Below are 72,089 nucleotides of genomic sequence, written 5' to 3'. Positions count from 1 at the left end.
CGGGAGCCGTAGCCGAACTCGCCGGTGATCCGCGCCCAGGCGACGCATGCGACGCTGGGCGCGGCCACGAAGAGGAAGAAGACCGGGTGGAGGTCCCTCGGCAGCGTCTCGCTCGTCGGCAACCTCTGGTACAGCGTCACGAACAGCACGATGTAGTGCGCCAGCCCGACGGCGAAGAAGAAGATGGGGCCCTCCCTCAGCCCCATGATGGCGCCCAGCAGCGCGCCAACGAAGTTGCCGACGATGGACAAATGGTTCGACGGGTTCGCCACCCGCGACAGCCGCCTCTGCCCGCCGGAGATCCACTGCCCGTAGATCTTGAGCTCCAGGCACACGATGGGCGCCATCAGCACGTACCACAGCCACCCTGGGAGGCTCTCCGCCATCACCAGCTCCGGCACGCCGATGGCCAGGAACAGGCACGCGATCCACGGCGCGAAGAAGAAGTTGACGCGGATCGGGTGGTAGTACTCCCGCCGCACCGCCTCGAAGTAGAACACCACCTTGCACGCGTACAGCGCCGACACCAAGCACATGAGCGCCACAGAGACGCACCACAGCACCAGGTTCGTCCGCAGCGTGATGTGCAGGAACCGCGTCGACGCCGCGATCGCGATGTTCTTCCACAGGATGGCCTGGCTGCTCATGCCCAGGCACATGCCGAACGCCGACACCGGGAACCGCAGCAGGAACGGCCACGTCTTGTCCGACGGCAGCACCAGCTCCTCCGACGACTGATCACCAAGACGAACGCGGCGGCGCCGCCGCAAAGCAAACACGACACGTGAGGTCCTCTGTCCCATCAATGCGTTTATTAGCCATGTAGTAACGAGTTGTTGCTCAAGGTACCGTACCCGTAGCTTGTCGAGTTCGGGGCCTTCCAGCGCCGCGAAGAAGCGCTGGACTCTGGGCATGGTCATGGTCGAGTACGGACGCCCGCTCGTCGCCGCCGCATCGTCATGGTCTTGTTCCATGGGCTCCCCCTCCTGCTGCTGCTGCGGCGGCGGCCTCACGACGCCGCGAAGGTGGGTGGTCAGCTGCTTCTCCAGCTTCCCGGACCACGTCTTGAACGAGTCGTAGCTCGTGTCCCTCTCACGCCGCGTCTTGCTCGTCCCTCCCATTCCTATGCGCGCCCCGCTCCCGCGGCTCATCGAGTCGTCGCTCACCGCCAGGAACTGCCCAGAGTTCCCGGCGTTCGGCAGCTCGGACGCCACGGCGGGGATGGGCTGGGACCGGAACATCACCTTCTCCACACGCTCGTACGCGACGGAAACCATCGGCGGCGGCCGCGGCGGAAGCGACAGCATGCGCGACGACTCGTCCGGGGCGACGACATTAGCGGCGGCTTGCCGCGGCGGGAACTCTGCCTCCGTCCGGACGACGTCGAACCTGGACGGCGAGGCCGGAAGGCTAATAGAGAGCGGGTGTGCCGCCACGCGGAGTGCAGACGCGTCGAACGGCGAGTCTGGATCCAAGTCAGGCGACGCCATTATGGTCGGGTGGCCGTGCCGCTCCTACACCGGCACGCAACTGTTCAACGACCTCGTGGTCTGATCGACGACACGAAGAAAGAATCCGGTTACAAGACTTACCCTGAAGCTGAAGGCCTGCTCCTCGGCGGAGCGGCTGGCGGGGACATGACCACCGGCCGTTTGCGCCGATTCGCCGGCCTCCACCATCAACCTCGGGAAATCTGCAAGGCATACGAAGCATCATTCAGAGAAACGATCACATTGCTAGTGGCAGGTGCGCAACAGAACTTCCAAGGATCTCTCTTGAATCTCTGTTTCTCCAACACACATGGAGATGCACGTCATTTTATTGTACTGTATCAGAAGAAGGACGCCAAAACTTACTACTAATAGAGTAAGAGAATCTGAGAAACAAAACAAAACTTGCTAGCATGGCCATGAAACAAACCAAAACAGGGCTAACCTACAAAAGCAAGCAGAGCAAGAAAGCATCCTAGATTCCTAGGCTGAGCTAGCTCGGTTATTCTTCAGTTCTGTAATGTTCTTGACCATCTTTTTTTTTTTGACGATTACTTGACCATAATTAAGAAGAAGAAGAAGAATATCTTACTGGAGCAAACTCTGCAGTGTGACATTATCGATCCTCAGTGACTGGTAATATATACCTCGCCTATTCTTCAGTTCTATGTAATGCTGAAAATCAAGCAGAACTCAAACTGCCTGGTTGTGATCTTCTGAAAATCACAAGGATACGCCTTTGCCCATCTCACTGATGTATGCCTATATATAAGAAGGTTTCTGGTAGCTTGAAAACGAAAGAGTCACTACGTGCCTGATAATGAAAGCGTACATGCGCAACTCGACGCCGTACATCTAGCATGTATTTTGTGGCGTATATGCGTGCAAGATAACCAAGGAAATCGATCTTCCAGACTTGTGGCGCTCGGAACTTCACCGACCAATATAGCAATGTTGGACAGAGAGTTCTAGAGACAAATGGCAGAATCTTGCCTTTGTCTGCCGGTAACCCTGGCGTGGGCTCTAGGCTCCGGTGACAGAGTCCCAAAGCAGGGGAATGAAAAGAACATTCAGGCAACACCTACTGTAGGAAGTAGATAAGATGATTAGTTCACTGCAAATGCTCGGGTGTTGATTCAGTAGGATCCCAGTGTCCCAACTGGCAAGCAATTTTAATTTAATTAAATTTTGCAAGGAATGCTGCCCAAGCGGGCAGGGCATGCCACAAGAACTGAAGCTTCTACCAGTTTCACTTGAAACCTTGGCAGAATGAATTAGCTACAACTGAGATCGCTGTCGAGAATCATCGGTGGCACGGCACGATAGGATGTGCTCAATTTGCATGTCATGGTCATATTTAACTCCTGTTAGGATCGGTGGAGATGATGCCCAAACCCTTGGATAGAGAGGGGTTTAGATCAATTTCTCTATGAGGGGATTGAATCTAATGACTGTCTACCCAAAAAAGCACAAATTTGGATTTTTTTTATGGATAATTACCGAAATAAATTAAGGATGTTATATTGTTATGCTAAACTGTTACTGGTTTGTGCCATCAGAAGCAAGAACACAAAAGTATCCTGCTTCTCTAGCCAAACAGTCAGACAACATCAACACGATATAGCTAGGCAGTGAGTTTGCAGGTTTTCTAGTGATCAGGCTCAAGCATGGCTGGAACTCAACATCTGCAACTGATACGGCAGTTGTGTGGCAGCCTTCCTATCACGGTCACGGTCAGACAAAACAAACAAGAAGTGCAAGTCTTCTCGCTAACCTTTCCTCTCAGTCCCATTCAACTTTTTGTAAGTAAACGCATCTCTTTGTAATGATCAGCGACGCATGTCCACAAGAGCACAAGGCCATGCACGAACTTTCGGAGCTGAAAACGAATTGCGTGCAGAATCCGCACAAGAACATGAGTCGTCGCTTTCAGGAGCGAATCGCATGGCTGTGCCACAAGAACAAACAATGGCACCTAACGGCCGGGCACCGAGCGCGTGTGCGTCCCCGTGCCGAAACTGACGAGACATTCTTGTTCTCGGCCATGTCCTCTGGTTGAAAATTGCAGGAAAAAGAAGAGAGGAAAGAGTGCAGGGTACGCGAGCCTGTAAATTCGAGATGGTTTTGGTCGTCTTGTGGTTTCAGAGGAAGTTATGACTTACAGACGCGACGTTTTTTGTGGAATGAAAGAAATGGAAGAGTAATAAGGAAGGGTTCTGATTCGAGGATTACCGGGAAGGCTGGAACGTAATCGCGATCAGGACGGGGCCGGCAATGCACCAATGCGAGTCCGGCGATGACGGTGACTCCGCCGGAGGCCTAGACGATGGTGGCGTACGGGCTGGGTGGGAGGTCGCCGGCAATCCGAGCGGCGGCGCGGCGAGCTGGGCTTCGGTTGGGAAGGTGGCACGCGGGCATAGGCGAGGTGAGGTGCGTGACTGACTGAGTGGCTGATAGTGGGGTCAGCCACTCAGCCTGGGTGACTCGGTTGGTGTGGTGTGATCCGTGTCCGTGGATGTGGATTTGCCGCCACCATTAGACATGTTCCTTCTTTATTGATTTTTAATAAACTATTTGCATTTCTTTTTTTGTTTTTTTCTTGATAAACATTAAGTCTCTACTCCTACACACTAAAACATGTCTAGTACATTTGAATTAAATCTGAGTTAATCAATTTGAAACGGAGGGAGTACAAGGCACTAGACACCACTCAACTTTATACCCGCGTATAAAAGCAAAACGGACAGTGGCATAAACACACACACCCATGCGTGTAAATAGAAAAGTATTTTTTCTAGAAAATACTAGGAAACCTTATAAAACTAGTGACATGCTTGGTTTAAGTTTCTACTTCATCGAATCCATAATAAATGTCGGCAGAAGAGGATTTTATAGAATACACCATGAAAGAATTTAATCAAGTATGTCTTTATATTTAAGAAATATTTATCTGATTAAAAGATAGTTCTCCAAAAGTTCTTAAATATGTTTAATGTTTTCCTATCTCATGGACTTTTGGATTTGTTCCCCCAAAAAATCTAGACTTTTTTTTTTGAATATTTAATGGTTTCATGGTTCTCTTTTACACTTAAAATAAATTGAAACATATGCTCACATCTCAAGCGTAACTTTGTAAGAATAAAGATTTTTTTGGATTTTTACATTTTATTGTAAAGGATTCTCTCGATTTATGTTTAACATCTAATGCCCACTCATCGATTTTTTAGGTGAAATTGCAATCTGCTCCGGACAAAAGTGGAGGCACATCATTAGTAACTGAAGCACAGGCAATTCAAGACAAGTACTCGGCATAATTTGCACACTATTCTCTATAAGAACTGATGAAATTTCTGCATAACCATGTGTTTATTCCTAGTGTCCCTAAGATTCACATGTACTGTCTTGCGTGGACATAGTCCTGACCATTATATGCCCATTGAAAAGTATTGCCTCAGTTCTTTAAAATAAGACATTTGCCTCTTTTTAAACTGTCAAAACTTTGTATACTTGGGAACCGAGGTACTACCAACGAATCTCCATCTGTTGCAACTATGACACCATTCATGGTCCCAATCTATATGCCGCTGGAAAATGAATAATTTATATTCCATAATAGATGCATGCTTTCGAGCAAAAAAGAACAAAGATGCATGCTGCTGGAGGCAAATACAGATGGATTTAGGACTCACCAGCAGACACCGAGCGAGAGTAGACAGGAGCCATATCCCGGAGTTGATTGCTGAAGAAACTGCTCAGCTTTTTTTCGCGAAAACGCAAAGAAGAAACTGCTCAGCTAGAGATACAAGTGCAGCGGTAGTGGTGTACGTGTACAAGGAAGCGAGCATTGCACTGCACACCACTCTGTCGCTCCTGATGTGAGTCTGTGCGTGTGTTTCATCGGCCCCTCTATTGGGACTTTTATATGCAAGTTCCAGCAGCCGATGCAATTGCAGTATTTCTCTAATCGAGAAAGCTTTTACAGAATGTAGAAAAATAGAGAGGGAGAAAGATTGACGGAATATGTTGGATGTTGTATTGAGCCTTTCGAAGCGAGTATATATAGGATACAAGACTTGGAGGCTAAGATATCCCTTTTGGATGTTGTATTGAGCTTTTTGGATGTTGTATTGAGCCTTCCTAGAGATATGGTAGGTAGAGATTACAAATCCTAGACTACCTAATAAATCTATACCAAATATATCTCTAACACTCTTCCGCAGTCGTAGCGGTAGTGACGTGAACAACAGTAGTGTGGAGAGAAGCCGAAGGTAGGAACCAACGGGCTGACACTCCCCCGCAGTCGTAGCGGGAGCGTCGTGAACGATGTCGCGTCGCGGATGCTTGGACTGTAGAAAAAGCCGAGGTGCTCATGCGAGGTGATAGCCCTTTGTGCCGATGTCGAGGTAGCCGAGAGCGTGGGTGCTTCAACCTTGGTCAGGGTAGCCGTGCGAGGGGATGCCGTGGTCGATGTCGAGGTAGTCGCACATGAAGCCGCAAGCGCATAGTGCGTGAGGAGAGTGACGGAGACGTGTCGAGGCAATCGTCGAAGAGGGTGTCGGCGCCGAAGTCGATGCAGTCGGAGCCGTCGAGGACGAGGTGATGCCCTAGTTTTGCTAGAACTAGACGTACGTCGGTGACAAAGGCATACTTCGACTTTGCGAGAACCGAGTACGCAAAGACGAAGTCGGTGACGCGGTCGAGGCAGTCATAGAAGAGTCGATGCCGAGGAAGACGTCGAAGCTGATGGGGACAAGGCGCCGATCCAAGCTTGCCAGGCTCGGGGACGCGTCGGGGACGAAGACACGTTCCGGTGTTGCCAATACCGGGAGTACGAGGGAAGGGACCATCATGGACCATGCGCCAGGGGAGACCAACAGAGGAGGCCTCTAGAGCGGTGGTGAGACGCAGAGCGGCGAAGAGGGAGAGGTGCCGATGCAGTCCGCGGTTGTCGGAGTAGACGAAGTAGTCGGAGACGAGACGATGACGCTGGCGACAAGGTCGTGGTGGACGGAGACGTAGAAGGCGGCGAAACCAGCGGCGGCCATGAGTGGCCATGCTGGACGCCTAGACTGTAGAGGTGGTCGGCGAGACCTGCGACGACCAAAAGTGGTCATACAGGTTACCTGTGGAGGTGCGGCGGTGGTACTGGAAGTAGGCGAGGAAGAACCCGGCGGGTAGACCTTGCGCGGATGGTGGCGACCTGCACCGTGGGGGTGGCACGGTAGTAGCCTAGGACATCGGTGCGCGGGAACGGCGAAGTAGACTGCGTACGGTTACTGTCACGGCCCGAGGGGCCGGCGTAGTCACAGGGCGCGAGTTGGTGCAGCGACGGAAGGCCACCAACGACGCACACGCCTAGGAAGGCAGGTCAAAGGCCGGTAGCGTGGACCAAAGGCGGAGGCGCTGCGGCCCGAAGGGGCGACGCAGCGGCAACACGTAGCTCGATCGGTGGTAGGCGCGTGCTCGGGAACGTGCTTGGCGGAGACATGTGTGCGATCGGTTGATCAGACCAACGGCGGCGCTGTACGCTCCATGGCGTGGACAACACGCAGATCGGAGTCGATAGCGGCATTGTCGATGTAGTTCCGAGCAATGGCAACGAAGACGATCCGAGGAGGAGGCCGCAGCAGCCTACTGAGGCAAGCAACAGCCAGCCAAGATGTGTTGCAGCCAGCCGAGCAGGCGCAACGACGATGGAGGGCGCGTTGAGGCGGTGTAGATTGTTGATGCTGATGTCGGAGTAGAGGCGCGCGGTGACGACGGCGGTGGGCCACTTAATTCGATCAATGATCGGTAAACCAAAAAAATAAAAAGTCGATCTAGCGACCGACGGACAAAAAAGGAAACCGATTTAAAGATCGGAAAAAGGACTCGAGGGCGGTCAATCAACCGATCGGCGGACGAACCCTCATACGGGTTGCGCGGTCCCCGGAGTAGATCATGGAGATCGACCTCCCGGGGGCGGCGCGGCGTGGAAGCTTGTGCGGCGGCTAGGTCAAGAACGGCGCCGCTCTGATACCATGTAGAGAGATAGAGAGGGAGAAAGATTGGCGGAATATGTTGGATGTGTATTGAACCTCTCGGGGCGAGTATATATAGGATACAAAACTTGGAGGCTAAGATAGTTCTTCTAGAGATATGGTAGGTAGAGATTACAACGGAAATTCAATTCGGCTCCCGGGTGCGTATGCTCCCTCTACCAAAAAATCATATTTCGAAGTGTTAAAAAAATTTAACAATTTTTTTTACATGTACATCTCCATAATATACGTGCGTTCGTCAAGTTTCACGAAAAAATAATATTTTATATGGTCTATGTAAAAAAGAGAAAACTTATCTTACGAAAAGCATTATTTTTAGCACTGAGTTTTGTCTTTTTTTACACACGTCAAATGGCAAGTCGATTTTTTATGAAACGACTTTGTGAACGTGTAGCACGTAAAGATGTACGTGCAAACTTTTTGTTCCAATTTTTTTGAAATTCAAAATGTATGTAAAATGCATTTCAAAATATAGGAAGCATACGCACCCATGTTCCAAAACACCACTCCCGAGATTACAAATCCTAAACTACCTAATATACCTATGCCAAATATATCTCTAACACAGAAGTTGGTTTGAGCGCGACCAAATAAACTCATAGTTTTTTATTTTGAGGTAAAATAAACTCATAGTTCGTTAATTGACATACTCCAACTTTTCTAAATTACCCAGCGTTTTAACATTGATCAAAGTCAAAGTTACTAAAATCTGACCAGGTATATAGGAAACAATCAACATCTACAATATCCCTTGCATATATGAGAGTGTATTTCACGATGGTTGGTTTAACTTTCTAGATATTCCTATTGTGTATACACTTTTTTTTTGATAAAACGCTATTTATTACTCAAAAGATTGAATATTACATCCAGCCTCTGCATAACTAAGATGCACATAGCCGATGAACATTCAAAGTACGAATACAAAAAAGAAAGCTTTGATACACGAAATCAAAGATGAAACTGTATCGACTCCTAAGGCGGTGGAGGTCCAATCCTGAGATTATGTTGTCGCCCATGTTGGATAAAAATTCCTCCAACCGTGTAGACACCTTCGTAAAAAGATTGTAGTTCTCCATACGATGAAGAGACGACCATGAACGGAGAAAAGTGGTGCAATGGTATATAACCTGCATAAGAGTGGAATTTTTATCGTTAAAAACCTTGTCATTTCTACACAGCCAAAGTGACCAAATAACGGTAAACGCTCCCATCCTAATAAGTAATTTAAACCTATGATCCACCCTATTAAGCCAAATTTCAAAAATATTTGCAAGTGTTTGTAGCGGATATAAGGTAGAGTTTATTTGGATGATTGACAATATATATTTTGCAAACTGGCATTGGAAGAATAAGTCATTTAGTTTCCAAGGGAAATTGTCCGCCCCTAGGGTCAAATAGACGAAAGCCAAACGTTGTAGCCGTGCATTCCAAGATGCAAGTCGGGGCCCAATAAGGTCTCTTCTGAATGTCACATTCGGTGGGAGGATTCCATCAGCTGAGCTAAGGTTTCACCTTTATGACGCACAATAATGTACATAGTTGGATATTGCTCCCGAGGCGTGGTATTAACTAATCATTTATCCTCCTAGAACATTATCCCAGATCCATCCTTAATACATAAAGAACCATATGGAATAGGTACTTCTTTATTGCCATAAGGCTAGTCTCAAAGTGTGAATCCCCAGTTGATATGGGTATACCATATTGGGTACTCGACATTTCTATCCCTGGTATGGATCCAAGAGGGATTCCATAAGACCCATAAGGCCCATAAGGCTCAAGAAGAGTCGAAGACTAGAAACTAGATAAAAAAATAGGCAAGTGTTAGCCATATCGGGTAAACCAACATATAGCATGTAACCGACCCGAGACTGGACTCTCTGGCCTAGCCCACTATATAAGGGCTAGGAGGAGCCACCGGGGAGGAGATCCAGAGCTTTTGTAATACCATGCATCATTGCAAACCCTAGTTTTCAATATATTCTTGGCGATCTTAGTCTCCAATCTATTTTCGTCGGATACCTCATTTGTCTGACAAGTCCACGAAACCACCAACGATCTCTCTTTTCTAAAACCCAAGTCCATACTTATGGGCATTTCCGAGGTTAACCCTCGTCACTAGGTGTCCAATACAATTGATCTATCGCACTGAGCCAACATATTTTCTCCTCGGAATGGTTTGCCAAAACCCATCTGCGGTGAGTAGCTTGGCTAGTCAATTATCCAACAGATCATGTTCTTAACCTCAAGGCCATTAACTCCAATCTCTACTTGATCTTTTGGGTGGCAAACAACACTCCATTTAGTAAGACGGTATTTCTTTTTCTTACTATCTCCTTGCCCAAAGAATCTTGATTGGAAATAATCCAACTGATGAAAGATTCCTTTGGGTAACAGGAAGAAGGATATCATATACAATACTCATATTAGTTAGTACTGAATTAATGAGAACCAATGTTTCACGCAGAGATAGTAATTTTTCTTTCCAACTATTAAGCTGCTTCTGAGGTCTCTCGTCGACGTGTTTCCATTCATCATTTGTGGCCTCCTAAATGAATCGGAATGCTTAAATAGCTAACGGAAACTGGTCCAGCCCACATGCCAAAATCTCGGCATATAGATTTCCATCATATTGTGCCTCACCGAGACAGAATAATTCACTTTTATGGAAATTAATTTTTAGACTGATAGTTGCTCGAATGCTGATAAAATTAGTTTCAGATTTCTCACTTTCTCAAGGTCATGTTCCATAAATAGAATTATATCGTGGGCGTACTAAAGGATAGATAGTCCACCATCAACAAGTTGAGGAATCACCCCTTCAAATTTCTCATCAGCCTTTGCACGCTCACTAATTATGGCAAGCATATCATTCACTATGTTAAATAGCACGGGTGATAATGGATCACCTTTCCTTAACCATTTTTCGTCTGGAAGTATCTACCGATGTCATCATTGACTTGATGGCTACACTTGCTCCGAAAATAAAGTTATGAATTAGAGCGTTCTACTAACCAGAAAATCCTTTCATTCTGAGTGTTTCCTAAAGGAGAGACCATTTACCTTATCATAGGATTTTTAAAGTCGATCTTTAGGATGACACCATTTATCTTTTTGAGATGTAACTCATGTATTTTTTTCATGCAAGGTTACAACCTCATCCAAGATATATCTTCCATGCATGAATGCGGTGTAGGTCGAACCACATGATCAGTCACTGAATTGAGCCTAATAGTATACACTTTGTTAAACTAACCTTGATCAAAGCTAAAACTCACAGGGTAATTTGAAAACAAGGTAGTAATTAAGATCCTCCCATTTATCTTCATTCCAAATTTGTGACTAACCTGCATTTCCACCATGAAAATACTTAAATTTAGTACGTTCGTACAACTGAATTAACCTACATCCTCCCTCCTCTCACCAACATGTAAAGTAATATCTCCCTTCTACTACCTTTTGTTAGAGCATCATAACGCCGTTGCGAGTCTCGTACAATAGCCGGATCATGTCTTGATCTTGAAAGATCGAGCTAATAATGAATAGAGGATGGTGAAACTAAGATTCATCAAATTTTAACCAACCTAGAGTAACTAAGAACTAAAGCATCATACAAGCAAGAAAAAATTATAAACAAGATGCAATGAAGAAAATATGCGGAAAAATAAAGATCTTGATGCAAATACACCGATGTATTTAGAAGTACAAGTTGTTGACCACAACTCCACGTCTTGATTGGAGAGGCTAGGCACGTTTATCTCGAAGTCACTTAAACTTCATCTCTTCTTCTCCTCGTGCACAATTTTCTCAGAACTTGCTCAACTACTTATGTAGAACTTGAACACGATCAAGATATGAATAAGGATATGCTCCAAAGAGTAATTGTAGAACAATTTCAGGAATCATGGACTCGACGCTCTTCCAGGAGTAAGACATGATGACCAATCTGAGTTACATCATGCAGTACCCTCCTCTTCATCGCCCCTTTTATAGGATACCTGATTTACATCGACTGGACTTAAATTAACTCCTGATCATATCCACTAACCTCAGATTCAATGATATGTCCTACATAAAAATAGTTGGCATGAATTAAATAATTTTGGTAATTTAATATTAAGCGTGCAACTTATGCAGTAAGTTTCATTTGCCATTGAGGTGGAAAACTTGATTTGAGTAAGCTAACATATAATGTGAAATGTAAGAAGATAAGGTGGAGGACCCGATAGGGCAGGGTCGGGCCATCGCCCGACCTAACTCGCTACCGCTAGTACCACTACTAATTCGTCCAGGAAAAGTATGACCAATCGCATGCAGGTTAACCTTTTAAGTAGTTGGATTGGATGGGTTTTGGATGACCCATCCGACGTAATTGGATGGGCTGATTTCGATCAAAGAAAAAATATAGATTGATTGATCTATTCTATAGGTATGTCTTACCTCGGTTCCGCTTATTCAACACGTCGTGGCGAGCTGAGGCGGGTAGCGCAGAGGAGGAGCACACATATAGTTCTTTCATACTCATAAAAATGATTGAAGGGTCTCCCTTATAAGGAGATCCACGTCGACTGTGGCTTTTGTGAGGATGGGCTATAAGTAGCTCGTTTTTTAAGAGAAAAATGAAAACCATGTTTTGAAGTTTCAAAAGAATCTGAAAATAAATCTGGATGTAGTTATGATATATACAACAAGTATTTAAAATTTTAATATGAAATACATTATATTATGCTCTACACAAAAATAAATAAATAAATATCTGAGAACATTGAACAATACACATTTTCAAAATCACCAAAATTGTAAGAATTTTTCACTTTTGTGTAGTCTAGAGTACAATAAATTTTGTATTAGAAATGCACACTTTTGTACGATACATACTTACCTACAAGGGGATTTTTTTCAGAATATTTTTAAACTTTGAAACACTGTTCTTGATTTATTGTTTTTAAACAAGCTATGTGTAGCCCCTACTCTAAATTGGGTTTCTATGTTCTAACTCCCACCAAACTAACATATGGAAGTAAACTTTTGTTCCACCCCTTTCCATGCATGAATGAGCGTGCATGAGCTTTGGATTTATACTAAGACTAACTAATTTAATATATATGGGATGGCCTAAAATATAATAATTGGTCAAATACACAATCATTTCATGCTGATTAAATTTACCTGCTCAACTATAGCGTCAAATTGAATTTAATTTTGCATATTGTTGTTAGACCAAAATAAGTAAAATGTGTCTTGCATTACATCCTTACGTGGGTAGGGGTGCCCCCCTCTAACTAAACAATAGTATATGACTATATGTCTTTGCCTTCACTGTTCCAAAATTTTGAACCTTCCTCTGCCACTGCCCGACAGACCGCGCATGGATGCTTCCCTGGTTGTCTTTAAGCGGCTAAGAGCATCTCCACCGGTAGCCTCAAAATAGGCGTCGGTAGGGGCGCCGGCACCTTCGTTTGGGAGGCGCCGGCACTGCATCCTCTATTTGGGAAAACCGTTTTCACACCGGCGTCTTTAAAACGGAGGCCCCGACAGATTCTTTGGATTAAAATAATTAGTAAATGCATAGAAAATTCAATAAGAAATATTTTATTCCACAAACTAATACATATTAGGAACGTGGTTTACATGAAGATATAGTTTGGAACATGGTTTTCCACAAACTAATACATAGTTTGAACCATGGTTTACACAAATATAAAATATTGAAAAAAATAAACCTAACTAGGTCGGTCATCGCAGGTTTCGTGTGTTCGCTGCCAAGAAAGAACACTCGAGGGCACATCCAGTCACCCAAACTGGAAAATCCAGCTGGCTACGGTGCTCCTGTTGGTTTCTTTGAAGAAGAACATCCAAAAACATGCGAGCCAATATTGGCTGCGAAGAAACAACACTCGTCAGTCGTCGTCCTCGGCGATGTCGCCGTGGTAGTTCCGGCGGCAACGCGTCTCGTCGAACACCTTGACGCTCGTGTCCCTGTCGCTGAAGTAGGAGAACACGAGCACGAAGCCGGCTTGGAGGCTGTGGTGGCGCGCGAACTTCTCCCAGCCGATGTGGAGGTACATCTTGCCGCGCGCGTCGTAGATGACGTCGATGATCCACCGGTAGTAGCCGCACGAATGCTCCCGCAGATGCAGCGTGCCCGGGCGGTCATCGCCAGCGACGAAGTCGTCGAAGGTGTCCGACAGCCTCTGGATGTCGCGTGGGTCGCCCTTGAGGACGAGGACGAGGACGAACTTGAACAGCACGGGCCCCTTGATACGTCCAAAACGTATCTAATTTCCCGAACACTTTTGCTATTGTTTTGCCTCTAATTTGTGTATTTTGGATGCAACTAACACGGACTAACGCTGTTTTCAGCAGAACTGTTCTGGTGTCTCGTTTTTGTGCAGAAATCCAACTTTCAGGAAAATCCTCGGAATTTATGCAGAAGGTCCTATTTTCCCAGAATATTGGCGGAGCCAGAAGGGCAAGCCAGGTGGGGGCACGAGGGCCCCACACACTAGGCCGGCGCGGCCCAGGAGGGGCCCATGCGGCCCTAGTGTGTGGTGGCCTCGGCTGGCCCCCGACGCCCTCCTTCGGACTACTTATTGCCTTCGACCTAAAAACGCACGGGAGGAAGTCGAAGTCGCCAGAAACCCTCCAGAACGCCGCCACATCGCGAAACTCCGTCTCAGGAGCCAGAAGTCTCCGTTCTGGCACTCCGCCGGGACGGGGAATTGGAGGAGATCATCGCCATCATCACCACCGACGCCTCTCCATCGACCAGCCATGTTTCCCCCATCCATGTGTGAGTAATTCCCCCGCTGTAGGCTGAAGGGGATGGTAGGGATTGGATGAGATTGGTCATGTAATAGTATAAGATTGTTAGGGCATAGTGCCTAGTGTCCGTAATTGGTACTTTGATGATATTGTTGCAACTTGTTATGCTTAATGCTTGTCACTAGGGCCCGAGTGCCATGATCTCAGATCTGAACATGTTATTATTTCATCATGATATTCATTGTTTATGGTCTTACCTGCAAGTTGTATACACATGTCGCTGTCCGGAACCAATGGCCCCGAAGTGACAGAAATCGGGACAACCGGAGGGGATGGTAGTGATGTGAGGATCACATGTGTTCACGGAGTGTTAATGCTTTGCTCCGGTACTCTATTAAAAGGAGTACCTTAATATCCAGTAGATTCCCTTGAGGCCCGGCTGCCACCGGCTGGTAGGACAAAAGATGTTGTGCAAGTTTCTCATTGCGAGCACGTACGACTATAATTGGAACACATGCCTATTGATTGCTTTGTACTTAGACACCGTTTTATTATTATCTGCAAATGCCCTGCTTGATTGTTACATGAGTTTCTCTCATCCATGCAACGCCCGTTCATCCGTCCCCGTGCCTACAGTATTTTAATCCTGCTGTTTACTATAATCACTGCTGCTGTCTTTGTTACTCTGCTGCTGTTATTTCACTACTGCTACTGCTATAAAACTGTTACTACTGATAAACTCTTGCGAGCAAGTCTGTTTCCAGGTGCAGCTGAATTGACAACTCCGCTGTTAAGGCTTTCAAGTATTCTTTGTCTCCCCTTGTGTCGAATCAATAAATTGGGTTTTACTACCCGCGAAGACTGCTGCGATCCCCTATACTTGTGGGTTATCAAGACTGTTTTCTGGCGCCGTTGCCGGGGAGCATAGCTTTATTTGGAAGTTCACTTGGATTGATATTGTTCGCTGCAAATTCTCCATCATGGGTAAACCTCGCGATACTAAAGTCGCCATATTACCATCCACTACAAGAAAAGGTACAACTCTGAGTACCTCTGCTGCTCTTGATTCACCATCTGTGATAAGTAAACTTGTTTCACCACCACATGCTTCAAATGCTGATACTTCTGCTGAATCTGAAAATTCCTCTTATAATTTTGATGATGCTTCTGCTGTGCTTGATAATGATGGTTCGTTAGGATCTTTTCTAGATGCTACAATTGCTAAGTCTAGACAAATTGAAAATACTGAAACTCCTAATGAAAATGCTGCTACACCTGTTAATTCACCTGAGTCTGTTGAATATTCTAGTGATGATCTTGATGAAGATTATGTGGAACTTGATGATGATTTTATTGAAAAATGCAATGCTACTACTGATGCAAGAAAAATTAAAAAGTTGCTTGCAGAACATGCTGTTAGATATAAACTGTCTCCTGATCCTAAATTTGCCACATCACCTATAAACATTAAGGATAAGGATTATGATTTTTCTCTTGATCTATCTCATATAGCTATTGTTGAGAAAACACCCTTTTGTGGTACTGAAAAAGAAAGTGATGTTGAACACATGATTGAGTTATCTACTCTGAGTAGCTTGTTTTCTGATGATGTAAAGAAGCGTACTTACTTTGTTGCTAAAATCTTTCCATTCTCATTAAAGGATGACGCTAAAACTTGGTATAATAGTTTGCCACCTGATTCTATTAAAAGTCCAAAAGAATTGCTTGATGTTTTCTTCCGGAAATACTTTCCTGCTAGTGCTCAACATATTGCTTTGCAGAGAATTTATAATTTTGACCAGGAAGATGGAGAGAAATTGCCTGAAGCTTGGGCGAGATTTTGCTCTCTTATTAGAGCTCGGCCTGAACATGATTTGGAAAAGCATGATTTACTTGATATATTTTATAGTGGACTAACCATTGAGTCTAGGGCATACCTGAATAGTTGTGCTGGTTGTGTTTTCAGGAAAAGAACTCCAGGGCAGCCTGAAGAATTATTGGCTAAAATAGGCCGGAATCATGATGATTGGACTACACCTGAACCAACCCCGACACCGATATTGAAGAAGAGGGGTATGATTAAATTAAATGATGAAGATATGAGGGAAGCCAAGAAGTCTCTTAAGGAGAAGGGTATTAAACCTGAAGATGTGAAGAATTTACCTCCTATAGAAGATTTATGTAAGATAACTCCCCCTTCATCCATGATTGAGGTACACTCTCTTCAACGCTTTACTAGGGAAGATATTCCGTATTCGAAACCTCCTGCACAATGCCTAGATGAGTTTGATAATTATATTGTGAAGCAAAATAATTTTAATATGAGAATAGAGAATCATTTAATGGAAAATTCTCGAGCTATTAGTGAATTGCATGGTATTGTGGAGAGAACCTCCAATGATGTTAAGATGCTTGTTAAACATTTTCATATGGTTCAAACTCAAATTGATCAACTCACTAAAGTGCAAAATGACTTGTTGGGAAATAATTCTAAAGAAAAACATGCTTATGAAGTAACAACTAGAGGTGGTGTTTCTACCCAGGATCCACTATATCCTGAAGGACATCCCAAAAGAGTTGAACAAGATTCTCAACGAACTAAAACTAGTGCTCCATCTAAGAAAAAGAAAAAGAAACAAAAGAATGTTGTAGAATCCTCTGAACCTGTTAATGATCCTAATAGTATTTCTATTTCTGATGCTGAAACTGAAAGTGGTAATGAACATGATAAAGATAATGATAAGAATGATACTCCTGATAAAGAAGAGGTTGAAGAAGAACCTGAAAAGCATGTTAAAAACAAAAAGTATACTAAAGAAGATTTTATTGCTGAGAAACATGGTAATGAAAGAGAACCTTGGGTTCAAAAGCAAATGCCTTTTCCTGCTAAGAAATTAAAATCAAAGGAAGAAGAACACTATAATAAATTTTGTGATTGGATGAAACCTTTATTCTTGCAAATCCCTTTGACTGATGCTATTAAATTGCCTCCTTATTCAAAGTATATGAAAGATATTGTGTCTAACAAAAGGAAAATTCCTAATGAGGAGATTTCCACTATGCTTGCTAATTACTCTTTTAACGGTAAGGTTCCAAAGAAGCTTGGCGACCCAGGTATACCAACTATTCCGTGTTCCATCAAGAATAATTATGTTAGAACTGCTCTATGTGATTTGGGAGCGGGAGTTAGTGTGATGCCTTTTTCTCTTTATAAGAGACTTTACTTAGATAAGTTGATACCTACTGATATATCTTTGCAAATGGCTGATAAATCTACTGCTATTCCTGTTGGTATATGTGAGGATGTTCCTGTTCAAGTTACTAATAACTGCTTGATATTAACTGATTTTGTTGTGTTGAAAATGCCTGAAGATGATAATATATCTATTATTCTTGGGAGACCATTTCTTAACACCGCAGGGGCTGTTATTGATTGCAATAAAGGAAAGGTTACTTTCAATGTTGATGATAGGGAGCATACCGTTTATTTTCCCAAAAGGATTGAGAAAGCATGTGGAGTTAATACAATTTCTAATGTGAGAACTATCAAAATGGGAACCATTGATTGTCCTATATATGAGCCTAAAGAAGAATATCAAACTCTTGTGATTGGATCCATATCAATACAATTCAAGGTAACATGATTGATTTGAGGTTTATTTCTTCTTATGCTATGTAAAATTTATTTGGTGGCAAGACTTGATCAACCTTGTTAACAAATACTTTTTATATGCATAGAGGAGGTAAACAACATCTCTTTCTTCCTCCACTTGTTCTACTTGCTGTAGCACTTTTGTTTTGCAAAGTTCTTTAGTTAATTAGAGATTTCAAAATCTTTTTCTGCCCTCTAATAATAATTTTAACACCCAAAAATGTGCATGGACACCATGGGATTGATCTCCACTTAGGCAAAAGCCTAAGCTTGGGGGGAGGTATACCGGCATCACTCATTCTTTGCATATTATGGTTGCTGGATACTTGTATATACTTGTTTAGTTTCTTTGAGTGGTTTTCTAATGAGAGGGAGATGATATTTGGGGAGGTGCTGCCTGAAAACAGATTCTGGACTGTTACTAGAAAAATTCGTGCGCACAGCCAGAACGTTGATTTGAGCTGCAAATTTTTGTGCATGTTCCCCAGGTTGTTATCTAACTTTCATTAGTTGAACACTTTTCGATCTGAGCTACGGAAGATTTTTGTAAAAATCGATTTCTGTACTGCTGTCAGGTTTTGGGAGATTTCTGTCATCCTGCTTTTATGTGTTTCTTCTAGTCTTCATTCTCTTGTTTTTGTTTTGTTCCTTTCCTAAAACACAAAAAGACCAAAAATATTTCTGTTGTTTCTCTTTACCATTTGTTATTTTGGTTTCTTGCTTTCATTTTGCTTTATTTGCTATCGTTAGTTTGCTATAAGAAAACCCAAAAAGATTTTGCTTTGTTTGCTTGTTTCCTTTTGTTCTTGTTTCAAATTCGAAAACACCACAAATATTTGCTGTTCTTTTTTGATTTTGTAAAGTTCTTTATGAGTTCAATGGTCTTCGGTGGCTGGAGCGTGGTTTTCATTTCATATTATCCAAGCTACACAAGTGAAAGGCAATAATGACGATATTCGACAATCTGATTGTGGTGAGAGGCTGGTATGAACTCTATTTGTTTTCATTTTTGTACATATACTCATCCATGTGAGCATGCTTGGTTGGTTCATGTGAGGTATATGTCACTTAAGAAAGTCTAGTAGTTCATGATCTCTCATGTTAAGCAACAATTTATTAATATGAGTAGCATGTCATGGATGTTTGCTTGCATTGTTTTATTCATAAATAGATATGATATTGTGGTATCCTCCTCTGAATAATTCGTTTGAATTAACTTGGCACATGCTCGCGCATGCATATGACTGAACAAAAGTCAATTAAGCCTCAATGATTTACATTGCTTCAGAGTCCTTGTATCACTTTTATGCCTCTGTTAATTTATTTTGCCGCAAGCATGATTATAACAGTTACTGCTCTCTTGATTTGTCGCTCCCTAGTCTTTTGCTAGCCTTCCCTTGTACTGAGCGGGAACACTGCTCGTGCCTCCAAACACATGAAAACCAAGTTATTCCAGAGTGTCCACCATAAATACCTATGCATGGCATTTCAAACCATTCCAAGTAAATTCTCATGTGCTACCTTTAAAACCCTTCAAAATGCTTCTCAATTTGTGTTAACATTTTATAGCTCATGAGGAAGTATGTGGTGTTTATCTTTCGATCTTGTCATTTACTCCAGACGGACTTTCACCAATGGACTAGTGGCACATCCACTTATCCAATAAATTTGCAAAAAGAGCTGGCAACGGGGTTCCCAGCCCCAATTAACTAACTTTCATAAATTTACAAATAGACACTCCTCCATGGTATGTGATTGTTGGTCGGCACCCGAGGATTCGGTTAGCCATGGCTTGAGAAAGCAAAGGTGGGGAGGAGTGTCATCTAAATAAAACTAAAATAAAAAGGCACTCCTTCATGGTATGAGATTGTTGGCAGGCACCCGAGGATTCGGTTAGCCATGGTTTGTGAAAGCAAGGTTGGAAGGAGTGCCACCCAAAAATAAAATTTCATGGGAGCCTCTCTTGAAAGTCCGGTTGATGAGGTAGTTAGAGTGCCCATTACCATTCGTTGACAACAACAAACACCTCTCAAAACCATTTTACTTCTGTCTTTATAAAAATGAAAAGCTCTAGCGCATGTTAATCCCTGCTTCCCTCTGCGAAGGGTCAATCTTTTACTTTTACATTGAGTCTCCATCCTTTCTTTGAGTACTTTCTTGAGAGCACAACTGTCATTCTTAGTGTAATATGCTTGTCTCAAAATATGATTGATTGTGGTATAACTTTGATGCTTTTATCTTTGACAATCACTATTTCTAGTCTTTCTATGAACTTCAGAGGTGCCTGAGCATTTATGTTTTGCTGATCAAACATGGGCAAGCGAGATACCACTCTATCATACTCTTTTATGAACATTGCAATCCTGCTTATATACATGATTCATGATGCTTATTATTAATTGTTGGTACCTTTCCATGATTGACATAGCTATTAGATGATCTTATTTACATGTATCTTATTATGAACTGCCTAAGTATTAGCCATAGCAAGAGAATATTTACATCATATGAACAAATGTGTTCGTGAAAGTTCTTTTATCGCTCAGTTGTTAACTGAATTGCTTGAGGACAAGCAATAAGCTAAGCTTGGGGGGAGTTGATACGTCCAAAACGTATCTACTTTCCGAACACTTTTGCTATTGTTTTGCCTCTAATTTGTGTATTTTGGATGCAACTAACACGGACTAACGCTGTTTTCAGCAGAACTGTTCTGGTGTCTCGTTTTTGTGCAGAAATCCAACTTTCAGGAAAATCCTCGGAATTTATGCAGAAGGTCCTATTTTCCCAGAATATTGGCGGAGCCAGAAGGGCAAGCCAGGTGGGGGCACGAGGGCCCCACACACTAGGCCGGCGCGGCCCAGGAGGGGCCCGCGCGGCCCTAGTGTGTGGTGGCCTCGGCTGGCCCCCGACGCCCTCCTTCGGACTACTTATTGTCTTCGACCTAAAAATGCACGGGAGGAAGTCGAAGTCGCCAGAAACCCTCCAGAATGCCGCCACATCGCGAAACTCCGTCTCAGGAGCCAGAAGTCTCCGTTCTGGCACTCCGCCGGGACGGGGAATTGGAGGAGATCATCGCCATCATCACCACCGACGCCTCTCCATCGACCAGCCATGTTTCCCCCATCCATGTGTGAGTAATTCCCCCGCTGTAGGCTGAAGGGGATGGTAGGGATTGGATGAGATTGGTCATGTAATAGTATAAGATTGTTAGGGCATAGTGCCTAGTGTCCGTAATTGGTACTTTGATGATATTGTTGCAACTTGTTATGCTTAATGCTTGTCACTAGGGCCCGAGTGCCATGATCTCAGATCTGAACATGTTATTATTTCATCATGATATTCATTGTTTATGGTCTTACCTGCAAGTTGTATACACATGTCGCTGTCCGGAACCAATGGCCCCGAAGTGACAGAAATCGGGACAACCGGAGGGGATGGTAGTGATGTGAGGATCACATGTGTTCACGGAGTGTTAATACTTTGCTCCGGTACTCTATTAAAAGGAGTACCTTAATATCCAGTAGATTCCCTTGAGGCCCGGCTGCCACCGGCTGGTAGGACAAAAGATGTTGTGCAAGTTTCTCATTGCGAGCACATACGACTATAATTGGAACACATGCCTATTGATTGCTTTGTACTTAGACACCGTTTTATTATTATCTGCAAATGCCCTGCTTGATTGTTACATGAGTTTCTCTCATCCATGCAACGCCCGTTCATCCGTCCCCGTGCCTACAGTATTTTAATCCTGCTATTTACTATAATCACTGCTGTTGTCTTTGTTACTCTGCTGCTGTTATTTCACTACTGCTACTGCTATAAAACTGTTACTACTGATAAACTCTTGCGAGCAAGTCTATTTCCAGGTGCAGCTGAATTGACAACTCCGCTGTTAAGGCTTTCAAGTATTCTTTGTCTCCCCTTGTGTCGAATCAATAAATTGGGTTTTACTACTCACGAAGACTGCTGCGATCCCCTATACTTGTGGGTTATCACCCCTCCTCGTCCATCTCCGACGATGAAGACGACGGCGTGGCAGGCGACGGCGTGTGTGCACCTCTGTCACGGCCACGGCCACGACCACGGCCGCGACCTCGGCCTCGACCAGACATGGGTTCGTCTTTTCAGATGGTGGCGGCTAGGGTTGGGGAGAGAGGCGCTAGGGTTTGTGTGTGAGAGGGGCGATGAGAGGAGGCCCTTTTTATAGGACGGAGGGAGGCGGGGGAGCGGGGGAGCGGTGGCGCTCATTAACGGTAGCACGAAGAGCAAGGCGCGCGTGACGGGACGGTTCGCTGCGCGTCTGCGGGAACTGCACCGCCGCTGCGCCCCAATAACTCCCGTCGCGAGGTAGGCGACGGTTAGGTTAAAATTGAATGAGCCGCTGATGCGTCGGCCCCGCCACTCCCCGCTGGCGTCGGCTTTTGAGTTGTGTGGCTGACAGGCGGCTCCCACGCCCAAAATTTTCAGCCCGCGAGGCGCCGGCGCGCCCGATTCGCGCCCGGGGTTGCCGGCGATTCTATTGGCCGGCGCCGTATGGGACGCGCCGGTGCGAGCCCATTTTTACTCCCGGCCTCCAAAATGCTATCGAAACCGCTATCGGAGCCGCCGGTGGAGATGCTCTAAGAATGCTCCCGTGCGTCATGTTGGCCTCCGATTCCTGCCATCCCTTCCCCATATGGAGCAGCGGTAGGTGCAGGTCGATGCCCATGTAGTCATCCGCCTCGTTGCTCGATGGCTTCCACTTCTCCATCATCGGACAAGCACCGTCACCACGTGACCCATCTTTGGCCGCGGCGAAGGCTCCCAGAACGTGCAGTGTCGGGAGGTTCAAACCTCAGTTTATTAGACAAAGCTACTTGTTCTATTTATACAAGAATCAGTTGATAAACTTGGGCACAGAACTGCAAGCTAGTGGTCACATGGTTTACAAATTACTAGTTTAGCAAAACAGTAAGTCAAATGTGTGTTACATTACATCATACCAAAATTTTGCTTTCGTCATAGCAAAATTTTGAACTTCCCTCCCCCACTGTTATTAGAGCATCTCCAGCCGCGTCTCTCAAAGCGTCCCTCAAACGGCGCCAGATCGAGTGTTTGGGGATGTGTTTTCTCCGTGCCGTGTTTGGGCGACGTCGGTCCCCAGCTGCATCCCCCAAACGCGGCCCCCCAACTTTTTTTTACATTAAAATACTTTTTTTTTGCATTTTCATTTCAATAGAGAGGAGGATCATTTCAAACTAATACATAATTGAGAACATGGTTTTACAAATACTAATACATAGTTTGGAACATGGTTTCCACAAACTAATACATAATAAAACATTGCAAAATGAGGAAACCTAACTAGTGTTGGCATCGTAGATTTCGTATGTTCGCTACCAAGAAAGAACACTCTCAGGGCACTCTTAGTCACCCAAACTGGAAAATCCACATGGTAATGATAGCCATGTTGGTCCTTGGCAAGGAGAACATACAGAAACCTCTGTTACTATTTTCACTGCAAAGAAAGAACACTCGGTGTGTTCAATCGTCTTCCTCTTCGTCATCGCTGTGGTAGTGTCGGCGGCAGGACGTGTCGTCGAACACCTTCACGCTCATATCCGCGTCGCCTAGGTAGGAGAATGTGAGCACGTAGCCGGCTTGGAGGTCGTGGTAGCACGCGAACTTCTCCCAACCGGTGTGGAGGTACATCTTGCCGCGCCCGTCGAAGAGCACGTCCACGGGCCACTGGCAGCAGTCGCAGCCAGCCTCCCGCAGATGCAGCACGGCCGGCGACGAACTCGGCGAACTTGTCCGACAACCTCTGGATGCCGAGTGGGTCGCCATTGAGGACGACGACGAACTCGAACATCACTTGGTGCTCTTTCTGCAGATACGACAATGAAGACGACGACATCGCAGCCGACGGCGACCGTGCAGCTCTGCGTGCTCCAGCACGGCCGCGACCACGACCACGGCCGCAACCTCGGCCTCTGCCTCTACTTAGGCCGGATTATCCGGCCCTAGTTTTTCCCAACGGCTCGATTTTCTTGGGCTGTGGCTTCTCTCACTCTCTCTCTCCTCCATTGTTGAACTAGAGAAGCTTGCACTATCTCTCAATCCCTCCATGATTCTTGCCCCCATTTGAGGGAAAAGAGAGAGGAGATCTAGATCTACACTTCTACCAATCAAATCCATCTCTTTGTGAGTGGAACTCTCTAGATCTAGATCTTGGTGTTCTTTGTGAATTCCTTTGTTCGTCCTCTCTTATTCCCCCAATAGCTTTTGTAGCTTTGTTGGAATTTGAGAGAGAAGGACTTGAGCATCTTTGTGGTGTTCTTGCCATTGCATTTGGTGCATCGGTTTGAGTTCTCCACGGTGATTCGTGGTGGTGAAAGCAAGAAGGTTGTTACTCTTGGGTTCTTGGAACCCTAGACGGATTCTACGCCTTTGTGGCGATTTGTTGGGAGCCTCCAATTAAGTTGTGGATATGTGCCCCAATCTTTGTGTAAGGCCCGGTTTCCGCCTCGAAGGAAATCCCTTAGTGGAACCGTGACCTAGGCCTTTGTGGCGAGGGTCACCGGAGATTGAGGTGAGGCGCCTTCGTGGCGTTCGGTGTGTGGTGTGAGTACCGCATCTTGGGGTGAGGCCTTTGTGGCGTTGGTGTGCATCGAGCAACCACACCTCAAGGTGAGCCTCTTGTGGCGTTCGGGAGCACTAAGCAACCGCACCTCTCCACCGGAGATTAGCACTCGCAAGAGTGTGAACTCCGGGATAAATCATCGTCTCCCGCGTGCCTCGGTTATCTCTATACCCGAGCTCTTTACTTATGCACTTTACCTTGTGATAGCCATCGTGCTTGAAGTTATATATATCTTGCTATCACATACTTGCTTGTATTGCTTAGCATAAGTTGTTGGTGCACATAGGTGAACCATTGCTTAGAATAAGTTGTTGGTGCACATAGGTGAACAATAGTATATAGGCTTTGGGCTTGACAAAGTAAACTCTAGTTTTATTCCGCATTTGTTAAGCCCATCTCGTAAAAGTTTTAAATCGCCTATTCACCCCCCCCCCCTCTAGGCGACATCCGTGTCCTTTCAATTGGTATCAGAGCAAGGTCTCTCATTCTTAGGCTTCACCGCCTTGAGAGTAAAGATGTCGGCTAGAGGATTAGTGCACGATAACACTCTTATATTAGATGGTACAAATTATGATGTTTGGAAAATTTGCATGCTTAGTCATTTTCGGGACATTGACCCTCATATGGAGAAAATTGTAGATATAGGTTTTTCTCCTCCTATGGATTCACAAAATCTATCGTTAGAGGATGAGAAAAATTTATATCTCAATTCTCAAGCTTCTTATGTTCTTATGAATGCTTTGAGAGATGTAGGTCTTTTTCCATACTTGCCTTTTTGGACCGCTCATGAGTTATGGACAAAGATTCAAGATAAATATGATGTGTCCAATATTATTGAGGATGATTGTATTGCTTCCACTTCCGGCCGTGATGAGTTCTCATCTTCATCCACTTCACCAAAGTGTGGTAAGACACAAGGTAATGATATGGTGAGTGGTGATGAAAATTGCAATGTTGATATTGAGCTTACTATTGATGATTCTTCATCTCTATCTCATTGCAATGCTTCATCTTTGGACTTAAACACATCTAGCACTAGAAATGATTTACATGCTTGTGTTGATAGTCCTTGCATATCATGTGTTAGTTGCTTGAATAAATCTCATAATGATATGCTTGATTTGTCTTGTGACCATGATAAAAATGATTCTATTTCCTCTAGTTGTTGTGTGTCTAACAATGTAGAGGAAACTAAAGATTCTATTGGTCAAGACAAGATCTTGAAAGGAGCCTCAAGTAACTCCTCATCTTTATCTCACGGTCCTCATATATGCCTTATGGCCAAGGGTTCCACGGTACCTCCTACCATGGAACCTAATATGTCTCGTGGTGATAAGGATGAGGATGAATATGAAGAAGAGGATTGGGTTGTCTCTCTACGCGATAAGGGTGAGAGCGTATTCAAGGTTATTTGCAAAGATAAAATTGCTAGCACTCACTTCTTTGAAATCTTGACTACCGCTATTGAGAGCCAAAAACTTATTTGGATGCATGAGAACACCATTGATAAAAAGGGTGCTCTTGAACGAGAGTATGCCGATGATGTAGCATCACTAAAGAATGATCTTGAAGAAGAACAAGAGACCGTAGCCTCTCTTGAAGAGCAACTTGAAACCCTTGAAGTGTCTCAAAATGAAATAGTTTCTAAACTCATTAAGGAAAGAGACCATGCTAAAGCTCAAGTAAAAATGCTTAAAAAAGGAAAATTCCAAAGTTGGTGTTGGTCATGATAAACTTGTTAAGGATCTAGATGATCTAGACAAGGCCCACAAGGTCTTGGAGAGCGAACACTCTATCCTCACCAAGTCCCATGAGCAACTTCAAGCTTCCTATTTAAAAGAGCATGCTATGTTACCATCTCTTCTTAATATGTCTTGTGATGATGCTTGTGCTACTAACTCTACTTCTTGTGAAGCATCTATCTTGAAGGAGAATGTTGAGCTAAGGGCTCAACTTGAATTGCTAACTAGCAATTATGGGAAATTGGAAGAAAATCATGGAAAGTTTTCTAGCTCCCATGAGGATCTTCTAGCCTCTCATGATAGGCTAAAGTTAGCTCATGAGGCTATCATATCAAAGGAAACACCTTGTGAGCCTCATGTGGATACTAGCACTACTACTCAAAATGCTATATTGCAATGTGCTAGTCCTTGTAATTCATCCACTCATAGTATCGCTAAATCTTGTGATGAATTATCTTCCTTGCCTTGTTACTCTAACAATAAAGGTTCTACTTCCTCTAGTACTTGTGTTGTTACTAACCATGTAGAGGAAATCAAAGAGCTCAAGGCTCAAGTCACTTCTTTGAAGAATGACTTGGTAAAGAGTCATGAAGGGAAATGCAAACTTGACACGATGTTAAGTGTGCAACAATCCCCCAATGACAAGAGTGGACTTGGATTCAAATCCAACAACAAGAACAAGTCCAACAACAACAACAAGAAGAAGAAGGGCCAAGTACAAGTCAAAGACCCGGCCAAGATTGTTTGCTTCAAGTGCAAAATTGAAGGGCACCATGTTAGATCTTGCCCTTTGAAGAAGAAGCAAAAAGGGAAGCGGCCTCAAGCTCAAACTCATATTCAACCTCAAGTTGAAGAAATTCCACTTCCCAAGAAGAATCAAGCCAATGCTCCCATTGTGGAGAAATCTAGTGAGAAGAAGGAGAGGAAAAGAACTTGCTACATATGCCGTGAGAAGGGCCACATCTCCTCTTTTTGCACTATTGGTACCTCATCCAACTCTATCTCCATTGATGATGTTTATTCTCTTCGTAAGGATGAGGGTGGCAATGTGTTTGCCAAATATGTTGGTGCTCAAAGTGGTGTCAAGAAAAGAACCATTTGGGTTGCCAAGTCTATTGTGACTAACCTCTTAGGACCCAACTTAGTTGGGGACCAACAATCCAAAACTTGATCAATAGGTGCTTGTTGGAGGGCATTGGAGACTTGGCTACATCATGAATAATTAAGGGATCTTCATCATTTATACTATCTCAAGCCAAGTCTTTTGGTTATCTTACTTCTATCATACACCCAATGTTCCTCCTTGCGGTAACATGTGCTCAACTCATTTATATTGAAAGTTACTCGCCCCTTTGCATGTGTTAGTTTTGTTCCTAACATGTGTTTGTATATGTTGTGCATCCTACTTGTTTTTCTTGAGAAATCAAGTCTATGTATGTTAGGTTGCACACCATGTATTTGTGCTTGTGTTGGAGCCTCTTTGCATCTTGTTGTATCTTATATGGCTCTTATGAGAGATTAATGGACTATAACATTTTGGGGGAGTGATATGCCTTTAGGAATTTCACAATCCTAACAATGTGTGTACATGAGGAATATCACTTAGAATTGATATTGCAAGATTATCTAGTCTCTATGTGGTATGTCATCTTCATGAGAAATTCAAATTCTAATGTTCATTAATATCTCTAGTTGGATCTTATTTGCCTCTTGTGAAAATAACTTCCTTATCACATTATGGGGGAGTAATAAGCTTTGTGCATATTACAAGCCTAGGAAATGTGAACATTTGAGGTTGTGTCACATAGAATTGATATTGTAAATTATCTCTCATATGTGACATGTTTTCTCAAACAAGTTCCAATTTGCTTAAATGGCTTCATTGCTAATACCTTTGTGGATCTTATTTGTGAAAGTGGTCCTTAGCATGGTTTTTCACAATGTGTCTCTCAATACATTTTTGGAAAACCATATGCTTCAAGTCATACTATTAATTGCTTTGCATGTTGGTATGAATACTATTAATTGCTTTGCATGTTGGTATGAATACTATTAATTGCTTTGCATGATGGTATGACTAATTGAAGCTATCAAGAAACTCTCTTTGCATGATGGTTAACTCTTATCTTTTACCATATGCTTTATTTGGTGTAGATATGATCTTACATATACTTACAAACTACCACCGGGAAATATTTCCTAATACCTTGTGTCCTAGGACAATTGGCAATCTATTATGAGGTAGAAATTTATTGATCATATTTACATTGGCTCTTGTGTTTAAATTGTCTTATTTATTGCCATGAATTTGTTGTGCTTTGACTCCCATGTGTCTTCCTTGCATCTTATGGATCTAAGTTGTCTATTCAAACTTTCTTAACATTGTTAGAAGATATAGGTAGCGTGATGATCCTAGTTTGTGCATTTTGTATTCATATAAAAATCCTAGATAATGCACCAAACTTGGGGGAGATCTTCTATATTATTAGAATGCTTAACATCTCTTGATCTTTATCAAAAAAATTGTTTTGGGAGACATAAAATTTTCTTTTTGGTACTTTGTGCCATCATAAAAAGTTTCGAGGGTTTGGTTTATTTGTTGGAACATTGCTCTCTTGGGGAGTTCGTTATCTCATTCCTTTGTGTTTAGGTTTAATTAGCTTCTTATAATGAGATAAGTCTTTGGAGTCAATCTTGTGTTGATTTGATTCTTTGATATAATTTGGACAACCATTGTTTCTTGGTTTATTTGGTGTTTTGTCCAAATTGTATTTTCCTTTGGTTCTTGAAAGTATTGTGCATGCATATTTAATATATGTATATCTTATGGCATGTGTCACTTTCTTTGATCCAATATATAGGGTAAACTCCATCAAATCCTAATTTGGCTAAGATGTGCATGAAATTCAATTTCATATCTATATGCACATAGAATTGTGGAGTTTGTCCTATATGTTGTAGTGTGTCTAACTACTTTGAACCCAATTAGTTTGGGGACCTTTTTGTACTTACCTTTGTGTTAGGTACAATGGATATGCATTGGATGCTTGTCTCACTCTTGGGGAGAAGTGGTGACTCAATGGTAACTTGAGGCAAGCTAGGATTGTCAACGAACACATATCTACTACATCCTCACCAATGCTATCTCGGTAACAATTATCTTCTCATGCATATTTTTCTAGCATCCAACCATGTGGTTGCATCTTGGCATGAATCTCTTGATTTGCAAATGTTGTGCTTCTTGCTAAAATCTTAACGAAAGCTCTTTATTGCGAATGTGAGTAGTTTGAGATGAGCACATATGTTGGGAAGTATATAAAATCATGATCATGATTCACCCATCCCATATATGCCTATCTAGCAATTTTATTGCATATCAATTCCTCAAGCCTCTCACATGTGCAATATCGATGAAAGTGCAAATTGAGTTATTTCTTTTAGTATCCCCGTTTGTGATACTTGTTGCCTTTCTCAAATGCATCCCAACTATCTTCTATCCCTTGTTGATATTTGTGATGTATTTTAGTTGTTTGTGGTTGAAGTTCATGAATGTACAATAAGATAAAATTGAGCCTTTGGCCATGCTATTAAGAAAAAATTCTTATTGGTATATTGCATGACTTTGTCTTGGATATCATGCTATATTTCTTGTGTATCTATTTTGTGTGTGCATGTTTCTTTGTGGATAAATATCTTTGTGATATTGCTCACTTAGAGAAACTTATACACATAAGAGATGATACATCTCCATTCGATATCTTATTTATTTGTTGCGTGTTGATTGGTCATGCTAAGCAATATAATTCATTGAAGACTATGATGATGCTTTTTGCTCATCCTTGTAACAGTCTTATAATATGCTTTATCATGCCTTTCACATATCCTCTTGGTTGAGCCTTTTATTATGGTGCCTCTTACTTGTTGCTCAACCATTTGTTTGTTGCAAGTGGTAAGCTTAATTTTCTATCTATGATCTATTGCAAATGTTTGTGTTTTAAATGGTAATGAGGGAGTGAGGATTCCATGTTATGCATATTGTATTCAAATGCAACATTTTATTTTATGCATGTACCTTGGGGAGCTTCCTCATTTGATTTAGAACACTATCTTGTGGTGATCATTAGAGTTTGATTCACTTGGTATCTTTTGTTTTTGAATGATATCATGGGAGTGATGATTCCATGTTTGTGCACTTTATACTCCAATGCAAATTGTCTAGTTTTGTGCACAAACCTTGGGGAGCTTCCTCATATTATTTAGAGCAATCTTCTTGATCTTATCATAATATTTATCTTTCTTTTGGTATCTTCCTTGTGGTTCATTTGGTTGCTTGCTTCATTTGTTGAAGCTTCTTGACTTTGTTATCTTTTTGCAATCTTTGATCCTATCTATAGTGTGATTCCTTCTGAATATTCGTCATTGGATATGTGCATTTGATTCCACTCAAATTATGAGAAATGCACACGCTATGGAGGAACTCTCACTATATTGGCCTTCTAAATTTTTTCACCCATTTCGGCAATTGGTGCCAATGGGGGAGAAGTTTGGAGGGTTTAAGGGAATTTGGTTATGTCTTTGCTTTGTGCTTAAGCATGTGCCTTTATTGCATTGCATCTTGTTGCTTTGCATAGTTGAATATTTAGAGGAAACTCCACTAGGCTTTGAATGCCAATATATGCAATGAAAGTCAAGATCATTCACACATGCATATATTATGGGGGAGTTTGCTCTATATATTCAACTTATTTGTTACTTAAATTCCTTATATAAACCCTCTCAAAGAGATTGTCATCAATTACCAAAATGGGGGAGATTGAAAGTGCATGGAGCCCCCATGTGTGGTTTTGGTAATTAATGACAATCCCTATGGACTAATGTTTGCATTGAGTTATATTTGTAGGAGTTGTCCATAGGCAATTCTTGAACCATTTGTTGGCTTCAAGGTTGCAATAAGAAGAAATTGATGAAGGATATCAAGTGTCAAGTATGTCTTGAAGATGAAGATGAAGTGAGCCCTCAAGTTACTTCAAGACATCAATATGATGAAGAATGGAGAAATGAAGTGCAAGTTCAAGATGAGCCATCTCGAAGAAATCCTTTGCTTGAGTCTTGCCATCCACATGGTGGTCATGGTTATGTGAAGATGCGCCGAAGAAGAAGCTCTCCCATGGTGGATCATGGGGGAGCAATCCACAAGACTTCGTCAAGCAAGCACAAGCAAGAAAGGCGTTCCATCTTGTTGAGGTCAAGATCGTCATCATCGAGCTCAAGTGGAATGCGCAAGTATAAGGTTTTCTCTTGATAGGGTTTCTTTCTCACCGGTCTCATAGTGTAGTTGGAGACCGGTTTATAGTTTAGTTGCCGTACTATCAAGAGGGCTCTCGAGTGAGTATCTCGATCGTATCGTTCGGAGAGAGCTCAAACCTTTGCATCCTTGCATCATCTTTCTTGGTTGTTATTTGGACCTTATCCATGTGATGTTTTAGAGCTTGTGCTTATTCTCATGACAAGCTCTAGTTCATCGAAAACGGATTTCGCATAGATCACTTGTTGCGTTTTCGAGTTTGGTTCATCATCTTACTTGGTTTTATTTGGATCTTATCCATGTGATGTTTTAGAGCTTGTGCTTATTCTCATGACAAGCTCTAGTTCATTGAGAATGGTTTTTCCATGGGCAACTTGTTGCATTTTCAAGATTGGAGGTTTTACCGGTATGTCTTTTTGAGATAGGTCAAACCTTTCATCATTTGTTTCTATCCTCCTTTTCTGGACTATGATGTTTCTATGCATATTGTTGTAGAGCTCGTTGTTGTGATTTCAACGAGCCCAAGATCATCGAAATCGGAGTCCGGATGCAAAAGTTATGCCCGTTTTAGTTTTGGTGTTTCTGCAGTTTGCTTAGGCCGGATATTTCGGAAATATCCGGGCCGGATATTTCGGAAATATCCGGCCCCCTCGAAATCGGCTAAGGACCTCAGGAATTGCTGCTCAGTATAGGGGCCGGACATTTGCCCGGATTTTGACCAGGTTTTGTCCCAGAGGCCGGATTATCCGGGGCGGATTATCCGGCCCTTACTTAGGCCGGATTATCCGGCCCTAGTTTTGCCCAACGGCTCGATTTTCTTGGGGGGTATAAATACCCCCCTTCTTCTTCCTTGGGCTGTGGCTTCTCTCACTCTCTCTCTCCTCCATTGTTGAACTAGAGAAGCTTGCACTATCTCTCAATCCCTCCATGATTCTTGCCCCCATTTGAGGGAAAGGAGAGAGGAGATCTAGATCTACACTTCTACCAATCAAATCCATCTCTTTGTGAGTGGAACTCTCTAGATCTAGATCTTGGTGTTCTTTGTGAATTCCTTTGTTCTTCCTCTCTTATTCCCCCAATAGCTTTTGTAGCTTTGTTGGAATTTGAGAGAGAAGGACTTGAGCATCTTTGTGGTGTTCTTGCCATTGCATTTGGTGCATCGGTTTGAGTTCTCCATGGTGATTCGTGGTGGTGAAAGCAAGAAGGTTGTTACTCTTGGGTTCTTGGAACCCTAGACGGATTCTACGCCTTTGTGGCGATTTGTTGGGAGCCTCCAATTAAGTTGTGGATGTGTGCCCCAATCTTTGTGTAAGGCCCGGTTTCCGCCTCGAAGGAAATCCCTTAGTGGAACCGTGACCTAGGCCTTTGTGGCGAGGGTCACCGGAGATTTAGGTGAGGCGCCTTCGTGGCGTTCGGTGTGTGGTGTGAGTACCGCATCTTGGGGTGAGGCCTTTGTGGCGTTGGTGTGCATCGAGCAACCACACCTCAAGGTGAGCCTCTTGTGGCGTTCGGGAGCACTAAGCAACCGCACCTCTCCACCGGAGATTAGCACTCGCAAGAGTGTGAACTCCGGGATAAATCATCGTCTCCCGCGTGCCTCGGTTATCTCTATACCCGAGCTCTTTACTTATGCACTTTACCTTGTGATAGCCATCGTGCTTGAAGTTATATATATCTTGCTATCACATACTTGCTTGTATTGCTTAGCATAAGTTGTTGGTGCACATAGGTGAACCATTGCTTAGAATAAGTTGTTGGTGCACATAGGTGAACAATAGTATATAGGCTTTGGGCTTGACAAAGTAAACTCTAGTTTTATTCCGCATTTGTTAAGCCCATCTCGTAAAAGTTTTAAATCGCCTATTCACCCCCCCCTCTAGGCGACATCCGTGTCCTTTCAACCTCTCTATATGCTGAAATTTTTGAAGTTACACTGGTTTTATCTTCCTATGCTTGTTACTTTGCTCTTCATGAACTTGTTTATTTACAAGATTCCTATGCATAGGAAGCATGTTAGGCTTAAATTTGTTTTGAATTTTCTTCTTGATTCTCTCTTTTGCTTCAACTCTTGTTTCTTGCGCGAGCATCATTAAAACTGCTGAGCCCATCTTAATGGCTATAAAGAAAGCACTTCTTGGGAGATAACCCATGTTTTTATTTTACTACAGTACTTTTGTTTTATATTTGAGTCTTGGAAGTTGTTGCTACTGTAGCAACCTCTCCTTATCTTATTTTATTGCATTGTTGTGCCAAGTAAAGTCTTTGATAGCAAGGTTGATACTAGATTTGGATTACTGCGCAGAAACAGATTTCTGTCTGTCACGAATTTGGGCAGGGCTCTCTGTAGGTAACTCAGAAAAATCTGCCAATTTACGTGCGTGATCCTCAGATATGTACGCAACTTTCATTCAATTTGAGCATTTTCATCTGAGCAAGTCCAGTGCCTCTAAAAAATTCGTCTTTACGGACTGTTCTGTTTTGACAGATTCTGCCTTTTATTTCGCATTGCCTCTTTTGCTGTGTTGGATGGATTTCTTTGTTCCATTGACTTCCAGTAGCTTTGGGCAATGTCCAGAAGTGTTAAGAATGATTGTGTTACCTCTGAACATGTGAATTTTTGATTATGCACTAACCCTCTAATGAGTTTGTTTCGAGTTTGGTGTGGAGGAAGTTTTCAAGGGTCAAGAGAGGAGGATGATATACTATGATCAAGAAGAGTGAAGAGTCTAAACTTGGGGATGCCCCCGTGGTTCATCCCTGCATATTTCAAGAAGACTCAAGCATCTAAGCTTGGGGATGCCCAAGGCATCCCCTTCTTCATCGACAACTTATCAGGTTTCTTCTCTTGAAACTATATTTTTATTCGGTCACATCTTATGTACTTCACTTGGAGCGTCTGTTTGCTTTTGTTTTTATTTTGTTTGAATAAATTCATGCTTGTGTGGGAGAGAGACACGCTCCGCTGTTGCGTATGAACACATGTGTTCTTAGCTTAACTCTTAATGTTCATGGCGAAGGTTGAAAACCGCTTCGTTAATTGCTATTTGGTTGGAAACAGAAAATGCTGCATGTGGTAATTGGTATAATGTCTTGAATAATTTGATACTTGGCAATTGTTGTGCTCATATAGATCATGTTTAAGCTCTTGCATCATGCACTTTGTACCCATTAATGAAGAACTACATAGAGCTTGTTAAAATTTGGTTTGCATGATTGTTCTCTAGAGTCTAGATATTTTCTGGTTAAGGTGTTTGAACAACAAGGAGACGATGTAAAGTCTTATAATGCTTACAATATGTTCATATGTGAGTCTTGCTGCACCGTTTTATACTTGAGTTTACTTCAAACAACCTTGCTAGCCTAGCCTTGTATTGAGAGAAATTCTTCTCGTGCATCCAAATCCTTGAGCCAAAAAAAACCATGCCATTTGTGTCCACCATACCTACCTACCACATGGTATTTCTCTGCCATTCCAAAGTACATTACTTGAGTGCTACCTTTAAAACTTCTATTCTTTGCCTTTACAATACATAGCTCATGGGAAAATAGCCTTAAAAACTATTGTGGTGAAGAATATGTACTTATGTGTCTTATTTCTTAATAAGTTGCTTGTTGAGCGGTAACCATGTTTCTGGGGACGCCATCAACTCTTTTACCTTTGTTGAATATCATGTGAGTTGCTATGCATGTTCATCTTGTCTGAAGTAAGAGCGATTTTCATGATCAAATGGTTTGAGTGTGCATATTGTTAGAGAAGAACATTGGGCCGCTAACTAAAGCCATGAATCATGGTGGAAGTTTCAGTTTGGACACAAAACCTCAATCTCTTATGAGAATATTATCTGTTGTTGAATGCTTAAGCATTAAAAGAGGAGTACATTATCTGTTGTCTATGTTGTCCCGGTATGGGTGTCTAAGTTGAGAATGATCAAAAGCGAGAAATCCAATGCGAACCTTCTCCTTAGACCCTTGTACAGGCGGCATAGAGGTACCCCTTTGTGACACTTGGTTGAAACATATGTTATGCAATGATAATCCGTGTTAATCCAAGCTAATTAGGGCAAGGTGCGGGCACTATTAGTATTCTATGCATGAGGCTTGCAACTTATAAGATATCTTATACATAACACATATGATTTATTACTACCGTTGACAAAATTGTTTCTATGTTTTCAAAATAAAAAGCTCTAGCACAAAAATAGTAATCCATGCTTCCCTCTGCGAAGGGCCTATCTTTTACTTTATGTTGAGTCAGTTTACCCACTTCTTTCTATCTTAGAAGCAAACACTTGTGTCAACTGTGCATTGATTCTTACATGTTTACCTATTGCACTTGTTATATTACTTTATGTTGACAATTATCCATGAGATATATATGTTGAAGTTGAAAGCAACCGCTGAAACTTATATCTTCCTTTGTGTTGCTTCAATGCCTTTACTAAGAATTTATTGCTTTATGAGTAACTCTTATGCAAGACTTATTGATGCTTGTCTTGAAAGTACTATTCATGAAAAGTCTTTGCTATATGATTCATTTGTTTACTCATTGTCTTTACCATTGCTTTGAATTACTTCATTCATCTTATATGCTTTACAATAATGTTGATCAAGATTATGTTGGTAGCATGTCACTTAAGAAATTATCATTGTTATCGTTTACCTACTCGAGGGCGAGTAGGAACTAAGCTTGGGGATGCTTGATACGTCTCAAACGTATCTATAATTTCTTATGTTCCATGCTAGTTTTATGACAATACCTACATGTTTTGTTCACACTTTATGTCATTATTATGCATTTTCCGGAACTAACCTATTGACGAGATGCCGAAGGGCCAGTTGTTGTTTTCTGCTGTTTTTGGTTTCAGAAATCCTAGTAAGGAAATATTCTCGGAATCGGACGAAATCAATGCCCAGTATCCTATTTTTTCACGAAGCTTCCAGAACACCCGAGAGCCAGCAGAGGGGGGCCACAGGGCCACCAGATGACAGGGTGGCGCGGCCAGGGCCTGGGCCGCGCCCCCCTATTGTGTCACCGCCTCGTCAGCCTTCCGACTCCGCCTCTTCGCCTATTTAAAGGTCACTGACCTAAATCTTCGATACGGAAAAGCCACGGTACGAGAAACCTTCCAGAGCCGCCGCCATCGCGAAGCCAAGATCTGGGGGATAGGAGTCTCTGTTCCGGCACGCCGCCGGGACGGGGAAGTGCCCCCGGAAGGCTTCTCCATCGACATCACCGCCATCTTCTTCAGCGCTGTTGTCTCCCAGGAGGAGGGAGTAGTTCTCCATCGAGGCTAAGGGCTGTACCGGTAGCTATGTGGTTAATCTCTCTCCTATGTACTTCAATACAATGATCTCATGAGCTGCCCTACATGATTGAGATTCATATGAGTTTTGTATCACTATTAGTCTATGTGCTACTCTTGTGATGTTATTAAAGTAGTCTATTCCTCCTTAACGGTGTAATGGTGACAGTGTGTGCATCGTGTAGTACTTGGCGTAGGTTATGATCATAATCTCTTGTGGGTTATGGAGTTAATTATTACTATGATAGTATTGATGTGATTTATTCCCCCTTCATAGTGTGATGGTGACAGTGTGCATACTATGTTAGTACTCGGTTTAATTTGCAAAGATCTATTATGCTCTAAAGGTTACTTAAATATGAATGTCGAATGTTGTGGCGCTTGTTAACTCCGGCTTGAGGGAGCTCTTGTAGCCCTACACAACGAATGGTGTTCATTATCAAACAAGAGTATATGTAGCACAAAGGAAGAGAACTTATTTATTTATGTGATCAATGTTGAGAGTGTCCACTAGTGAAAGTATGATCCCTAGGCCTTGTTTCCAAATACTGCAATCATCGCTTGTTTACTGTTTTACTGCATCTTTACTTCCTGCAATATTACTACCATCAACTGCACGCCAGCAAGCACTTTTCTGGTGCCGTTACTACTGCTCATATTCATTCATACCACTTGTATTTCACTATCTCTTCGCCGAACTAGTGCACCTATACATCTGACAAGTGTATTAGGTGTGTTGGGGACACAAGAGACTTCTTGTATCGTGATTGCAGGGTTGCTTGAGAGGGATATCTTTGACCTCTTCGTCCCTAAGTTCGATAAACCTTGGGTGATCCACTTAAGGGAAACTTGCTGCTGTTCTACAAACCTCTGCTCTTGGAGGCCCAACACTGTCTACAAGAATAGAAGCACCCGTAGACATCACAACCCATCATGCCTTGACAAGCTATCATCCAGCATGCTCGCATCATGAGCTAAACCCTCCCTCCCAGCAAGCACGTATGTGAACCTCATATCAAAATCCACAGCTGCTAGCACGTTCTGGCTAATGTATTGCTTCCTCCCGCAGAATGATGCAGTCATTGATCTTGGTACCTTTCACATGAGTACCATCGATAGCCCCAATGCAATCTTGTCAAAAAAAATAGCACACAGTCATGTTTATGATAGTACCACGCATCTGATAAGTAGAACGGACATGATTTTGTACTCACCCTGAAATACGGGAACCACCTGTAGCTGTTCTTGATCTTGGGTGGTGTGTTCGATGATGTTGGCTTGATCATGTCACCTATGAGCTCCCCAACTATGTATAACACCTACTGGAAGTGCCGAAAAATAGACTTCGTGGATCGCCTGAATGTGTTATGGATGACTCTGAACCTCTGGTTATGACCCATGACATGAAGAAACATTGTGACTTGTTCTTCGATAGAGGTGTGGATGCTATCAACCAGTTGTCCTCTATGCCTGAACGTTTTCACAAGTGCATAGAAAGGGGCTCTTCTAATCCGAAGCATTTGGATAGCCTCTACATCGTTGGAGTTGTAGATGTAGTTTAGGTTGGCAGTCCTCTCCTGATCTCGTTCTAACATAGGACCGTAACAGACACGAGGAAAAGCAGCATGCCTAACTGCTCTCTTGTGCACCATCAGGATCCAGGCTTGTATGCAAATATTGAGTGCTGCGGCGTGATGCACAAGCTGGAGCTAGTCGGTCTACTCAAACAAGATCTATGCATTATGAACGGTCTTATCGAACCCAACTAGTTCTACCAACATGAATCTAACACTACAATAGAGCAGAGGAGTTTCCCCTTACCTCCGTCATGGTAGACGATGGACACGGCCGAAAGCCGCCGCAGATGTGCGCAGGCTCCGCCGCGGCTGGAAACGACGACCCTGCTCCAGCACCAGAAACCGAAGGGAGATGCGTGCTGCCAGATCAAGGTCGCCACAGCCATCGCCGGTGCGAAAATTGGGGAAAGGGAAAATTTGGAAGGGGGTTAATGGAGAGGGTAACCGAAGAGGGAGGTTACCCCTACCTTTGTCGTGCAATGCCGCTCGGGTTCCTCCTTCTCCCGACAGGCCGAGGCGGAGCGCCCGCGCTAATGGCGTTGTCGATTTGCTTCTCCCCAGGGCATGTCCGAAGAGCTTTACTTGGAGAAATAAAGGAACATGTATCGCACGCGCCAAACTTGGGAACGTACCACACGAATATTCTACAATAGAAGGTATTGAGGAATCCGTACAATAAGTTTTACTAAATTTGAAAAAAAAAAATTGTATCGAGAAGTAGCCCCAGAGAAACTATCAAACTGGGTGTTCCTCCTGAGCATGTCCCGAAAGTGCTTTCAGACACATGCGGTGCGATAATGCGGAGGAGCCCAGAAAACCAAACGGCCCAAAAACTGCGAGGCACATGTGAGCCAAAGGGTGCCCAACCTACCAAACGCGCCCTATATTCCCTTGTGTTAGACAGATATCAGCAACTACAAGCAGATATCAGCAACTACAAGCAGACTACAAAAGGGATTCTTGAAAAGCAACACATCGGAAAAGTAAACAATGCATAAACGTTATCGTCACTGATAGAAAATATTGGGTTTCACCTTGGAAAAAGTTCGAGTTCATAGAACAATGATTTCAACAAAGTTATTGCCAGGTACAACCAATGAGAAGGACATACCTTGGGCTTTCACACTAGGAATCGCGACTTGGTACTTGAGGAGCACCACCAAAAATACAGTCCACTTGTGCTACCATCCCCTCTTGCCAAGGCCATCACTGCAAGTCACCAAACATCCTGGCACAGGAATAACATGTGCTATCAATCTTCATCGCAACCAAAACACCTCTCCGCCATTGCAAACCTTCCATAGCAGCCACCATGAGTTTTTTCCACCCCTGTCAATACCATGCAAATCTATATTTAGACATGTCTCATGGCACCAACAAGAAGAGAAAGCTTCGCTCCACCCCCTCATGAAGCCTCACTGGCCGAAAATAAGGGCGCACACGACCGGATCGATTCTGCTCTAGATATCCAGTGCTGTCATGCGCCAAACCGTGAAAATCTACGAGAGGAAGACCAGAACTCATCGGCATCCAAATCGAGGAAGCCGACGTGAAGCAGATCGACGACTTGGAGATCAAAAATTAGTAGGGGACATAACCACCTTTATTCATATCAGCGGCACCACACGCACTGCCACCACCCACATGGTCCAGAAGGAAACGCACTTGAGCTAAAAACAAACCACCGCACCGAGCCCACCTCGAAAGCTGCAACAACACAACCTCAATAGACCGATGGCCCGAGCCGCATCGACGACGGATCTACTGGGACACAAAATCTGCAGCACCACCACTTCTCTACAGATCACACCACCGTGCGTCGTCGAGGAAGGCGATTGACGCTACTGTGTCGACCAGGGAGCTCCGCCCTGGCCGCTGCATGCGACAGGAGACACTTGCGATCTACCACCCCCAGCTCCTTCGGTGTTGGGTCCCACCGCTGACACAGACAAGGCGGGCAGACGGGCAGTAGTGGCGGCAAGGAACTCCTATGGGGTTGTCTTCTCTGACAGCGCTAGGGTTCGCCCTGGTGCCGCCTTGGGGAGCGACACGATGACGGGGGACATCATAAATAAGGAGATATATTTCTGAACCATCCTAACGAATCAGCTAAACAAGCCCGGGTAAACAAGAGTACAAATCTGCGGTTACACTCGCTTTTAGCTGATTGTGAACTTTTATCTAGTCAATTTTGGCGTAGTTTCTTGTAATTATTACACCCTTAAACTGAAACATGTTGCAGTTGACATGCATGAGTCACGTAAGCAAACTACGTACTGTACCTCTTAAAGGCCTGGCATAACTTTGCCTTTATCCTCGTAGGTCGTAGCATAACCTGAGCTCCGGTTTCTTTGGTGGACTATCTTGGTAGAATCTTGGCGCCGTTGAGTGACCAGGAGGTTGGAGGCAGCTAATCATCATATCCACACGCTAGAAAAATGACAAAATTGTAGTGGAGTTATTTTTCTCGCGAGAGCGACTTCTAAAGCACAAAGGTGGTGTTTGAGCCTGGCTAGATAAAACGTGTGTTGTCTTCGGTGGTGGTTATAGTAATGTTGTTGGGAGTGTTTCATCATCAAAATGGAGTTTTTGCTATTTCTCCTTTTCTTTCTTGGTCGTGTGCATCCTTGATGTCTTTCAATATCTCATTGGTGCGGTGGCTAGGTGTAATTGTTATCTTTGTAATATTAAGATATTCCTTTTACAACAATATAGAAGCCGTTCATAAACCACAAATTAGCTGCTAGGTCACACCACATTGTATGCAAATCCACAGGGGTTACGGTGGGGGTCAAAATCTTGGATTTCGTTCACTGTTCCTATGGTAATGGAAAGTTCAAAAGATCAAAAGTATGTCGTGATTTAAACTTATTTTGTTTTTTCTTTTGCGTCTTATAAAAAAAGTAACCCTAAAGGTGAAACAAAAGAGCACTCACTCAATGCCTAATCAATTTGGGCATATGGTTAAGCCACTTTCCACCCACACGTTTCAGCTAGTCGTCAACTTGTCTGTGACAGTGAGAGCCATAGCGGCCAAGTCAGAAACATATAGCAGATTAGATGGGAGTTTTACCGAAATTGAACTAAACTGGAAACAGATTTCACGTAAAGATGTGAGTCATCTGATATTGGAGTTACTAAGCCGTCCAGACTATATTGAAATTCAGACTTTAATTTAGACCTTAAATAGAAAATATGTGCCTAATGTTAGTTGATTTTCTTAATCGTGTATTTATTTATGCATATACAGAAATCAGATGAGTAGCTTCATTGACCTGTTTCTAAACCTTCCTCTCTAAACGTAGGAAGTAGTGAAAACCCAGGAAGAAACAGACATAATCCCATACAACGTATGACCGTCTGTTTCCTATTACACCCAGAAACCCAGTGCACTCAATAATTTCCCAATGAGTAAAGCAGCACTATTTTTCATGAAAGCAAGGATATATCTTGCCCAGATATCCAATGTCAGCAATTTGTCCCTATGAGCTTTAATGATTAGTGTCCTTTTAATGAAAAAGGAATCCAGCGTGTTTGGTTATGTAATCACCTCAAGGAGATAGAGAATGAGAGGAGCAAGCAAGCATTACAAGAAAGGTTGGGCTCATTATGATCTGTCATTGTATTTTCTATAGATATCTCGTACTGAATGATAGTGCCGTCCAATTCACTAACCTCTTGCCTTCTTTTGGCGTCCATTTCACTGCTACTCGCTCTGGTTCCTTTTTATACTGTAAGACGTTTTGGCAAGCCAAAACATCTTATAAAAAGAAACAGAGGTTGTAATATTTTCCTTAAGAGACTTATCTATGGTGCAGGATACAGAAAAGCACAAAGCCCCAACTCAAGTGAGGTGGAGATCATTTCCTAAACATGCTACTGCAGGGAGGAAGATCGAACAAACTTTGTTGAAACGATGACCAATACAACCTTCGTGCGATCGTAACTGAACTTGCAGAATTAAATTTAATTCACAATTGCAAGATAGGAGTACAATCCAAAGCTCCAGAATAACAAGTTACAGTTTCCATATGTTTCCCACTCAATCGAATGACTAACAAATAACTTACCTACCATTCACAGAGACAATTCAAGCATACAATGCAAAATCACTATCCAACAAATGACTTCAAGCGCAGGTTTCCAAATAATATTCCTGCAATTCTAGTCGCGACTGTTTACTAGTTGGAGATCACAGGAACGACGGCACTTAGCGAGGCTACCAAAGAAGAAGGATAGAGCATGCTGCCATGCCGATCATTTGGCATGTACCAAAGTTACTCTTCACTTTCATGAGGTTTACCCGGTGGAGCACCACTTGCAGTCTATATTTACTGCTTTGATTTGCAGGTTTCTGCTGTCGCCTATTTGTACAACAGTAGAACCTGAGCCCGCATGGTGTCAACATCTGATCAATTAGCTAGTGTATCTTCTTTTTGGCTGTCACCAGTCACTGAAACTAAGTCAGCGATCTATGAGATATCCAGGCAAGATGTTTTGATCCATCCAGAAGTAATACCATGCTTGGACCTTGCATAGATCCTGAAGCTGCGGAATTAAAACAAAACATCTTAGAAGTCGTTTGGAGGCCAGGCTTTCATTTCGTTTGTAACATTTTGAAATGAATATTCATTTCATTTACATTGTAATTCCAGAAATGCACACTCGTTTGGTTGCCACAGGAATTGCAAATGACAGCAGAATTCAATATTGAATTTGTAAATGGCTTCCATAGAAAACACAAATGACAGGCAGCTTGGAATTGTGTTTACCCATGGCATCATTTTGCTGGATTTCCTAAATGAAATGATGGCCCAATTATGTGGCAACCAAACAGCCCACCTGTGGAATTCCAAAATGAATTCGAGGATTCCAGGCCCAAATGATGGATACCAAACGACTTCTTAGTTTAAGTCTTTACAGGCTTCTTAGTTTAAGTCTTTACAGGCCTTTGATCTCACAAAAAATGCCTCGCAACCTGTATTACTTTGGAACCATGCACAGAAAATTTTGTAGCGTTGCTGTTGTGTGGTAAAACGAAATATTTTGCAGTTCCTTGATCTAACGATCTTGTGCAAAGTCAAAATACCATAGAGTAACAATCAGAGGGAAATCAACCCGCCATCATATTTTAATTTTCCAATGGCTCTCAGTTTTTCACCATTAAACACTACTCTCTAATTCTCTATGCATTATAAACTACCACAATGAGATTAAAAAAAGAATTTTCATTTCGTTCATGTCATGTTCTAGTGGTCGTTATGAACTACTCAAAGGGTCACAGAAAGTACCTGTGGTTACCCTTCTCAACATAAATATCTCCATCATGCTGGAATGGAGCCACCACTATTGATTATCTTTTCAGAAAGTCACAGACATCGTTAGTCAAAAAAGGTTTGCGGCTTCATGTACAACACCTGGCACATGCACGGAGACTGTAAGGATACAGAGGGGTAGCTGTCCAACACCACAACACAGAAACATCAACTATTGAGTGTTCATTCTAACACTCTGTTCCTTCTTGAGCACAGATTATGGAAGAAACTTATAATTTCGGGATTTAGGCTTGGTGAAAATAACACAAAGCCAATAAATTATGTTTAGTAAAGGCTACTAAATTTGATGGGATCTAAAGTTTGGCAATTGATTGCTAGGGCATGTCCTGTGTAAATGCAATAAAAGCTACAGTTTCCATCAATATTAGGTGCGCAAGTTTAAAAATGTCAGATTATTAATGGATAGGTAAGGGCATGCTCTCTATCCAAGCAAAATTAAAGGATCAAATTCAGTCACACTTGTGAGATATATCTCAATCCCTAACTGCATTCGGAGCTACATTAGTACAGTAGTGCAGATAAGAATTCCCATTTATTTAAGGGTTCTGGCAGTCAGTATGAACAACTGGAAAAGCTAGGAAATTTGATGGCATATCTGATTTGTTAACACTTTATTACAGTCTTACGGAGAAGATCTCACCGAGCAATATGCTAAAATCCAACTGCAACCCTAGACAGTAAAGACATGATAATCACCTATCAGAAATTAAGGTGCAGATCTTTCCCCAATCCAGAAATTTGGTTTCTACTTTTCATGTATCAACATGGACAAGAGATGGAGCATTTGGTGAACTGAAAATTACAATATCCTGGACACCAGAGAACTTTGCTCTCTAGTTAAATTGGGCAATCCATGGAAATCCCAGACGAAAATCAAGCATTCATCAAAGAAGGTCAACAGCACGAGCAATGAGCTTTCACTGGGATAATTTTAGTCTGACAATGTAATCACTGTATCCAGTATGAACTTTTTGTATCATTGGTTGACATGAATTGTAGTAACTCAACTGGCTTACCTTGCCCTGAAAGCTCCCAGTGGATAGGCAGAAGAACCATTGTTATAACCCAGAGGGATTTACTTGGGCTGCACTAAATACGATGCCCACACCTCATCAGCTGGAGTGGGTGGTTGAATCCAGTGGCCAGGTATGCGGCTGCATGGAAATGAATACAACAAATACATTTAGAAAAAAATTGGATATAGCACATGTTTAACATGGTACAGCAGAGATTTTACTGTCCACTGCAGCAATACATTACTATGGTTGCGATGGAGGCTAAAATAGTATGTTAAATCCCATTCTTTCATAACTCATAAACTGTTATCTAGTTCGACGACACAGCAAGATATTACTACCATACAATTAATAGACTGAAAAATGCACAAGCCCTGGAAAATCTTAATGCATTAAGACCTGATTCTACACTTAATCAACTATAACTTTGTCGCTCATCAAAGATACTAGTTTATCATAGTGGACCCAAGTCAAAGGATTTAAAAACACCATTACATGATGGATTTCTTATGACTTTCTTTTCCAGCTTATAAAGCAAAATGTTAAGAAAATACGGAAAAAAAAACAGATTTATAGAGTGACTTTGCATTGGATGAGAAAGATTCTTTTCAAATATATAATATGGTGTGTTTTAGCTGTTGTGTTCATGAGAATACACAAAGCGGCCTCATTCAAAAGTAAAAGCCTCACCTTCCTCCAGGTCTGATAAAAGAATCCCACATTCGGCGTACCTATAACCAGAGGTGAACACAGATAAGATGAATAACATTAAGTAACTTGAACTAATATGAAATTTGTTTGAAGTTCAGCCAAATCTCCTACTTGGAAGAAATTCATAAAGCTAAATAGAACTTCAATAAAATTATCCTACTCCCTTCGGTTCATATTACTCGTCGCTAATATGGATGTATCTAGAACTAAAATGTGTCTAGATACATCCATATTAGAGAGAAGTAATATGAATCGGAGGGAGTACTTTACTTTCACGTAATTCTCACGAAAGCCTGAAGAAATGGTTAGCTGGTAGCACCATAAAATTGCAATGCTGACAACATGCTTCATCCTTGTGCAAGTGTATCTTTGACTCTATGCTTATTGAAATAGACTTTAAACCACATGATTGTGTGTGAGCTTATCTTTCTGTTTACATTGAAAATCAACAGGTCATGTCTAAGTCTCTAAGATTGGCAAGCCTAATCAGATATGTGTCTCGCACTGCCTTACAAACCCATGACACTTGCATGAAGTTCAGAAGTTGGAATAGATTACCTCAATGAGTGTCCCCATGTCATAGCTACTCCCATGATAATAGTGGTAGAACTCAAAAGGCAGATTCGTAACAGAATCAGACTGCCCAGGCCCTTTTATCTCAACCTTTTGACCTACATGTTCTGTTTTTTTATTTACATGATCACTTTTCTCATTTATGCTTGCATCTCCTTGGTTCTGCTCTGGTGCTGAGCCACTTTCAGGTTGTTCAGGACCATCTTCTTGAGCAGATGTATGATGTGTATTCTTTCTTGATTCCTCAGCAGTGAGAATAGCATTCTTAGCAGCATCTGTTCGAGCAGCAGTTACAGCTTGGCGCTCCTCTTCCTCAACTGCAGCCTTGACACGCTCAAGATATTTATCATCCTCTTCTGGCAGAAAATGGCCTGAAATATAAAATGTCTCCAATGTTAGTTATCGGGCATGGATGACATGCAACAGCGAGAACAAAACAGATTAACCATATCATCACAGCTGGACACAAACTTTGGATACATATGTAAAAGCATTGCCTTGAACTGAGTACATAATTCAAACCTTATGGCTGAGATCTTAATAGTTAATTCATCAGAAAACAATGTGACAGTATACTTCCTCTGTTTTAATACAAGTCCATTTTTCTGGGATACTGTCATTTTACACTCAAATTCCATTGAGAAATCAACATTGTGGTTACATCAATCTTTCAAACCCCTGTCCATGCATTTAGCGCTACGACTACGAGAGAGATTGGGCGGTTAAAGTACTTGATGTACTAAGGAAAATGTCCAGTCTAATAACTGTTTCAAAGATGTTGTGCCCCTATGCCCTTTGAGCATATGGTCCATATACTCATATAGCTGAAAGAGGAGGGGAGCACTAAATGGGGGATATCTTACCTTGTTTCTTCAGTTTTTGAACCCTTATAGAGCGAAGCTCCTGGAGTTTCTCCACCATTAGCGCGAGCTCAAGCTGGAAATGGCAGATTTGTTTCCACAAATATTATTTAGTTCAAATAAAGGCACAGATACCTCCACAAAGAACTATAAGAGCTGAAAATCTTCACAACAAAACTACTGAAGAATTCCGAAAAAAAAACTACTGAAGAACACCAAAAATGCTTGCGCACAAATCTGACACAGCAATTGAGCAAGCAGGTAGATGAAATCAAGCACAGAAGTTGGGCTTTGCTATGTCAAAGACAACTATTTGGTAATTTTAACAAATCTTTGAAAGAGCATCATGTAGAAATTTGATAAATTTATAAGTAAACAAGAGAAAGGTCAGAAACCAACAGTTGCATAACTTAAGGCTTACGCTTAACCTATCTAAGACACAGTAATATTAAAAGTATTATTAGGTTATAAATGTGCTAGCAGAGAATTAATAGAACATAGTCCACACAGACACGCACAAAAAAAAGAAACAGAACAAAACCAAATAACCAAAGCACATCCCACACAAGGATTCAAAATTTTGTTGCAATATTTACCTCCGATTCTAGACGTTTTCTTTCCTCGTTTGCTTTCTTCTTGGCAATTTGCTTCATGCTTTCCATCTGCATGCAGCAACGAGTTCATTTTTGAAGAACAACAGTGATGTCTTACTACAGAAAGAAGTCCTACTATAAATGAAATAGCAGTTTCGACAAATGAGACAGGGCACCTTGCGTTTTGCTATGTCATTCGCTATTTGCCTAGCCCTCCATTCATCAGCCTCCTGATCGATTCTCTCAAAATCTGCACTCTCCTACACAACATCAAGAAAAGGAACATCATCAATTTATTGGATTTTGTGGCCGCTCTGATGCTAACTGAACTGTTTTCACGAAGATATGAGCATAAAAACATGTGAATGAAGTTCCACCTTCTGGAATAGCTCTGCTACATGCTTCCTCTTCCTCTTCCTCCATCGCTTATTTCTCTTGGATTTCTGCAGCTTCTGAGCTAACCTAACCATCGCCGATGTTTCCTCCCAAGGACCACCTTGGTTAACAGCAGCAGAGATAGGTGCCAGAAGGTGCTGAAGTTGAGAACAGAGATAGTTAGCTGCATCTGTTGCCAGGGATTCGTGAGTGTCTTGGGTGATCTTGAGCTCGCTAGCGAGCTCAACAAAATGACAGGGCCTGTCTGCAGAAGCACCACCAGACCCTGCAGACACTTGTACTGCGGACGAATCTGGTTCTGGTGCACTAGCATCGGCTGAATCCCTAGCCAGTGTGATTTCCTCTAGCTCCTTTATCCTGCCAATCCATAGCATTTGTTTCAGCACAAATGCCATAGAGAATCGGGTAGCATTTGTTTCAGCACAAATACCATAGAGAATCGGGTAAATAGTCATCGCTAACTTTAGGGGTTTAGGGAACTCACAGAGCTGTTGAAATGGCGACAGTGTCTTGCAGCTTCCTCAGATGCTCACGCACATTGTTGCTTTGCCAAAAGGAACTGGCCACCGCCACCGCAGGTTGGGGAGGCGGCGGCGGCTGGAAAGGTTGCTGCTGATGCCACTGCCATGGAGGGGGGTGAGGAGGCCGCGGTGCTCCGAAGGCATTTGGTGGCCGGAACATGGTGGGCGGAGAGAGGGTCGGACGCGGCTGCTGCTGCGAACGAGCCCTGCAGATTGGCAACGAAAAGTTGAGTCAAATCCATGGCGGCAAGGCGCGGGGCATGTAGTATAGGTGGGCGGAATTAATCAACTCTTATCAGCAGTAGCGGCGCCAAGTTTTAGTCAGTAGGTATTCACCGCAAAAATAAAACCTCGAGACACTATAACAATGAAAACGACTGCTATACATGAGACATGACCATAATTTCAGTACAACCATAACAAATTTTTCAATCAAGTAAAACAATCATAACAGATAAGACCATATTTCCCACAATGCAAATAGGCTACTGCCAGCAGCACTCTTCTTCTTCATCTATATTACAGAAAAGTTAGTCAATTAAAAGCTTGCATTTAACAGTAATTGCATCTAAGAAACTATATCTGCTAGTAGTATAAGCTGGATGTTTACAGACAAATTAGTCAATTACAGGCAAATAGGCTGGATGCTTACAAGCTTGCAAACAGTACTGCTATTGCTAAGTGCTTATTATCTGCTATTGCTAAGTGCTTATTATCTGCTAGAGTACGTGCAGGCGTGCTGGCCGAAATCTGCTAGAGTAGTTGCAAATAGGCAGGCATGCGATGCGAAATCTGAGGGGGAATAGGAAATTAGGGATCAGGGGAATGAGAGAGCACCTGGCGACTGGCGTCCTGGTCGTTGATGTCGCGCCGTCGCGCCGTCGCCTGCAGCCTGTTCTGCTCCCTCTGGCCGCTGCTCCGCCGCCCGCCCGCCTGCTCTGCTTCCCGTCGGGTCGCCTAGGGCTGCCGCGCCGCCGCCGCCCGCCTGCTGAGTGCGCGTTCCCCTGACTCGGCCAGGTGAGAACTCGGCCGGAGCGGATGGGCAATCCCTATTTGACGCTGGTTGCATTCATTAGCCTGGAAACGCCTACCTTCTCCCATCGCTAATACGTAGTACCTCCAAATAGGCCGGCCCAGCAGGAATTCGGTTTTTTCTGGTTTATCCGGTTGTAGGAACTTTCTAGAACCTTCCAGTCGGGGTTCCTATAGTTCTTTTTTCTATTTTATTTTTCTGAGCCGGATTTCAGCTGTTTTTTTTTCATGTTTTCTTTTTTTTTCTTTTGTGCTCTTTTCTTGTTTTTTCACAATATGGTAGAATGAGAATAATTTTCAAATATGAACAAAATTTTAAAATGTGAACTTTTTAAATTGAACATTTTTTCAAATTCAAACAAAATTTCAAAATATGAACAGTTTTCAAAATACGAACAATTTTTAGATCTGAACAAATTTTCAAAATATAAACTTTTTTAGCTGAACTATTTTTCAGATCCGAACAACTTTTCAAAATATGAACTTTTTAAAATGAACAATTATGAAATCCGAATAGTTTTTGAAAATCTGAATATTTTAAATTATGATTTTAAAAAAATCTAAACAATTTTCAAAATGCTAGACGGTTTTTAAAAATCTGAACATTTTTTAAAATCTGTTGTTTTAATTTGAATATTTTGAAATCAGAATACTTTATTTCGTACAAAAAATTTCAATTTTAACCAATCTGGAGCGAACTAATGTGTTAATAGAGCGATGGAAATGATACCGATCTAGGACTCTAGAGCGAGCCAGCTGGTGGGCCGGCCCACGCGGAACGACACTTCAAAGCGTTGCGCCCGGAACAGACGGGCGGTGCTAACCATCACCCAGATTCGAAATTTACTTAGATTTAAAAATTATCCAGATTCAAAATTTGCTCATTTAAAATTTGCTAAGATTAAAAATTTGCTTACTTTGAAATTTGCTTAACTTTAAATTTTACTCCACTTTAAAATTTATTAAAAAAGAAAAAGCATAATTTTTTTGAAAAACCGAAGAAAACCCGAAATACAAGTGAACCCCAAGTAAAATCGAAAAAAAATCGACGAAAACCAGAAAATCAAAGCCTACAGGCTCCCTGCATGTTAATGGGCCGCGGCCCAAACACTCCTGCGGATCAAACCACGCGGGTGATGAATAGGAAAAGCCGGAACAGACGCAGCGAGCCCCGAATAGGAGCTCCCGAGCGGATTTTATTTTTTAAGAAATCCCCACTCTTTATTGATTAACTAAAAGGTTTTGCGGGGTACAAAGCCCATCGGCGGGTGCAGGAGCCACAGATGGCGACCAGCTTCCAAACTAACACTACTACGAGCAAGGCGGTGAGGCTCCCCATTACAATTCCTACCTTCATGTCTGAAGACCGTCTTCGCAAAGGATGAAGCCGTCTCCTTAATCTCTTCAATAATCATATTGTATTCCCCTTGATATGGACGAGTGTGTGTGGAGGCCGAGTGTCTAACGGGCCGTATCAAAGTTCATTATGAAGCAAAAAAGCCGAAAAACTCTAGAAAAAGACCGACCTTCGCGAAGGGAAGGTAATTCGCTCCGCACGCGACAAGTGGCGCGCTGTGGTGCCAGAAAATCCCTGGGAAGTGGTCTTCCTGCTCGCCACGTGTCGCAAGGGGAAGCAAGGTGGGGATGGGGGAGGAGAGAGAAGACTGGGTTGTGTCAGTTTTTCCCTTTTTTCTCTAGATTCGTTTTTTCAAAATGAAATATCTTGAGAACCGTAAGTCCAAATTGCGAACCGTTTTCACTTTTGAGATCCTCGCGTCGAGATCTTCAAAACTAGATCCCATATTGATAGGTTTGGAGATACTTTTTTTTCGTACTTCCAATAATATTATGATTATACCTGTGGTGTGTACCTAGCTGTACTTGTGTTTCAACTGATAAGTATTTCTGTTTTTAGTGTATTTGGTGCAATGTTTCCCTTTACTCGCTAACTGTACTCGGCCGTGTGCGGGACTGTACCTTTACTTACGCGCGGCTGTACCTGCTCGTGTGCGCCACTGTATTTCTGTACATGTACTTGCTCGTGTTCACGACTGTACCTGCTCGTATGCGCGTTTGTACCTGCTCGTCTGCGTGACTGTACGTGTACTCGCTCGTGTGTTTAACTGTACTCGTGTGTTGTGCGTGACTGTACCTGCTCGTGTGCGTGACTGTACTTGTACTCGCTTGTGTGTTCAACTGTACTCGTGTGTTGTGCGTGGCTGTACCTGCTCGTGTGCGCGACTGTACCTGCTCGTGTACGTGACTGTACTTGTACTCGTCTGTGTGCAACTGTACTCGTGTGTTGTGCGCAACTGTATTCGTGTGTTGTGTGCAACTGTACTAGTGTGTTGTGCGCGACTATAATTATACTTGTATTCGGTATTCCTATAGTTGTACTCGTACTTGATAGAACATATATTTTTCCCTTTTTCATTAGACACGAAAAGAAACTGAAATGATTGCTCTATGCATGCATGCTAATCGATTCATGCATGCGTGTGCTCGGATGCAAGTGGTGTGTACTCGTTCGTTTCCGATTGGATGCTTGCCTTCGCGTATGATTGAGTAATGCTACACATACGGACTGTTTTCCTACGGATTAGGTTTACGGACTGAGTTGGCAAGCAGGGGTGCATCCGCCTCCGGAATCAGAGAAACAACCGCAGCAGAATATCCAACCGCAACCAGCCACGTATCGTCCGTAGCAGCAGTCCGTAGAAGCAGTCCGTAGATGTAGGATAGCGATATATGCAGCGATACAGAGCGCGTACTCTAGCAGCATCACAGGCGTACCCAGCGGAAGGCGATGCGCGCGGGCGTGTACTCGATGCAATGGATGGGGCGCGTGACGCGCGCGTTTAGTGCGAGGCTGACACGTGTCATTCTCTCGTGAGTCGTGCGGCGAATTTTCCCTTTCCAAAGGTTGGCCTTTTTCTAGTGGTACCCTTAAGCCTGATAGGAAGCAGCGCTGGTGAACAGTACAGTCAGAAAATGGGTTCAGCCCACCGGCGCAGCGTGTGCGGCCCATTTTCTTGCTTGAAGCGGGCACCCACCAAACCCTACTTGGACTCTATGGACGTGACAGCATCCTCCTCCGCTTCTCCAGGAAAATTTGGACAGTGAGAGCAAAGGCCCTTTGGTCGACGAATCCAGAAGCGATGGCCGGAGCAGAGGCTTCTCTACAAGGTATCCCTTCTCCAATCTTTCTTTCCTGGTTGTATATGGGAATACTTCAACCCACCCAGTTCCTTAGAGCGATCCCGCCACAGTCTCTAGGGTATTTTTTTTTGTTGCAGTTTCTCCCTCCGATCTCTTGTATGCAGATAGTTCAATCCCTCCATTGGATTGCTTTTGCAACCACATTGATCCACTAGTGGTGTCTGTTTGTCGAATTTTGTTCATTGCTGTCTAGGTGTTTTGAAACGATCGATGATGAAAAACAAGCGCGGGCTCATGAGAGGCGATGAAGAGCAACGCCCTTGCAAAAGACCAGTAACTAGGCCAAGTGAGTCCATGCCGCAAGTTTAGCTTTTTCCCGCAACTAGTACTCCCTCTGATACATACTAAGTGTTCGGAAATTCAATTCGGCTCCCGGGTGCATATGCTCCCTATACCAAAAAATTATATTTCGAGTTGTCGAAAAATTTTGACAAAAAATTCTACATGTACATCTCCATAATATATGTGCATTCGTCAAGTTTCACGAAAAATCAATATTTTTTGTGGTCTATGTAAAAAAAGAAAATTTATCGTGTAAAAAGCATTATTTTTAGGACTGAATTTTCTCTTTTTTACACACGTCACATGGAAAGTCCATTTTTTATGAAACAACTTTGTGAGCACGTAGCACGTGAAGATGTACGTGCGGATTTTTCGTTTCAATTTTTTTGAAATTCAAAATATGTGTAAGATGAAATTCAAAATAGAAGGAGCATTTGCTCCCATGTTCCAAAACACCACTCCCCTAAGTGTTCGGGATTTAGTTCAAAATTCGGATAGTTTAAATTTGTCTAAATTTGAATTTATGCCCCGATACTTCGATTTCTCACACATGATTTTACCGTGTTAATCAACTAGGTTTGGATGGTACCTCATTGGGCCGCTCGAGTGAATCCAGAAAATGCGCCTTGAATGAGCAAGTACTTTCCAGATTACGGATGAGCGTTGTGGCGCTGGCCTCATTCCATGGTTGGTTGGTACTAATAATTTATCATGCATGTTATTAGCTTGTTTTTTATATTCAGTTTGCATGTATACGTACATGACTCGATCTCCTTCTCCAGGTGATACCCTGTTACGGGAATGCACAGGCATATGCATCGACACCTCATGTCCCGGAGTTACAAGTTTCCTGACATCGATTGATCTGATTCCACATACTTGGCCTAGAAAGAAGATCTTTCGGAAATTGAGTGCGCCTTTCATCTTTCATGATGATTCAGTTTCCTTGTGCTCGTTTGAGATTAAAGTACGCCTTCCGGATGATAGGATTGTCACTGGGCGGGTACAGAATCCTGATATTTATCATCTCTTTTTCGTGGTTGACGTCGCAAAAGTGTCTGGGTTTGCACCTGTAAGTCTTGATCGGGACATGAAGTTTGAGCCTTACAGGAAGGTTGCGGCGGTATGGCGCCATTTCGATTCAGGATCATTAGACTACAGAAGCGGAGTAGATCTTTCCTCTCCAATTGCTCCAACCTTTAATCCACTGCTAAGCACGTGCAGGATCCACAAGGTGAGCTAGCTAGCTAGCTGCTTTAATTTCTACTGATATCTGTATGATGGTATGGGTGGCAGCCTAATCTATACACTTTCACCGTATAAGCTGATGCATTTCCTTACTTTCAGGCATTGTGAATTGCATGTTTCTTGCGTAACTTCATCCTCGCTTTTGTTCTAGGTCGGGATTGGAGGCCCCCTTGTTGATTTTGATGGCAACTTTATTGGGATGAACTGCTCTCGTACCGAAGAAAAAAAGACCCCCTACATACAAAGACCTTTCATTCTTCGATTCTTGTGGATTCACGAGATGATAAAGTATGTACACCAATGAACCTGTTATATGGCTGCTAGGGTTTGGGAGGGAGAGAGAGGGCTGCGAGGGCGCGAGAAGGCCGGCCGGGAGCCTTTTACCCACGGCTGGGCAAGAGGGAAGGATTTCTGTTAGAGTATGTCATGGGCCTGGGCCCGTTAGTCTTATGGTTTGCTTAGGGGTCAAGTAAGACTTGCTTGGGAGTCAAGTAAACCTCTCTATACATGGAGAGGAGATGTATCAATCTAATCAAGCAAGAATTAAGAAGGAAATCCCCTCCCTCTTGCCCGGCCGTGGGCAAAAGGCCCCCGGCCGGCCTTCTCGCGCCCTTGCAGCCCTCTCTCTCCCTCATTCTGTTTGTCTTACCCATGCTTCTCTTTTACGTCATCATATACTACATCCCCTACCCCTATTTCTATTTGAGTTTGTGCTAGCTGTATCATTCTAAAAGCCAAACAACAGCTTCCAAGGTTTATGAGTTTGTCCTGAAGGTCTTGTTAGCTATTTTCTACTTGTGTGATTTTTTGGTATCTCCTGTTGCTCTGCATCTGTTACCATCTCCTCTTGTACCCCCAACAAGCTGCAGGTGTACTGTACTTGATTAAGGTTGTTATTTTTTGTATTGTACTTGATTAAGGCTGTTATTTCAGTGTTGGTGCTAATACATATTTCTGCCGCACCCTCAACTTACATTTAACAAGACATAGGAGTTTTCAATAAATTTATCTGCTGTGAAATATCTGTAACTATTTTGACTCCCTTCTTGTTCTATATTTCCCTTGTTTAATATCTCATTTTGTATATGGTCTGTGATATTTTGTTTTTGTGGATTTATCACGGTGTGTTTTCAACGTTGTGCTGCAGGGTTGATGATGCTACAAGAGCAAGAATCGAATATGAGATGGAAGAACCAGGTCTCAACATGATAATGACAGGAGGTGAGCAAAATCATTTCATAGGATACAACTGCAGCCTGGACCCAAGAGGCATGGCTGACAGCCATCAAACCTCAATGGCAGGGAGGAAGAGGAGATGGAAAGTTAGATTCATTTTCTCTTGCTTAGATTGTTGCACATGCACACCTTAAAACTTTATCAAGCACTTTTAACTTGTGTATCATGCCAGGCAAGCGTATCATTAATGGTCTCGAACAGACATTCTGCAAGGATATCTTTAGAAAACCATTCAAAGGTTTTGATTTCGAAATTAATCGATGTGCTACCTCACTATCTTCAAAATCAAGGAAACATCTTGCTTGGAAAATGAATCATAGTGTTGTCTCACTTGCTTCATTCGACGGTGATGACTCTCTTATATAGTCATTATGTTTCCATGTTTTAATTGATCAATGATTGATAAGTGAAATGATTGCCTCTGTAGGATGTGCAAAAAAATTTGCTTGCAGTGGTGTATTTATAGAGTGCAATGCACGCTCTGCAACAATTCTGACTTCGGCAAGTTTGCTTAGAGTTTCTAGCGAACCACATAGGATTGAAGATAACTTGAGGGTTGTTACTGCTAGTTGCTATTTTTATTTTTATTTTTATTTTTCCTTTTTTAGTTTGGATACTTGCTAACATAGCCTTATCATTGCAGATCGAAGTTTGCCTTCCAGACGATTTTCGAGTAGTAGGGGTATTGAACCGTTATAATTTACACTACAACATTGCTCTTGTTGAAATCATGGGATACTGGGGTACTCGCGCAATAAAAATCAGTGGGCATCAACTTACCTCATCTATGAACGTAGTAGCTGATTTTCAGTTTCACGTATCTATCGCCGTCAATCTAAACTAGGATACTTCCCTTGCCCCTGTGGCGTCTTACCCTTCGTGGAGTCCAACCCTTGATCCCCTTCTTCTCCCCTTGCTCCGGCCTCTCTCCCGCCCGTCGCCGGCGGCCAAGGTGGCCGGCGGCGAGTGGGAGGGAGGTCCGGCTGTGTATAGGTAGGTTTTTAGGTAGGTTTCTGTTCCCCAATAATCCAGATCGGAGGCAATTTTCTTCTCTTCTTCCCCTTCTGTTCCTGGCCATGGTGGTCGGGCTGGAGGCCATGGGAGGAGTGCTTGGCCTCGGATCTGTTATGTGGGCTTCGGATCTGGTGTTTCCCCTCCCGGTGGTGCTTCTTTTCTGGGAATCAATCTACTGCTGCAACCAGAGTTCGTCGGTGGAGTTCGATTTGGTGAGGTCTCGTGGTGAGATTTGCGCCAGCTCGTGGATCTTCACTGTGTTGAAGTGGCCTGTGATGTACTTTGCGAAACTCCCCTGGATTTGCGGCGTTGATGGCCGCGATTCCTGCTGCTCAGAGAAGAATCTTCAATTGGGAATCAATGTGGGTGATACAGGCCTTGAGCTCCTGGTCCTGCTTGTTGTTCGGTTCAGAGCTGCTCTCCAGTGCGTGCCTGATGGCACCTTCATGTTGCCCTCTATGCTGGCTAAATTTTTAGTCCTCTATCATGGATGGGCAGACCAAGGACATGCTGCTGATGTACACAATCTTGGATTTGAGCGTCTTGTTGCAGGCCAGTTTTACCCTGCACACGAGGGATGGTTGCAATACTTGAGTTGCACCGTGCTCTTGTTTTTCTGCTCAGACTGTCATTGCAAGCTATGTGCGTCAGCGATTATACCGATATGCTGGAGGTCATCCGGTGTTGCTGGAAGCTACATTCAGATGTTGGCAGGCAGTGAGGTTGGATTGCCGATCCATTCCCATTTTGTGTTGACGCTGGAGCTCCTTCCAATATTTGGTCGATGGCGTCCTCATGCTCTTTGGCGGGTGACTTTGAAGCCTTCACTGATTCCGCCTAGCCGTTTCACACGACACCTATTGCAAGCTGGTGTTCAAGCTGTCTATGCTATCTTCTTGCCGCTCGGGTTGATTCGCCTGGGACGGGTGAGAGCGTCTCGGATGTCGGTCCTCAGATTCAGCGGGGAAGATCCTCATGTATTGAGCTCGGTGTTGCGCCATTTAAATCTACAGCTCAATCATCAACCTCAGATGCATCTGCCAACGCGATTGCCGGTTGAGCCGCTGGCTCTACGGTTGGTGAGATGGAAAGAGGCCCTTGAAGAATGCGACTGCAGGTTATTTGTGTCCGAGTTCTCGCCGGACCTCCTGGCAGGCTCCAGTTGTTTTCTTCTGCTTAGACAGTTTGGTAGTTCATTGGCTAATTTGCTTTGTGTGCGTTTAGGCAGTAGCCCTTTAGACAATGTTCCTGAGAGCATGAACCTTTGTGTGAGCTGGGTTGTAATTTCTCTGAAATGTTAATGACAGCTCGGGTCCCTTAGGACCCATCTTGTGTTCAAAAAAAAAAAAAAAATGAACGTAGTAGCTGTGGGTTCTCTTTTTGTGCGTCACAACCTAATAATGGCTACAGAGGGGGAAGTGTTGATTGGCAAAAAGAGCAAACTCGATTGCGTAGAACTGTGCGTCTCAACCTGTAAAATCACCAAGGTATTTTTTGTGGACTTTCCCAGTACATTTAACATGTAAGCTACCACTACACCTATCAAACGATGCCTGTGTGTAGCCCTTGTATGATGTTACTTTTGTTTCACTAGGCTGGGATTGGAGGCCCTCTTATTGACACTGATGGGGAGTTTGTTGGAATGAATTTTTATCATGAGGAAGAAACTCCGTTCCTACCGAGGGATGTTATTCAGCGCCTCTTGTTGAACTTAAATAAAGGACGGTATGTCTTGATTTTTGAATAAAGGAGTTTCTATGGAAGTTGCCCTGCCAGTTTGGATCTTTGGAGATTCGTCTCTAGTTTTCACATCATTCAGTTGTTTTCACTCAATAATTTTTTTTTGGTCTACTTGCAGGACTAGTGCAGATGTCGAGGGTGATGAAAACAGGTATCCTTTCTTGCACAAGTTAATGCATATATTGTGCCAAATAAATCAATTCAGCAACTCATATACTTTTTCAAAATGGTTGATCAACGACAGATGGTTGTTGCCTGGCGGGGCACACAGAACTACTGCTATAGCAGAGGGTGGTGAAAACAAGTATTCTTTCTTACACTTATCTATATGTACATTGTTTTAAAATAAAATCTGATCATTGACTTGCACTAAATTCTCTTGACAGATGGCCGTTGCCTAAGCGACCTCGACGACTTCGCCTTTCGGACATGCTACCCAACGATTCATTGCACTAGTCTTGATGATGTTTTTCTTTGGTTGGTTGGTCTGACATGTATTCTGAACTGCCTATGGCAAGTACTCCCTCCGTTCACAAATAAGTAGACGTGCGGGATTTTCAAGATAAATTAGTAAAAGGAGAGAAAAAAATGCATTGGGAAGATGCAACCAACATCTCTCCTCTTTAATTATTTCACCTCCAATAGGCTAAGTGTATGTACAAAATTAAGATATCATGTGTTGAATATTACTCCCTCCGTTCCTTTCTATAGTGCCTATTATTTTTTGGCACGGAAATTAGCGCGAGCTATTTTTTCACACAAAACCCCCTAGCGATACCACAGAAAATATAGGAAACTGAAAACAGATCTCAGAAATACATGACCAGATCGGTTTCCAGATTTTCTGGACTTGACCATATCGGTGGAAGGGGTTCTTTGCAGAAAAAAACATAGCTTTACTCTTATATTCTGAAACAAATGTGAAAAAACAATAGGCATTATAGAAAGGAACGGAGGGAGTATTGGGTTTAATTTCCGTGCAATGAGAGAGAAATAACTTTTGCTAATTTAAAATATACATTGGGAAACATATAAGTACACTCTTTCATGGATAAAGTTTGAGGCTAGATGTCCACTTATTTAATAACGGATGGAGTACTAGTAGTATTGATAATAGTAGTATGTTTTGTTGGTGGTCGTCTGTCACAGTCCTCCGTTCTGGACTCCTTTGTATTGCTAGAGTTGTGCTACCACAAGTGTGAACAAATTAGTGCTGCTCAAATTTCACTTGTCCATAGATTTTAAAAAACTTGAGATTTAAAGAAGGTTGGAAACTTAAAAAAGTTTTAGTTTTATAAAATGGTCAAACTTTAAAAAATATTCAAATATGAAAAAGGATCAAATTTGAAGAAAAAAATCAAATTTGGTATAGATTCTAAAAATGTCGAGAAAACCCCAACCTACTCAAGGAAACCTGGCGGAAAACCCAGAAACCATAAGAAGACTGAAGAAACCGACAGAAAACAGCAGAAAACCTGGAGCCTCATATCTTTCCCCTATTGTATAGGTTTTGCCAGAAACCATAAGAGCATGTCTAACGGTCCCCGTAAAAGGGGCAAACCCGTATAATAACCGCCGATTTGAGGGTTTCGGTTCTACCCGGCCGTCTAGCACGCCCCGTAAAGATGGTCCCCGCATCGTTTTTTGCTGTTTTGGATTACGGGGCGGGTCGTCGCCCCCTACTTGTGCGGGGTGGGAGCGGGGATAGAGGGCGAAACCAGTATCGCCCACTCCACTGCGCGCGAACGATTTCGCTGAAGCCAACCGCCGCCGCCGCCGCCCGATCTCCTCCCCCGCGCCCTTCCCGCCCGGATCTCGCTGCCATGGATCGTCCGCAAGAGCCGCCTACCGCCGGCGATGCATCTCCTCCGACCGCGGTGGTCGATGTCCCCGTCGGAGCTGCGCCGAACGCCGGCATGGTGTCGGCCATGATCTCCGCCACCATCCCGTCGAAGAGGAAGAGGTTTCCGAAGCAATTCTTCGAAGCTCATGCGGCGGCGGCAGCTTCGCCGGCCACCGCTTCACCGGGCGAAGCCCCGCCGGCTGCCAAGAAGGCGGGCAGGATGAAGACCAAGGCGGCCGGGCCGAGGGGCGCCGCGCCGGCCAAGGTGCGGACAAAGGCAATCAGCCGCATCGGCCTCGCGCCTCCACCGCCCTCCAAGGCCACGCCCTCTCCTCCCTCCGTTCCGTCCGATGCGCCGCCCGCGCCGCCGCCATCCACCATGGACGTAGACAAGGTGTTCGATGTTGAGTCCACAACATCCTACATGGACATGCTGAACGGTTCCGCGGTGAATTTGGACGCCGGTATCGATGCATTCGATGGGGAGTGCAACGTCGAAGAGATTGATGAGGAGGAGGAGGATGAGGGTGACGAGGAGGAGGTGGTTGAGGTTGATCCGGCTGCCGCCGGTTCTTCGTCGACGCCGAAGCCACGCACGGCGAATACAGCGAGATCGAAGACGCCATCTTGGTCCGTGCTTGGAGTAAGGTGGGGATGGATGCGTGCACCGGAGTGGACCAAGGCGGCAAGCGCTATTGGCAGCGCATTGAGGATCTGTACCACCAGCTGAAGCCTCGCACGAAGAGCATGGCGGACAGATCCTACCGCTCCCTTGAAGGCCGATGGAACATCATCAAGCCGGCTTGTTCTCGTTGGAGTGTTGCCATGGATCAAGTGGCCGACAACCCCCCTAGTGGATGCGTGCCGGAGGACTATGTAAGTTTTCCTTGTGTTGATGATGTGGAAACATCACAAGCTATCCATATTATGTGTTGATGATGTGGAAACATCTCCTCATACTATTGTTGTGCAGCCCAAGTATGCTCAACAACGGTACAAGGACATGGCCGGCTCGAAGAACAAGGAATTTCAATTTCATCATTGTTTTTCCATCCTTCAACATCTTCCTAAGTGGATGTTGCGGGACAACGAGCAAAGTGCAAGAAGGAGGCACTTCTCACCATGGATGATGAAGCGGACTAGCGGAGGACATGAGTGGGAGAAACACCGGCAAGCCCGAGGGTAACAAGAAGGCCAAGGAGAGGGTCAAGGTAGAACTTGAAGCAGCTAGCTTCCGGGAGAAGTTGGATCAACTCATGAAGTCCAAGGAGGCATTGACGATGAAGACGTTGGAGACCAAGCTCCTCATCACCGACAAGAAGAGTGAGGTGAAGCTTGCCAAGGTGCAAGCAAGGAGGGAAGATGCCAAGTTGAAGGCCGAGCTTGACATGAAGATGATCGCAGCCAAAGAAGCCAAGGCCATGAAGGAGCTCTTGGCCGAGGAGAGGGAAATCATGATGATGCGCACCGACGGCATGAACGAGGATCAGCTGGCGTGGTGGAACGAGACCAAGGCGGACATCATTGCGAGGAAGAAGGCTGCGCGTCAAGCTCGTGCTCAAGGTGAGTCTCCGGCGAGCGGTGGCGCCGGTGGCGATGGATTCGTTGATGCTTGATCACATTTGGGAACTTTCGTGGCTTGAACATTACCTATGTGTAATAACCCAGAACATAGGAACAACGAAGGGTAGATTTAGAAATGGGATGTGCATTTCATCGCAAAACGGGGGAAATTTTCGCACCTTATTGCAACTAAACCTAAGAGGGATCGAGGTTCTCTCTCATTTTGCACTTAGGGTTAGGCAATGTGAGTTATGGAAATTTCGACATGATCTCTTTTGTAACTTGTTACTTTGGGGAATGATTGCATTTGATAAGTGTTAAACAATTAAAGATAAACATCACACAATATAACAATGAATTTAAAATTCAAACACAAGATATAAATTCAAATCACTTTGAAATTCAAAGTGAATATCAAATACAATATTTAACCAAGAATTTAAACATTACATAATACAAAGCTCATAACCCAAAACTTGAGCTTTATTGATATACAACACATATACAAGGTCTTTACAATATTCTTGATACAAGAATTGAGACATAATTATCAATATAAAGGAAAAAGGAAAATTACAAGTTTAATTCTAAACTAAACCTAAACTAAGTGGCTTGAGGATGATCTTCTTGCCATAGCATCATTCAAACCTGCAAAACAAAACAGAGAACAAGAACTAGCCAGAATATAAGTGTTAACACAAGGTTCAGTTTGGACAGTTAGCAAAATAACACAAGGTTCAGCTTTGGACAGCTTAGCAAAATAACACAAAGTTCAGTTTGGACAAGTGAAACTCACACAAACACACTTGTGCTTGTCCAAAATCCTGGACAGCACCAGATAAACATAGGCAGACCAGCACTGAGCAAGCCACAGGGGCTCAAGTTTCACCATATGAAGGTTGTTGCTAGGCAAGCAACAGCAAGGCAATGCAAGGGGTGAGTCATAAAGCAAATGAGCTTGTGTGTCATGGCCAGGGAAGAAGTAGAGGCCATATAAATAGCACACAAACCCTAGAACCATGACAGTCGACCAAATTTGCAAATCACCAGGTAAGGGTGAAGCAAGAACAAGCAACAGTTCATCCAGTTCATAACCAAGAACAGAAACCAACACAACCAACTTAGCCACCAGGAATCATGGTGACCTGAGAAGATCAACCAGAGATTGGAGGTGAAGGGCTGAGCACAGAAACCCCAAGTCTGCATCCCCAAAATATTTCACACTAGGAGCTGGAACAAGGTATACCAAATACCTGGACAGATCCAATGGATCTGATCCATCATATGCATGAAATAAGCATGGGATGAGCAGATGCTCATATGGGTAGATCATCACTTTGTTTTCACCAAGGATTACCGCTACCAAAAGCTACTAAAAATAGAAAGCATCTAGGTACAGATCTTGTACACTGAAACTAGCACACATGCACAGATGCACACCATAGCCGGATCACATGCACAGATAGCACCAGTAGATGAATTGCAAGGATTAGCAAACTAAGACTACACAAGAAATCCTAAGCTATGAACCATCAAGAACCCTAGATTTTCATCGTGCAAACATATTGGCATTCATATTAAGTATGATTCCCAAATATGCAAGCAAAGGTTGAGTAGCCACAAGATCCAACTAAATAGGTGAGCAACCAATCGCAGCAAGGCTACTGAGGTCACATCACACTTAGCATCAATTAAAAGGAAGCCAAACATAGCACATCATTATCCAGGAATGGATTCAGATTCAATTGCTTGCTAAACACTCATGAATAGCCAAATCATTTGCAAGCAAGTCATTTAAATCATTACTGCCTAAGCAGTTCATCATAATTTAATTAATACAAGCATGAATTTATCACAGATCCATGCTAAGCACTGACAGTAGCATACTATTAAGCAACACAATTTAATCACTGCAACATAGCCACTGGAGCAAGTCCAGTAGCTTGAGTAAGCAACAGCATAGTGATGCTTGAGCATCAGCATCACAAGGGAATTGAATCAATTAGCCATAGTATTAATCAGTAAGCCATCACTAACAATTAATTGATCAAATGGATCAATTGAATCAAGTCAAGCTACACAGGGAAGTTAGCCAACAAGCAAGGAATGATCCAATGGATCATTGGCTTGCATAGGAAGCACTGAAGCATATCACAGGCACCACTGGCACACACACAAGTGTCACTGATGCATCACAAATACACCTAGACAAGCAAGTATGATATCCCAGTAAGAATAAACAAGCCATAATCAAGCATAGCATGGCATAGCAAGCTTTTGAGCAAAGTACAGGAGAGCATGGCAAGTACAGAGCATGCTAGGGGCAGCAGAGAAGCAAGCACAGCATAAATAGCAAGCAAATCGACATGTGCCAAGATTTCAAGAATCGGTAATTGGGCCATGAGCTTGCAAAGAAATGTATAATGTGCAAATTGCACAGCAATAGCATGGCTCTGCGTGATCACAGGATCACCAGAGAGCAACAGAGCATGAGGAGGAAGAAGAACAGTGGCAAGGGAGGCGCACAGAAGAGAATGAAGAGATGCAACACTTACTTGCGCCTGGAAGCAGAAGCTAGGGCATGGCGAGGCAGTGCTCGCGCGGCCCTAATAGCTGCAAGTCCAGGGAAGGCGCCGACGTTACGCCGGCGAACCCAGACACGAACCAGCACCACCGTAGCGAGCACCTGAGGCGACGGCACGAGTACTGCGAGCAGCACCCGCGCCAGGTCAACCCCAGGAGCGCACCCATCGTCGGCGAGGACGAGCGCTCGCCGGAGTTCGTCGAGGCAATTCTTCCCGAGATCCAGATCGGAGGCGATTCGCCAGGAGAGGAAGAGAAGGGGAAAACCACGCGGACAGATCGATAGATCTGCACGCGGCGGTTCCGAATCGGTAGGTGGCTACGGCGGGGAAGCTCGGCGATGGCCGGAGCGAGGCGGCGGCCATGGCGGCGACGCCATCGCCAGGGCGTCGCGAGAGAGGCTAGGGTTAGAGACGAAAAGCGAGAGAGGGCCGAGTGAGTGAGAACGTGGTGGGCCGTTCGGCGCCACCGAACCCAAAAGGGATTAGCCTTATTGGGTCGTCCCTAGGTTTAGGTAAATGGGTTGGGCCCAATATGGGTCCAGGGGGTATTTTGGTCTTTTAACATTTAATAAAAGGCCAGAACTTTACCAAATTTTAATAAATCAAATACAACTCTAAAAATCCATTAAAAATTGGATTAATGAATGAAAAATAAATCTTAACAAGAATAAAATATGAAATGGAATTTATGAAACAAATTCAAAATTATGAATTTTAAGAATTCAAATAATAACTTGGAATTTAAAATTATTATTTACTTGTATTTAAAATTCAAGGAAAAATCTCAAATAAGTTCAAATACTTATTTTCAAACATTTCAAAATGAAATTCTATTATTCCAAGTCATTTCTTTTGGAAAAGGGTATTTTTTCCCGTAAAAATACTATACTCCTTTTATTCCAAAAACTATAGAGGTAACTCTATAATTTTCAATTATTTTTGGAATGATTAAGGGAATCAACAAGTAAATAGTTTTACTTTGAATTGTTGTACTTTGTGTGAATTAAAAATGGTTTATACTTTTAAATCAATTGTAAATTACTGTCAAAGACATAAATCTTAAACGCAACCCTAAATTGATATGACTCAGCGGGGTAAAGGGATACAACATAAAATAATACATCCATGATTGCATTATTTGGATTTTATAACATTGTCCTTACCGGACAATGATGCTTCTTACAGAACCCGAGGTCCAGGTTCCATCAACTGCATTGAACTGCACTATCTCGCAGTCCACAGGCAAGTTCACCCTTGCTCATGTCAACTTGAGTATTTTCTACTACTTTAATGCAAAGCTATATACTTATCATTCCCGCATCGCAAATGAAATGTTACTTTCCAACTATGAATATGACTATGTGGCTGGCAATGGAACCATGGTATGTGTTGATATGGTGGAGGTTCCATTGCAATGGGTTATATCACCCTAGGATTAAATTACCAATGCCGTCCGATGATTCTAGCACCGTACAAATCGCGTTGACCATGAGATCTATAATGGCTCTGGGAAGCCAGTCGTATCTTTTCCCTTCTGCACGCCAACGGATTGGTAGAGCCGGCGGGGTGTTGGAGGCACTGCCGTAGGTTGGGATAGCCTTTTAAATCCCCATCCATTAGTGATGATGGCTCTACGATCTATGAAGGATTGTCCGGAGTACACCATGAGTAAAGCCGTATTATCGGGGGAAGTCTACTGGAGGTGTACGGTTGGACAAAAGGGTGGGTTTGCAGTCGCGGAGAAGGCGGTGTGGGCTTGGATCTTTATACCTGGCCTCACACCAAAGGAAGTGTGAACGGGGGCAAGTCCCTGCGGATGGCAAAAAGGGTGAGATCTCTTGTGGGAAAAGTAACGCACCTCTGCGCAGAGTGTATCAAATTGTGGCCGTCACTCCTTGTTCCGGAAGGGAACTGCGAACGCGGGCAGAAAGGAACTCCACGAAGTTCTAGTCAAAGACTGACGGGCATAGTTTTCATAATAAAAGCAACCTTTTGAAGAAATGATTTCAAAAACATGCATTGACCTGCGATTTCCTGATCAATGGTCGTAGCTAGTGCATCAAACACCTTTTTACTCTTTTAGAACTTGCTGAGTACCCCTGTACTCACTTTCTTTCGACACCCTTGCTAGACTGTGATCCGGAAGTGGAGGCCATCAACGATGGAGCACCAGAAGGAAGTTACGAGATGGTCTACGAAGAACCTGATCTTACCGGCGGAGTGGAAGGCGTAGACTATGGGATAGTCTATGGACCAGATGACACAGAGGTGGAGGAGTAGTGACATATCCTAGCATCATAGAGCCGAGCAACGTAGAACTTACCTAAATAAGTTGTTGAGCTCTTTATATTTGTTATGAGTTGTAATCGTACTTAAGTAGTATCTTAGGGTGTTCTCATAGGACCTGTGAGAATACCAACTTGTTAAGACAATGATTGTAATAAAGTATGGAGTGTTATGACCTGCAATGTTTCTGTTGTACCACTCTGAGGGATATGGCAAATTGTGAAGAAGTCCCTTCGCAAAGATCATATCAACGACTTGTATACTACAACATGCAGTGGTATGCTGGGTCACCGCAGCTGGTATCAGAGCAAATGTTGCGACCTAAGGTTGGAAAAACCTAGTATAGGGAAGAAACCTGTAGGAGTCTAGTAGAAATAGTAAAGGATTCTCTAGAAATATGGTGATTATTCACTTGAGAATAGCAAAACCATATATTTTAGTGCGATAATTCTTTATTATAGCTATTATGATGCATTATCACTACTAATATTCTACTTTTGTATACAGCCGTAATGGCGAACACTTTTCCTAAGAGGACTTTGAGGAAGGTTGAGGGATGGCTTGGTGATTATGATGGACCAATAACAGCTCTCCTGTGTGGGATGCTGAAGGAACTTCATTGTGATCCACGGATACCTGTTATCAAGTATACCTACTATGATGGGGAAATCCTAGCCAAGTGTAGAGTATCGGTCCAACTACCGGAAAAACTGCTGATGAGTCGTATAATGCCAAACGGAGAAGCCAAAACTATCACCACAGCCTACCACATGGGCCTATTCAAGGCAATCCTTGAGATAAGGCAGCACAAGTCAGTAGAACTGCTATGTTCAGAGTTTTCTCATATACCTCATGCCGAGGAAGATGAGGATCCCACTCAATCATTTGGTGTTAGCACACGTAAGTCCTGAAGCTGCAGCACAAAGACATGGATAGTCGTAAGTCTTTATTGACCACGATGTACCTTTTACACATGAAGATGAGAGGTGAGATTGACCACATGCTAGCTGAGTTCACGGACCCTGATAAAGTCCAAACTCGGATGCGTGATTTGAGGGCACAACCACAACATACTACACCTTTCTTTAGCCTAGACAGCTATGTAGATTTGAGTGACCAGTTATCCCATAAAGATCCACTTACACCCAACTTTGTTCCACACTATCCACATGTGTCAGCATCATATGAGTCTGGATATGGGAGAGATGATTCCAGGAACCTAAACTGCTCGGAGTCACCAATCGAGAATTCGACTGGTTGGCGTTTCGGGGAACCATTTGGAGATGAAGGAGAACCCATCACTTGTGAGTCAGAGGATGAAGGAGGCGCGGTTAACCAGAATGTTAACCAAAGCTTTGGGCAGGAAGAGAAAGACACTAACTCCATTTCTTTAGATTTGGAGATGGGGTTACCCAAAACATCCCAGTACGTCGTAGGTGAGAGTTCTGGAACCAAGAAAAAGAAGAAGAAGAAGAAGAAGATGAGGGGTCCAGTGAATAGGAATCCTCGATGGATGACAGGAGAAGATGAGCTGTATCCCACTGGGGATATATATGAGTCTTTATCTAGTTACTTTGGCATGACAGATCTCTATCTCGGCACTTCGTCCGATTCAGACTACATACCTACGGGAAGAACCTTCATTCCGGACGGTGTTCGGAGGACAAACCGCTGTACCGGATGGACCCCAGGGATGTATGCGGAGGCAAGCTATGATGACGAGGAGTAGAGCTCCGAGGAAAAATAAAGTAATCTAGGTGGTATTGTAATAGAGCGTATTTTAAATTCCCGTTGGCTTGGGCTTTGAGCCAAATAAGTGGTTTATATGTACCACATGTAATATAAGTTTGTGAGTGTGTTATGTATTATACAAAGTATATGCATAATAAATGTTTGTTTTGTATTTGCTTCTTGATTTCATTGTGTGACTAGTTCTGGGCATTGAGTTGAGCTCAGAAAGCATTTGCATGGTGTAATTATGAGTAATCGCTCTTTGTTACAGGACTAGGGGGAAATGGCGTTAGTAGAAACCGAAGAGGCTCGCAGAGAGCGGGAAGCAAGAGAGAAAGAGGAGGCAGATGCAGCAGCTAGAGCAGAGAACGCACCACCACCACACCCAATGATGCACCCAGACTTCCAACAGTATATGAGGTCAATGGAGGAAGATAGGAGGCGTTACCAGGAAAGCCAGAGCAAGAACATGCAAGATTTTTTTACCCACGTCATCAATGATAGGGGTAATGAAGGCAAGGGAGTAACACTATCGGACTTCCAAAACGCAAGACCACTACCATTCACATCAGCTCCAGAACCAATGGACGCTGAAGATTGGCTTATGGACACGGAACGGAAGCTGAAGACCGTTGGTTGCAACGATGAGGAGAAGATCAGATATACCACTTATCTGTTGTCAGGACCAGCAGCGTCATGGTGGGAGAATCTTGTAGCAGTACACCCTCCAGATAAGGTATTCACCTGGGAGGAGTTCAAGAAGAAGTTTCGGGATGCTCATGTTCCGGACAGCGTGGTGGAGCTGAAGAAGAGGGAGTTTGAAGAACTAAGACAGAATACTGCACCCATCATGCAGTATGTTCGGGATTTCAACAGGTTATCCAGGTATGCACCTGAGGATGTAGATACAGAGGAGAAGCAGAAGAAGCGGTTCATGAAAGGCATGAATCCATACATGAAGATGCAACTGAGGTTGGCACGGACTGCCGAATTCCAGGAACTGATTGACTCGGCAATCACTTTCGAGGATGATTATAGGCAAGTCCAGGAGGACAGAAGGAAGAGGGCTCGTATAGAGCCAAGGAAGTACCCAATCAGTAAACCAACACCTGATCGGAGTTTCAAACCCCGATACCGACCTACTACCGGTAATCAATACAACCGGGGAGGTCAGAATCAGAATCCAATCAGCCAAATCATCTGCAACAATTGTGGCCTAAAGGGTCATTTGCAGAAGGATTGTCAGAAACCCAGAATCATTTGTTATGGTTGTGGGAAGGAAGGACACATCAAGCCGGAGTGTCCAAACAAGGCATCTTGGAGCGGACAGAGCTCTGGAGGATGAGGTGGAAACAACAACAACAACAACAACAAGAGGGGAAAGCCTTATGGAAAGCTGAATTGCACATCTTTGGAACAAGCGGAAGAGTCGGATCAAACAGTCTTAGGTACGCTAAGCATTCTTACTCATCCTGGCAAAGTATTATTTGATACTGGAGCAACCACATCATTTCTTGCATTGGAGTTTGTGGAAAGATTCAGGCTTAGATGTTCTAAGTTAGAAACCCCTATAACTGTTCTATCCGCGGGGGGAACGATCTTAGTAACCCACGTGAAAGAAGCACAAGTCCTAACCATTTGTGACTGTGTGTATTTCGCGGACCTATTCATCATACCCATGAAGGACATATCAGTCATCCTAGGGATGGATTGGTTGACAGAAAATGGAGCGGTGATTAACTGTGGAGACAAAACAGTATCACTTCGCAACTCCATCGGAGGTCGAATAGTGTTCCAAGGAGATAAGTACAGTGAGTTGGAGATTGGATTGGAACTCAATAGTCTGAAGGAGGTGAGAATTGAAGATATTCCTGTAGTGAATGAGTTTAAGGATGTATTTCCTAAGGAACTACCGGGTATGCCACCCGATAGAGAGATAGAATTCACAATCGATCTGATTCCAGGCACAGCACCAATAGCACAACCACCATATAAGATGGGGCCGAAGGAATTAGTGGAACTGAAAGCTCAGATTGATGAGTTAGAACAAAAGGGATTCATTCAAGAAAGTGTGTCACCATGGGGTACACCAGTTATTTTTGTGGATAAAAGAGATGGAGGAAAGAGAATGTGTGGAGATTACAGAAATTTGAACAATGTAACTATCAAGAACAAGTATCCTTTACCTAGAATCCAAGACCTTTTTGATCAAGTTCAAGGAGCGGGAGTCTTCTCGAAGATAGATTTAAGGTCAGGATACCATCAAATCAAGATCAAGAAGGAGGATGTACCAAAAACAGCGTTCGTATCAAGGTATGGACACCATGAATACTTGGTTGTACCATTTGGACTAACAAATGCACCAGCAATTTTCATGAATTTGATGAACAAGATATTCATGAAGTACTTGGACAAGTTTGTGATAGTGTTCATAGATGATATTCTAATCTATTCCAAAGATAAAGAAGAACATGCCAAGCATTTGAAGATAGTTCTGCAAACTTTGAGGGAACATCAGCTATATGCGAAGTTTAGCAAGTGCAAATTTTGGTTAGATAGTGTTGAATTTCTTGGACATGTCATAACCAAAGAAGGCATAGCGGTGAATCCAAGCAAGGTTCAGTCCGTATTGGAATGGAAATCACCTAAAAATGCTAAGGAGATACGAGGATTTCTTGGTATGGCAGGCTACTATCGGAGATTCATAGAGGGATTTTCGAAGATTGCAGGACCAATGACCAAGTTACTCAAGAAAAATACTCCATTTGTGTGGACTGATGAGTGTGAAGCCAGCTTCCAAACACTCAAAGATAAGTTAACCACAGCACCGGTATTAGCAGTTCCTGAACCTGGAAAGGATTATACGGTGTATTGTGATGCTTCCAAGAATGGACTTGGATGTGTTCTTATGCAAGATCAGAAGGTAATAGCTTATGGATCAAGGCAGTTGAAACCACATGAACACAACTATCCAGTACATGATCTAGAGTTAGCGGCAGTTGTGTATGCTCTGAAGAGTTGGAGACAATTTCTATATGGATCCAAGTGTGAGTTATACACCGATCACAAAAGTTTGAAGTATTTCTTCACCCAGAAGGAATTAAACATGAGACAGAAGAGATGGTTAGAGTTGATTAAGGATTACGACCTTAAGATCAACTATACACCAGGCAAAGCTAATGTAATAGCAGATGCCCTAAGTAGGAAGAGTACGGAGAATCAACCTACGGAATGGGAGATTCCAAAGGAACTTCGGAAAGAGTTAGAGGATGCTCAGATTTTGTTTATTCAAGGTGATGATAAGGGAAGTATAGCAACCATGAGGATTATGGATGAGATGTACGCAGACTTGAAATATGAGATTATCCGAAAACAAGCGGATGATTTGTTCATCCAAGAGGAAATCAAGAGGATTGGAGAAGGAAAACCATCAGAATTCCATCTAGGGGATTTTGATTCATTATACTTCCAGAAAAGGATCTGTGTACCGGATGATCCAGAAGTGAAGACAATCATATTAAAGGAAGCACATGAAACCCCTTATTCAATACATCCAGGAAGTACTAAGATGTATATGGATTTGAAGGAGATGTTCTGGTGGAACAACATGAAAAGAGAAATAGCACAATATGTCTCGGAATGTCATACATGTCAACGAGTGAAGGCAGAGCATCAGAGTCCTGCGGGATTACTCAAACCATTAGAGATACCGGAATGGAAATGGGATGAAATCGGAATGGATTTTGTTACTGGTCTACCAATGACTAGTAAGAAGAAGGATATGATATGGGTAATAGTGGACAG

At 43.2% G+C, this 72,089-nt stretch overlaps 2 protein-coding genes across 3 annotated transcripts in view; both read right to left on the bottom strand.

The window, feature by feature from the left end:
• The window catches only part of LOC127341973 (S-type anion channel SLAH2), a 6,036-nt gene extending 672 nt beyond the window's left edge, over positions 1 to 5,364 (bottom strand). Inside the window, exons 1-4 of the mRNA XM_051367915.2 lie at positions 5,180 to 5,364; positions 1,593 to 1,693; positions 855 to 1,514; positions 1 to 734 (exon numbers count right to left, since the gene is read on the bottom strand). The exon at positions 1 to 734 is cut by the window's left edge and continues 40 nt beyond it. Of these exons, the coding sequence (XP_051223875.1) occupies positions 1 to 734; positions 855 to 1,514; positions 1,593 to 1,693; positions 5,180 to 5,213 (1,529 nt within the window). The 5' untranslated portion in view covers positions 5,214 to 5,364. The remainder of the gene's footprint in view (positions 735 to 854; positions 1,515 to 1,592; positions 1,694 to 5,179) is intronic.
• A 37,079-nt stretch (positions 5,365 to 42,443) lies between these two features.
• Positions 42,444 to 49,577, bottom strand: LOC127341972 (U11/U12 small nuclear ribonucleoprotein 59 kDa protein). Of its 2 annotated transcripts, XM_051367912.2 has the most exons (11): positions 49,344 to 49,577; positions 48,470 to 48,712; positions 47,967 to 48,342; positions 47,766 to 47,849; positions 47,593 to 47,658; positions 47,000 to 47,072; positions 46,122 to 46,507; positions 45,543 to 45,583; positions 44,853 to 44,990; positions 43,792 to 43,917; positions 42,444 to 43,048 (listed from the first exon to the last, which is right to left on the bottom strand). In XM_051367912.2, exons 2-9 carry the CDS (start codon positions 48,664 to 48,666, stop codon positions 44,912 to 44,914), a joined length of 1,302 nt encoding a protein of 433 aa, XP_051223872.1. In that variant the 5' UTR covers positions 48,667 to 48,712; positions 49,344 to 49,577; the 3' UTR covers positions 42,444 to 43,048; positions 43,792 to 43,917; positions 44,853 to 44,911. The 2 variants fall into 2 exon arrangements, with proteins under 2 accessions (XP_051223872.1, XP_051223873.1); XM_051367913.2 differs by lacking the exon at positions 43,792 to 43,917.
• Positions 49,578 to 72,089: the final 22,512 nt, after the last annotated feature.

The sequence above is a fragment of the Lolium perenne genome, chromosome 3 (genome assembly GCF_019359855.2).
Source record: "Lolium perenne isolate Kyuss_39 chromosome 3, Kyuss_2.0, whole genome shotgun sequence".
Classification (NCBI taxonomy): Eukaryota; Viridiplantae; Streptophyta; class Magnoliopsida; order Poales; family Poaceae; genus Lolium; species Lolium perenne.
This window is presented reverse-complemented; position numbering and strand designations above follow the sequence as displayed.

What these genes read in the sequence shown, in the direction of transcription:
- LOC127341972 (XM_051367912.2), bottom strand. Translation starts at nt 48,666, where the DNA reads ATGTTCCGGCCACCAAATGCCTTCGGAGCACCGCGGCCTCCTCACCCC. An exon ending in GTCGCCATTTCAACAGCTCT is followed by an intron (nt 48,343 to 48,469) that starts GTGAGTTCCCTA and finishes ATGGATTGGCAG; the next exon opens with GATAAAGGAGCTAGAGGAAA. An exon ending in TCAAAAACTGAAGAAACAAG is followed by an intron (nt 46,508 to 46,999) that starts GTAAGATATCCC and finishes TTTATATTTCAG; the next exon opens with GCCATTTTCTGCCAGAAGAG.